This window comes from Notamacropus eugenii, chromosome 3 (assembly GCF_028372415.1).
Source record: "Notamacropus eugenii isolate mMacEug1 chromosome 3, mMacEug1.pri_v2, whole genome shotgun sequence".
Lineage (NCBI taxonomy): Eukaryota > Metazoa > Chordata > Mammalia > Diprotodontia > Macropodidae > Notamacropus > Notamacropus eugenii.
In genome coordinates, this window is record NC_092874.1 from 191126584 (window position 1) to 191198672 (window position 72089).

The window sequence follows — 72089 nt, forward strand, 5'->3', positions numbered from 1 at the left end:
TTTGGTAATTTAAAATTTTAGTATCAAAACAGGTTCTAAAGACATCTCTGAGGCCATTTTTATGTATTAGGCACAACCTAAATTAAAGAATTAGCAACCTATGATGCATAGATTTAAGTCAAGGGCCAGAGAAAAGGGGTCAGGAGTGGCTTCTTCTTAAATAGAAAAATATACTAAGAAAAGAAAAGAAATGTAGAGGCAATAAACTTTGATACTAACAATCATGAGGAACTGGACAATAAGGGGCCAGTTCTTACAGTATGCTCAGATTGCACTCTGATTGCACTTTATATAGAACATGTGCCAACATTTTGTCTGATTCCAATCCAGTGAATGGAAATTTGGGGAAACTGTTTCCATTCATGTGTAATTGAGGGGCTGGTAATATATAACAATGGAATCTTCTGATGTTGACTTGGGATTGCTGAACTGTTACTCAGTTCATATAAAAAAGGGATAATGGCAGTCTTCTAATTTTTTTTTTTTATCCCTTCCTGAGCTCAAGACAGTCAGAGCCTCTATGAGCTGTTGTGTGGGAGCAGCAGCAAATTGTATTCCTCCATCTGGCTGCCATGTATCTGTGAACACGTGATGTTTCTGTTCGTTTTGTAAACACAGAAGAAACAGTGCTTTTCTGAACTTGACAATAGAGTTTTCATATGCAGAACTGATCAACTTATGACCTTGTGAACTTTGAAAGGTCAAAAGAACCATAAGAAGTCCTAATAGGTCAATAGCAGGGTCCACTAGAGGTAGTAGCAACAGCTGACAACAAAGGAAACACCTGCAAGTCAAAGTAGAAAGAGAGTTACCTGAAGATGGGTGGTGGTGGCTATAGGGATCATCAGTCTTCTCAACAGAAGAAAAATGCATATTAGATTCTAGAAAGGCAACCATATTCAGAGCCCAATGGAAAACTACATCTAAAGGAAGTTCATGATGACTCCACGAGAAGAGGAAAGGACCTTGAAGACCAGGAGTTGGCAAGTACTCCAGGGCCACGCATGTTCTCTGTTGCCTTTGTACTTTTTTTAGGCAACTTTCCCCCAGGAACTTTATGTATGCAAGAGGAGAGTGTGTCCCCTGCTTTGAGGAGGGAATGTCTGTAACAACTGTTTTTACTATAATTTTTAGTAAATATTCTTTCCTAAATGGTAATAGAGTTCTACTGGTTGATTGATAAGGGGTGTGCTAGATGGGGCCTTAAGGAATATAATAGTAGAAATCCCAACCACTCGATCCTAAATGGAGTAGGAGACAGCTTCTCTCTGTTGATCTAACCTGTCATTATGAGTGAGAGTTGGAGGAGTGAGTCCAGCAGGGTGACTACACTGTGATGGATCTGTTTTCAGGTAGTTCAGGTAGGCTATCATAAGAAAGAGTGATTCATCTTTTTCTCTTTGTCTTAGAAAGAGAGAGAAATGAATGGAAGCTGCAGAGAAGGAGATTTAGGCTTGGCAAAGCAAGAGTTGGTGATGGGTGGAGAACCTGAGGCCTTGAAGTCACATGTACTCATCCCTGTTGCCAGCTGTGAAGTTTGGATTCAGTCAAAGGGCCACACTTGAGGATTTAGAGAGCCACATGTGACCTCGAGGCCACAGATTCCCCTCCCACCCATTCCTATCCCTACTAGATTTTCTCTGAGGTCAAGTGAAGCAGCCTTTATTGTCATATATGTGTGCGTATGTGTATGTTATGTATGTATGTATCAATATATGCCAGACACTGTTCTAAGTGCTGGGGATTTAAAGAAAGGTTAAAAAACAATCCCTGCTCTGAAGTTTACTGAGAGAGTTTAGTTTAATGGGGAAGACAACATGGAAACAATTATACATGAACAAGATAGGTACAAGATAACTTGGAGATAATTTACAGAGGAAAGGCACTGGCATTAAGGGAGACTGGGAAAGACTTCTTGCAGAAGATGAGATTTCAGTTGAGACTTGAGGGATGCCAGGGTATCCAGAAAGGTGAGATGGGGAGGGAGAAAGATCCAGGGACATTCAGTGAAAATGCACAGAATTGAGAGATGGTGTATCTAGTGAACAGTGAGGAGATCAGGGACACAACTAGAATCTGTGATTCTGTGAAATATCAAGAAACAGAAGTTGCAGAAAAGGAGCTACAGGTTTAGTCACATATTAGTCTAGATTTTCCTTGAAGTCCCTTGTAATTTTTGGAATTTGTGATTCTGTGATAGAGGAGCAAGAAATGAACACTGCAGAGTGGCAGATTTCAGCTTAATGACTAGAGGCAGAATGGACAATGGAAAGAATACTGACTCTGGAGTTCAAAGGCCTGGGTTTAAAACCTCCTCTGATGCTTACTATCTCTGTGACTTTGAAAGAATCACTTCATGTCCTGGGCCTCAGTTTCCTCACCTGCAAAATGAGAGTGTTGGACTAGATAGTCTCTTTCTTGTTTAGAGCTAGATCTATGATACAATGAAAAACTGTTAAAAAGTGGTAGTGGCTATAGGGATCATCAGTCCTCTCAATAAAGAAAAAAAATTGTATATGTACTTATATACTTGTATATATACTAACATGTAATTGTCTTAGGAGATAGTGTGTTCCTCCACACCAGAAGCCTTCCAGTGGAAACTGAATGACCTTGTCCAGGGATACATAATGATGATTTCTGTGCAGGGTCAAGTTGTACCAGATGATCTCAAGTTTTCTTCCTGCTTTGAGATGCTCCAATATATTATGTGTTTCAATAGAATGTAATTAGCATCTGTTCAATTAGCAAACAATAAATATGCTTAAATCCTTAATAACAATTTAATCATGGTTTCTAGGGCACCATGTTAGTGAGCCTAGCAAACATGTTCTTCACACATGATATGAATGAATGATCATAGATTGTTAGAGTTAGAACTGAAAAAGATCTTGAAATCATCTAACCTCCAGAGGTTAAATGACTCACCAAAATTCACATAGGTTGTCATTGGGTCACTTTTCAGTTGTGTTTGACTGACCCTTTGGAGTTTTCTTGATGAAGATACTGGAATGGTTTGCCATTTCCTTCTCCATTTCATTTTACAGATGAAGGAGCTGAGGCAAAGAGGGTTAAGGGACATGCTCAGGGTCACACAGCTGGTAAACGTCTGAGGTCAGATTCAGACTCAGGAAGATAAGTCTTCTTGATTCCAAGCCCAGTGCTCTATCCACCTAGAAGCTCTTCACCCAGGTGGCACAGCTAGAATTAGATCCCAGACCACTGGACTCCAATCTAGCATTCTTTCCACTCTACCCTTATTAATGTCTAAGTTGAACAATCACAAATTCTAAATTAGTACACTGAGGTAATGTGATTTAGACTATATTTCTTAATTCATCTCAGTTAAATTCAATTTAACAAATATTTATTAACTCCCTGACATGTGCAAAGCACTGCTGTGGGTCTGAAGAATTCAAAGATAAAAACCATACTGTATATGTCCCTCGCATTCTTTACATCCTACTTGGGGAATGGGGTTGCAGGGCACGTGTAGCAATAATTCTGTACAGGATAGGTAGGGTGGGGAGTGACAGAGGTGAGATCCAGGCAAATATGTCCATGTATATTTGAAGAAAGAACAAAGAACACTTTCATGGGGGCTAGGGTTGACCCAGCCCTAGATCTGAGGAAAGAAAGGATCCTAAAAGCAAGAGATGTGGAGAGAAGACATTCTGGGTACGAGGGACACAGATACCCAGAGGTGAGAGATGATTCTTCAAGTTCCAGGAACACAGTCCTAGCTAGCTGGAGTTTACAGGAATTAAATGACAGTAAAAGGAAATTAGGCCATAAAGGTCTAAAGGTACTCAGATTGGGGGGTGGGGGTGGGGGTGGCGGGAAGAATTTCTCATTGACTTTAGGGGAATGAAAACAGAGAAATGAAAGCAGAGGAAAGAAATAATCAGATCTTGCATTAGGAAGAGAAGGTTATTTTGTCATCTGGGTAGAAGAGAAATTGTTCCTTCAAAGGTAGAAATAATATGACATAATTAATGCCATTTAAAAATCATGCTAACTTTGTATTTCACAGAAAATCGCATGGTGATCACTTCCCAGTCCTTGGTAATTCTGAAGCCTTTGATGGAGTGCTCCTTTTGTCTACACGGAGACTAATTAAAAAATTCAGACTTCTATACATGTGCGGTTATCACTAACATTTTCATAGTCAATATTTATTTACAATAGAGATGTCTCAGAGATCTCTTTCCAAGTTAGATATTATTATTTTCCATTTTGCAGATAAATAACCCAGGTGGGAGCCAAGATTATAGAAGGAACTATTTACAAAAGTAGAGTACTGGTTTCAAGGTTTCAGATCATGGCCTCTATAAACCTACATTCTTAGATTCTTCTGCATATTTAAGCATAAACATATACATGCATGTATTCACAATAATTGTTGGTCAAATGCACAGTTCATGCATATCATTTACCCAGGAGCAACTATTTTTATCAAATGCACAATTTACTTAAGAGACTTTTGTGCAGTGTGTTTATCAAAAGATATGCCCTGATATGTAGCTCTTTGCAAAGAAACAGGATTTGAGGCAGCTCGGAGTTTCCTCTTCAAGTAGGTCTAAAACTTTTTTTTTCCTTCTATTCAACTTCCTTCCTTTTTATAACTGCCAGAACTGAGAAGCAAGGGCTGAGAGACAGAGGCACCCCAGAGGGAGACACGATCCACTGCGAGTAAGTTCGAATACTGTGAGGAGATGGGAGACCACAGGGGGTAGAGGGAAGGGTGGGGAATCTCTGTACTTTATTTTTCCTGTGGGAAGGTGAGTATACCTTCCTTTAGAGTTTCTCCTGTGACAAGAAGTGTTGGGGCAGGGGCAGCAGCAGGGATGGTCTTGGCTGTACCAGAAAGGGAAGCCAACGTTGAACTACAGCAAGTAAGTCAGAGATAACCCTGAGGATAAAAAGGAGAGACCAGACACCTGCCACCCACAGCCCAGATTCCTTAGTGATGGGCAAAGGTGGAGGTTCTGTGTGTGTGCCCAGAGAAGGGTGCCCTATTAAGATAAAAGCAGGCTCCAGGCCAAATTTAGGAGTGGTTGGAAAACTATAAGTCAAACCTGATATGGAACATCTCAGTGGATGGTGGGTTGGGGTGGAGAAATGTGGTTTCCTGTTTTTAAGCAGACTTTAAGGGTAGTAAAAAATGGCTCAGTGTTTTCTACCAAATTGAAATTGCTCTCATAAATGTACTTTTTGGTGATTTAAGGAAAAAATCTATAAACTGCAATCTCCATAGAACACAATAGAGTTTAACCATAAAAGAGGATGTGCTGGTAGGACATATTGTTATTTTTTAATCAAGCGTGCTCCTCCTAGTATTTCTAAGACAGAAGAGAAAATGTAATAAAATCCTACAGTGAGCTAGGTAGAAAGATAAACACTGTGCTTGCCATATTTTTATTCCTTTACAGATGAAGTGATTGCAAAAAGATCAAATATGCAAATAAGCAAGAAAATAGCCCCACATACACCCCCATAGACACAAATTGTACTAAATCTCAGGTTTCTGAAAAATTAAAAGTGAGACTAGCTCTTTCTTTGCATGGTAGCATGAGGGATCATTTTGACCTTTTAGAGGGCCATGTTGGTCACATCACAGGGTGACCGATGTCCTAATGTTAGCAGTGAGATTTGGGCAAGTCAATCATCTCTCCGACTCTCAATTTTCTCATCTGTAAAAAGGGGATAATAATGACCCCTACTCTTCCAGGCTATTGCAAAGATCACAGCAATTTCTACCATATTTTTCATTTTTTAAGTGCTTATAGAGTCCCCTCCTTCAATCTCCCATCTTTCAAATATACTCTCTGTTTGTATTTTAATCTTGTCCATAATTAATCTCTAGATTTGGTTAAGGTTGGGTGTTAGACTATTGACTTCTTTTGATAAACTTAATTTTTCCTAAGTTCCCCCCCACACCCCAGGTAACAGTAGGGTGAGGGGCTTATTTCACACTCTACTCCCCACCGTTTAAACTGTTTACAATGAAAGCTTCTAGATTGTAAGTTATTCTCTGTTGTAGCCTAACACTACAGGGATATTCAAAGAAAAAAAGAAGGTTAAGTAGGCACGTGTTAGGAAGAAAAAAGCCGGGGAAATAATGAATTTGTATGCATTTTGTTCACTGTTTTTTCTTAATTTTGCCATAGAATTCCTGCCATGAATACACGTATGATGTAGAAGCAGATTACATTAGTATTGTGTATTAGTTGTAAAACGTGAACTATTTTATGAGTATAGAATTTGATGAGACTAATCTCCACCCTTGATGTGGGATGATGGATGAGTTTTATTCATACTAGTAAGGTCAGAAGTAAACTGCCAGGAATCCCACAGGCTACTCTTATGTTAATACTATGCTGTAGTAGGCAGGGATTTATTGCTAGGCAAGAGGACCGTGGTAGGAAGAATTCATTTACCATTCAAGTTGAGCCTAGGAAAGTGACTCTGTAGGAGAAATATCTTGAGGGATTCTTCCAAAAACTAGGTGACTTGACCAATGTAGCCAGCATGGAGAAAGCGTCTGAGGAAAGGAAAGGCAGGGACAGTAATTACCTAGGAAGGTGTTTTCTGAAGTGGTCACTAGGAAAGTGTTTTTCAATCACATGACTTAGGCAGCTGTTTTGTTGGTGCCAAGTCTTGATAACTGTCACCATGAACTATATTTCTCAGTGCTGGCTGTGCTGCTTCTTCAGAAAACTCTACCATTTCTGAGTTCCACATCCAGAGATGGCAGAGCTAAAAAAATTTGCTTCTTCTAAACACACATAATCATTCAAAGTGTATTGTATTCTTTTCATATTTTTACATTTAATGTATATTATCAGATCTATCTTTCTAAAGAATATCAATAACTATTATGTTATTATCATTACTATTTATCTGGTATTTATCTAGGCAGTTCTTCAATACATGGTTTTTCTTTCCTGTGATTCTTCTAAGGAATCCGCTGATAAGAAGCTTCAGTCAGGAAAAGTCACTTAGAGGCAGTGAGAACAGAACTCTGCTTACAGTAGCCATGCCACTGAGGTTACACTATAAAACCAAAAGATTTTTAGTCTGTGATAAAACATTTCTCCCCTCAGACCTGAATTTCATGGTTCTAGCTTAGCCCTAACCCTTGGGCATTTGTCCTCTTCAAAGGATGGGGAGGAGAGAGCAGTTGGGGAGACTCTACCCTGGGGAGACGGGACTACAGCCAGATGAGAGAATCATGCAGTTGAAATGCTCAGGAGGTATTATAAGGTGATTTAAGAATATAATAGAAAGCCAACATCTCAGGTATCTTAGGAGCAGAACTCAGTAGGCTCTAGACTTGCAGATTCTCAACCATTTTTGTCTCATGGACCGCTTTGTCAGTCTAGTAAAGCCTGCGGACTCTTCCTCAGAATATTTTTAAATTTATAAAATAAAATATATAGGATTGCAAAGGAAGCCAATTATATACAGCAGTCAGAATATTTTAAAAACAAGTTCATGGATCTACAGTTTAAGAACCCCTGCCTAGAACCTCACCAGTCTTTCAGGTATAAGCCATTAGAACAGTTGCTCAAAAGGGGTGCCCTGACACACTTCCCTAGCTGTTCCAGGAAGCTCCTTTCCCCCCTCTGGGACTTCTACATTCCTTAGCTCTTGTCCCCAGATGGAGTTCACTATCTTCTCTCCTCTGTTTGCTCTTTGGAAGGCTGGAGAAGCATGTGTAGGACCAAAGCCTTCTCTACCTCCTTTCCTGTGAGTCCTGAGAAGGTAAAGACTGGGAGGGGTAAGGGGAGGCTAAGGAAAGGCAAAGGAACGTGAAAACCTTGGCAAAGGCCTCATTGCCTGAGGAAGCCTGAGGATAACCACCTTAAATATTCCATGTGCCTTGATATTTCACTGCAAAGAATACCGTGTCATGAGCAAAATGATAATTATTTTTATTATAATTCTATTGAAGAACTCTGCCTTAGAGGCGTGCCCTGTACCCATGCCCCCGGGGCTGAGCACTAATGGTTCCTGTCTTCAGGGTTGGGAAAAATAGGACCGGCAGGATTGAGAGTAAAACGAGCACCTTTGCTTAGACACACAGCCTGGAGTTTACCTCCTAGAATTCTGCATTTTCTACCTGCACTTAAGAGGTAATGAGGTCTCCCCTCCATCATTCCGCCTTCTCCCTAACAGGCCCTCTCTCTAAAACATTCTATATCATTCAATACAATCCAGTAAGCTCAGTGTCTAGGACTCATCTTGGCCTCCACAAGCTACAATATTGTTCATCAGGATTTCCTCCCTTAGCTCTGACTGACATTTCTCAGCATCCACAGCTGACTTCTGGCTTCGATTAAGAAAGAGAACAGCAAATGAAATCTAAAATTAAACTGTTTGTGAAGAAGTTTTTTAAAAAAGAAATGTAATAGTTCTATCCCTACTTTAATGTTTATTCAGATTATAAACAATCCTCATAATTCCCAGAACCCCTTGTCCCTTTCATACTCCTCAAAGAAATGAGTTCTATTTTTGCGAAGGAAATGCTGACACATCCAGAGAGTACATTGAAAATCTTGTGGGAATTAAAACTTAATGCCCATTCAGCCAGCTCCCAAGGTTCATTGAGCCTGTGCCTACACCCCCACCTCCACCCCCACCAGCACCATAACAAAAGAATAACAAGAAAGTGGCAAAGTGAGGTGACAGACTAAAATAGCGGTCATTTTATGCTGAATTAACCATTATGGTATCAGCCTTAACCAAAACAGCCTGGGTGACTAATTCCTTGTCTCAGTCTATTTGGTTTCAAGTGTTTTAAAGTTGTTTAAATGGGTCACCAAATCCAAAAGGAAATGCAGAATTTCATCTAAATCCCCTAGTCACACCACTTGGTTCAGCCTTCTGATTGGGAGGAACCAGCACTTGTATTTTTCTCCTCTGACTTCCTGATGATGCCACAGTGAAAAATATGGAAATGTTCCATATTGTCTGACCAAGATTATTTTGCAATAAAGCCATTATTAACTTATTTACAACTGAACCTACTGGAAGAGAAGAACTGTTCTCCATCATTGTTTTGCTTAAAAATATATATATTTTTTCAAGAAACCAAATAATGGCCTTAGACAGGATATGCTTATTTATATTTTGGTCTGTGCTGGGCCGGACTTGTGGCACAGGTAAACTTAAGTTTATTTGGTCTCTGTGTCTAACCTGAGGGGTATAAGTTAATATCTCAGCACTCTCAATGTTTAGCAGTGTTTTCTTGGGTAAACTGGGTAATTTTTTTTAATTGGCTAAAAGTTGTGTTTATGTATACCAAGGGCATAGGGAAATGGAGACAGTTATCTGGATAATTTCTAAATTGATTCCTTCACGGAAGGCAAAGAGAACTGGTGCCTAAATTTTCCAGATTGAGGGCACGAATTCAACTCTGTCCTCTCTCTAGAAAAATGCCATGCATGGAAGAGTAGGGGAGTTCAATAGGGTGAAAAGAAGAAAATAAGTTTATGCTTCTGATACCTCATTACTCTCTTCCTCTTTTATTTATTTTCACAATCATTTGCATTTGAAATTGGTTACAGAGTGCTAGAGGAAGAGGAGGCAGGAAACAGAGCACTTAGGGGTTGCTGTAATTCTAAGTATAAAGGAACTTGTTCCAAACTACTGAACTCACTTCAGCTTGGCTGCAGAAATTGTGAAGAGAGAAAGCTTTATGAGACTGTGTATGTTCAGTGAAAGCAAGGGGCATCTTGAGAAGCAGTGGGGTGGAGTGGGGAAAGAACCAAAGGTGAAGTCGAGACATGGGTTCTAATCTCAGATTTGAATTTATTAATTATATGACATTTGGCAGATCGCTTTGCTACATATAAAATGGTAATTATCATGACCATTTATTTTATATATATGTTTTATATTTATACACATTGTACATATTGTATAACCCTCAGGTTAGACACAGAGACCAAATAAACTTAAGTTTACCTGTGCCACAAGTTCGGCCCAGCACAGACCAAAATATAAATAAGCATATCCCGTCTAAGGCCATTATTTGATTTCTTGAAAAAATATATATATTTTTAAGCAAACCAATGATAAAAGAACAGTTCTTCTTGTCTAGTAGGTTGAGTTGTAGATAAGTTAATAATGGCTTTATTGCAAAATAATCTTAGTCAGACAATATGGAGCATTTCCATATTTTTCACTGTGGCATCTTCAGGAAGTCAGAGGAGAAAAATACAATGTATACATTGTGTGTATATATATATATATATATATATATATATATACATATATATATATATATATATATATATATATTGTAAATGTGCATTTATATTATTACCAAAAGACTTTTATCTTCATCACATGATTGTGTGAAGATTATATGGGGATAGGCAGGATATATATGTGGGCACACATACATACGTACATCAAAATATCTTGTAAAGAGGAACAGAAATGTAAAGGAATACTGCAATTTGTCTTTAAATCCTCAATAGAGCAAGGCATAATGCCTTGCACATGGGAGTACACTTAAAGAGTATATACCCAATAAATTAATTATATAAATATGTGTATAAAATATATTTATTTCCATATATAAAAATACAAAAATGCCATATATATAAAATTATTTATGAGTATACTTAAACAGTATATGCACATGGACATACATGTGTGTGTTAACATGTATGCATGTACATATATGAGTCAGTGTGGCTTAGTAGATAGAGAGTTGACCTTAAAACTAGAAACAGGTAAGTCCAAATCTCACTTGTGACACATGGTGACATACTGTGTGATCACATGCAAGTCATTTAACCTCTCAATGCTCTAGGCAACTCTCTGAGACTAGACAAATGTTCGGATCTTCATACACCTTCCTCACTAGCAGAGCTTGGCACAAAAGAAATCATAGGCCTATTCATATATCCATATATATGTGTATATATATCCATATATGCACATATATGCATATATATGTACATGTATATATATGTATGTATATGCTCTCCCTCACTCAAAACCAGCCCTCCCTCATTCAAAACAAAGTCAAGTGCAAATCATGTCATCACTTCTCTGATGATACGGTCTTCTTCGGCAACAAAGGACAAGCACAATAACAATATATATCCACATACATTTTTGCTCATTTGCACATATATATGATATACATGTATACACATTTGTTTTGTACATTTACATATGTAATATGAAACATTTAATATAATTCTGGCTGGGATTTTGAGAAAAAGTTGAGATTATTCAAAATGAACCCCTATAGTGACATATGTGATATTTTAATAAGCGTCTATACATATTAAATGATGAACATATGGGCATTTGTATGTATAATTTCACAAATAAATAACTGAATTTCTAAGTATTTAGAATTACAAATATTATATGGTAGAGTTCTGAGGAAAATAATTGATAATTTTAGAGCTGAAAAGGACCTTGGATGATCTCTATTTATTGCTGTTGCTGCTTCTTAATATGAATTGGTACCTCTTTAAGTCTTAAGAGTGATTCCAGGCTAACTGGAGTAACACATGACCTATGAAACTATTGGTTATTTCTATTCTTTTTAGTCTGTTTTCTGTAATTCTTTCTCTTAAAAATTATCAATTCTTTTTTCACACAGCAGACATTTCCTAACAAACATATAAAATAAATCTGCTTGCAAAGAACATTCCATGAAAAGCAGTTAATTTGCAAATTAACAGAAAGGAGAAATATGCCCCTTGATTTTGACAGCGTAATGTTCCAAGATTGGCAGCTGAATTTTGACCGGTTTCATTTTATCTCTCTGTTGAAATTTACATCCTTACAGCATTTAAGCATATTGTCCTTTCTTCAATTTCTCTTATTCTTCTTTATCTCATTTTTCTTTAAATTCTTCATAGTTATCATGCTTTACATCAATACCCTCATTGTATATTTAAGAAACAGACCCAAAGAAGTCAAGGATTGGTATGAAGTCACATAGCTGGGAAATGACAAAGTCAGTACCTGAACTAACTTGTCACTTCAATGAAAAGAATAATCTGAAATGAAATAGATTGAAAATGAGATTCATCCCAATGAAAGAGCTGCTCACATTCTGTATGAGCATTTCCTCTCCTGTGTCAGTTTCTGTGGTCATGCTCGCCTCCCTGCCAAGAATCTTTCATATCGTTAACATCTAAAAATGTTGAAGTGTTGAATATGTTCCTTGGCCCCAGTCTAAGCTGAGTCATGAGTCTAATCAGGGCTTCTAAAGCAGAGTCTTCATTCCTGCCCAACTGTGCCTCATTTTGCTGAAAAAATTCAACCTTGGATCCAGCTGTCAGGGCTTGGGAGAATTTGCTAGGAGGAGATAGAATTTGAAGGACTTGTCCTCCCTTTAACTTTGTAACTTAACTGTTAAACCATATAAGAACACTGACTTGCACAATTTGCACATAACTAAGTGCTTTACAAATATCTGCCAATTTGATTGGAAAATGAAACTTTTACTGGCTTATTCTGTGCTTTCTCTAACCTCTTTATGACTATATTGATTTTTTCCCTTGTCTCGCTCAGCTCTGTACAGGCAGCAGAGAGTTTCAGAGAATCACAGAATCTTAAATTAGATGGGGATCTTGAATAGCATTTAGTCTGTGGATGAGGAAAGTGAGGACCACAGAGGTCAAGTATATTTCCTATGGTGAAACCATCTACTAAATCATCAATGCAGAACTTTGACTCCTGAAAAGCTATGTGGTATAGTGAATAGAGAACTAGCTTTAGAGCCAGGAAGCCTCAAGTTTCAAAGACCATCTCTGACACATAGTGCCTGTGTGACTCTGGTTCATTTCCTTTGACCATTTTTGTATTACATGTCCTTATTAATTCCATCTACATCTTATATATCAGACTTTAGAAGTATTTGATACAAAGATACTTTCCCCAATAAACAGTTTCCATTCTTGTCCAGGATATGTTGATTTTATTCATGCGAAACCTATTTCATTCCATTGGCATGTAATTAAAATGACCTATTTTATCTTTCTTGATCACCTCAGTTCTCTATTTGACTCTCTCCCTTGCCTCCTCACCCGGTACAAATAGCACTTCTAAATCTCAAACAAAAATATTTTGTAGCAAATTTCTTGAATAATGGTTTGGTATGCCCAGACATATAGTTATCTGAAAGAAATTTATGAAATCGAAAGGCATTCCCCAACAGATAGGTAGTCAAAAGATATGCACAAATAGTTCTCAAAGGAAGAATTTCAAACTGTATTTAATAATCATATGAAAGAACGCTTAAAATCACTAATCAGAGAAATTAAAATCAAAATAACTTGAAGGTTTAACTTCACACTGGCATACTGACAAAGATGACAAAAGATGGGATAGTTGATGTTAAGGGATTGTGGGGTGACTGGCATACTAATACAATATTGATGAAGTTGTGAATTACTTTTTTCACAGTCTGGAAAAAGATTTGGAATTATGCAAATAAAAGGGCTAAAAAGTGAACTTTTTGATCCCAAAATTCCATTGCTGGGCTTGTACCCTAGCTATATAAAACAAAGAATCTCTATATTCACTAAAATATTCATTACAATATTTTTTTGTAGTAGCAAAGAATTGAAAACAAAGTACATTCTTTAACTTTGTAGTCATTTTTTAACCATAAGTGTAATGAAATTTTTTATGGTACTGTAAGAAAGAATATGATGAATATAGAAAAGCACAGAAAAATTTACACGAACAGTTGCAAAGTGAAGTAAGCAGAGCCAAGAAAGCAATAAACATGATAAATCCAATAATATGAATGGAACAAAGCATAAAGGCTATTGAAAATGAATGTTGTAAAGTTGCCCAGAACATGACTGACTGACTGCTCATCCTCTTATTCTCTTTTAATTCCTTATAATCCAGCTTCTGACTTTATCATTTCACTGAAACTTCTCTCTCCAAAGTTACCAGTGGCCTCTTAGCTGCCACTTCCAAAGGCCTTTTATCAGTCCTTTCTCCTTGACCTCTTTTCAGCCTTTGACACTGTCAGTCACGCTCTCCTTGATAGTCTTTAGCTTTTCAGGATATCACTCTCTCCTGTTTTTCTTCCTTCCTATCTGATCTTTTCAGATCCTTCTCCAGATCACATCCTCCATATTACATCTCTATAAAGATGATTCTCAGATCTACCCATCCTGTCCCAACCTCTCTGTTGACGTCCAATCTCACATCTCCAACTGATTTTTAGACATCTCATGCTGGATGTCCAGGAGACTTCTTAAACTTATCCAAATCAGATCTCATTCTCTTTTTCCCTAAACCCTCTACCCCTCCTAACTTCTCTGTTACTGTAGAGTGCAACGCCATCTTCCCAGACCTTCAGGCTCACAATCTAGGAGTCATCTTTGACTCCTCCCTTTCTCTCATTCCCTATATTCAATCAGTCGCCAGGGCCTACTGATTGTACCTTAGCATATCTCAAATATACTCCCTTCTGTCCTCTAGCATCTAGTGTAGGCTTCCTCACGACTGGACTATTGTAATACTCTGCTGGTTTACTTGCTTCAAGTTATCTCTTCATTTCAATCCATCCTCCAGTCATCAAAATGATTTTCCTATGCTCACCCCCACCCCACTAAATATAATTCAGTGACTTCCTATTGCCTCCAGGATCAAATACAAAATACTCCAAATACAAAACACTCTTTATAACCTAGCTTCCTCCTCCTCTTTTTTCTTCTTGCATCTTACTTCGCCCCTTTCAAATCCAGAGACACTTTCTTCTTTGCTGTTCCATGAACAAGATACTCCATCTCTCTGCTCCAGGCATTTTCACTGGCAGTTCTACATCACCTAGAATGCTCTGCTTCTTCATCTCAGTCTACTGACATCTCTGGCTTCTTTTAAATCCCAACTAAAATCCTGTCTTTTGCTGGAAGCCCTTCCCAACCCTTCTTAAGTCTAGTGCCTTCCCTTTGTTAATTATTTCCTATTTATCCTGCATTTAGCCTGCTTTGTATATATTTACATGTTTTTTCCCCCTGTTGATTTTAAGTTCCTTGAGATCAGGGACTGTCTTTTGCCTCTTTTTGTATCCCTACTGCTTAACATTAGTATCTAGCACATGGTAGTCACTTAATAAATGTTTATTAACATTATTATTAACATTTATTAACTGACAAAGAAAAGGCATGAGAAAACACCTACTACATTTTTGTAGAGGTGTGTGTGTGTGTGTGTGTGTGTGTGTGTGTGTGTAGAACATTGCATATAATGTCTGAATTTTTTGATGTACTGATAGATTTTGCTGATTTCTTTTTCTTTTCATTTTTAATTTTTCTTAAAAAAGCCTTGTTATATGAGATGGCTTTATGGGAGGAAGAAAAGGAGGTATATAGGGATAAAATTTAGGCAATGGAAAGATAAAAGATATCAGTAAAAACTATTTTAAAACAAAGAATTCTCCACCTAGCAAAAGCCATGAAGTTTACATAATCTTATTCTCTTCTATTTTTTAAGTGACCTTTTATTTTATGATTGTTTAGTCATTTTGAGCTTTATTGTGGTATATTTACACCAAAGTATTGGTCAAAACGTACACGCTGTCAAACTATGTTTTAATTTTTTCAGTAGTTTTTGTTAAATAGAAAGATTCTTTGGTATCTCTTTATGACTTGCTAAATTTCATTTTCTGTGATCTGATTGTTTAAGACCTCTGTTTCTATTAAATTCCAAATGCAAAACTCTTGAACTCTAAATGGTTCTCAAGCAAGGGTTGCCACAGGAATAAGCCACATGCTTCCTTCCTGTACAGGAAACCGACCTGTGTACTGCAATGAGAACTGTTTTCTGAGTTATGAAACATTGACATTTTATTGTCTTTATAATCAAACTGAAAAAGAATTGTTGAGCCAAGATATGGAGGAGGAGGAGGATGCTCTTAAAAATTATTCTGTAAAAAGGTCCTTCCTTCAAGTCTGAGGTTTGGCTTAATTTCCAAGCTATTTCCCTAACTTTGTTTCTGGTTTCTTGGAAACCAAAAGTCATGTAGTGACTCTCAACGATTCAGCTCAACAAATCTCCTATCTATCTCCTTTTATAAATCATCACTGCTTCCACCTAGTCCAAGTTCCTATTTCCCTTGCCATGATCTGACAAATAGAGCCATAGAGTCATAAATAGAGGTATGAAGTCTTTAGAGGCCATGGAGTCCAAATCCTTCATTTTATAGATGAGGAAATGGAGACTGACAGGTTAAGGGACTTGCCCAGCATCACATAGGTAGTAAGTGTCTGAGGTCAGATTCGAACTTGGGCCTTCTTTACTCTAAGTCTACCACTTTTGCCACTGCACCACCGAACTACTGTCCTTAGGTTTGCTTACATAGCTCAGGCTATATAGATATTTAAGTGAGCAATATTTTGCCCCATAGACTATTGTTATTCACTCATTTTTCAGTCATGTCTGACTCTTGGTAACCCCATTCAGGGTTTTCTTGGCAAAGATCCAGGAGTGGTTTGCCATAACCTTCTTCTACACTTTTACATGTGTAGATGAGGAAACTGAGGCAAACAGGGTTAAGTGACTTACCCAAGGGTCACACAGCTAGGAAGTGTCTGAGGCCAGATTTGAACTCAGGAAGATAGACCTAGCACTTTATTCACTGCACCACCTAGCTGCCCACACCCTATAGATTAGTCAATCCTAAACTATCACATCCTTTTCTTCCCCCTAAAAGAACCCCTCCCCCCTCCATGAGTCTCTGCCTGTTGCCTTTAGAATAAAGTTCAAATTATTCCGTTTGGCACTGAACGCTCTTCACAATTTGATTCCAGGTAATCTCTTCAGATTGATTTCACATTACTCCCCATCATACACTCTATATTTGAACCAAATAAGCCTGCTTTCTGTTCTCTGTGGACAGCATCCAGGCTGTTACCCCATGTTTGGAATGTTCTATTTCCTCGCCTCCTCACCTTGGTACTATTAGCTCTCTCTAAGGCTTAATTAACGTCCTTCCTGACCACACCACTTATTGTTCCCTGCTCCCCTCCCCTATGAAGCCATTTTGTATTTATTTCGTATATATTTTCCATTTATTTGTATACACGTTGTTCCTCCCCTCCCCCCCACATAGAATGTAAGCGAGTTGAGGGCAGTGCCAAATAATTTGCATAGGACTTAGTACATATTAAATTCCTGTTGAATTGAACTGAATTCTCTGGTTGAATCAGAGCAGGAACTGTGCTCATAACAGAGCACAGATCCTTCACATCTACTGACCATTTCCTTTGGCTTTTTTCCTGCTCTCTGTGAAGTAGATCACCATGACAGAAAAGGACCCCGAAACACACGTGGAGGAGGATGAAGATGAACTGGATGGCAAGCTTAATTATAAGCCCCCACCTCAGAAGTCTCTAAAGGAGCTGCAGGAGATGGACAAAGATGATGAAAGTCTTGCCAAGTACAAGAAGACTCTGCTAGGGGATGGGCCAGTGGTGGCAGGTACATGGTGGGGAATCATTGGGGGATATGTTGCTATCACTACAAGAAACTGATAAATAGAAGTCCTGAGGGACATACCCATGGAAAAGTGCCCTACACTGAATAATGTGGTATAGGGTTAATAATGCGATCAGTCTTTTTTTAGGTACAAATAACTAGGTGGCATGTAGAGTAGAAAGTATCCTGGAGTTACACTTGGAAATAAAATTTTCTCTCTTTTTCTCCAACCTCTCATCTTCCCTTCTTCTTTCCCTCTTCATTTTTCTCACTCTTTTTCTTTTCTTTCTCTCACTCCGCCAAATCCAGGGAGACCCTCTCCTCATAACCATCACACTCAGCATTCTTGATTGATGAAGTGTTCCTCATAGACTTTTCCACCTACTTCCCATTCCATTCAAACTGTCCTGCCAGCTAGCTGCTCCCTGAACATAACATTCCATCTCTGGCTTCCATGCTTTTGCCCATAGGGTCTTCTATGCCTGGAGTGAACTCCCTCATCTCCCCCTACTAGAATCCTGAACGCCCTTCAAAGTTCAGTATGACTGCCATACAGGGCAGCCATTGGCACCTTCTCCTTGAAATTACTATGCATTACTTTTCTATACTTTGTCATTATTTACTTTTATATATGTATGTTATACCCCATCCACTTGAAGGCAGGGATGATTTCATTTTTATCATTGCTGCTGCCTTCAATATCCAGCATAGTATATAGTAAGTATTTAATGTTTGTTGAATTGAACTGTTTTCACAGAAAAATATTCTGAGGAGGTGAGGAAATAGAGTATTCCAGGCATGGGGTAATAACAGCCTATGCAAAGATGGGAGACTGGATGCTATCCACAGAGAACAGAAAGCAGGTTTATTTGGTTCAAATGGAGAGTGTATGATAGGGAGTTATGGGATATCAGTCTAAAGAAATTGATTGGAATCAAACTGTGAAGGGTGTTCTATGCCAAACAGAATAATTTGAACTTTATTTTAAAGGCAACAAAAATATTCTGTCTTTCTGTGTCTCTTTTGTCTTTCTCCAAGTGTGTCTCTGTCTCCTTCTCTCTCTGTTCCTCTGTCTCTCTACCTCTGTCTCACACACATACACACAGGCACACATCTCCCATCTCTATGCCTTTATCAACTACTTAATATTCTTTTCTGGATTCTACAGATCCAACTGCTCCCAATGTCGTAGTCACTCGACTCACCCTAGTCTGTGACACTGCCCCAGGACCAATCACTATGGATCTTACTGGTAAGTAAATACATTTACTTTCTTCCAATGGACTTGCTGAGAGTCTAGGGAGGTGATTGAGGAAGGTTTTTACACAAGAAGCAAATTATCAGTCTATTTTCTATAGCAAAGAAGCCAGAGAAGTAGCTTTGTGACATACGGAGGTTGTTAGGAATAAGTGAACAACTTATCATCCACAGAATGCATGTTGTCACACCAAACTCAAGAAAGACATCTATGATGGTTTGCTTCTGTCTCTTTAAATAAACTGCTAGGAGCAGCAAAACCGTTTATACATTCATTTTATCATTCCCAGAAAAACGAGAATAGAATTTTTTTCCTGTGAGCAAGGCTGCTGATGGAAAAATGTAGACAATGCAGCACTTACTGGAGCATTCCCTCTGGGAATGTTGTCTTTATTAAGAATAAAAACTTAAGAAAACTTAAGGAAAGCAATGCACTTGAATGAGGTCATATAGCACAGACCTAATCCATCCCATAGGTACCCTGATGGGAGCATCTGATGTGAGAAAACCTGCTGTGATATCTGATATGATGTGAGAAAATGATATCTGATGTGAGAAAACCTGCTGCCTCCCTAGTAACCCACCACTTTTTTAATAATACCCCGAAATCCACTATGCTAGATTCATTCCTTTAACTTTAGACTTCAGGGCTTGGAAAGATGTGAATTCCTTTGTTCTATTGCCTCTAGGATAAGATACAAAATCCTAAACCTAATCCACTGTTATTTCACTTTATTCCTTCTCCCACTCCCCTGCTCTCTCCTCCAGTCAAATTGTCCTAGTAGCTGTTCCTTATAGGGGCCATTCTGATCTCCTACCACCATATCTTTGCACAAGTGGTCCTCCCATGTCTGGAATGTAGTTTCCCTTCACCCCTGTCATATAAAATCCTTAGATGGATTCTTGAAAGTACTCATCGGGCGCCTTTTCCTCTAGAAGGCTGTTCCTGTTTCCCTCGGTTATTACTACTTTCTCCCTCTTGAAATTAATCTTAACATATATTTCATTTACTTATCTGGCTACATGTTGTGTTCCTTCTCCCAGAGACTGCAAGGTCTCTGGGGGAAGGCACTATTTTGTTCTTGGCTTTGTATCTCTACAAACTTAGCACATTTTACTGTGTATTGTTGTTGTTTCAGACTCTTCATGATGTCACTTGTGGTTTCTTGGCAAAGATACTGGAGTGGTTTGCCATTTCCTTCTCCAACTCATTTTACAGATGAGAAAACTGAGGCAAACAGAGTTAAGTGACTTGTGCAGGGTCACATAGCTAGTTAGTGTCTGAGGCTAGATTTGAAAGCTGGTCTTCCTGCCTTTAGGTCTACCTCTATCCACTTAACACCTAGTTGGCCCTGTACCTAGTAGATACTTAATCATTTTTTATTTAAATGAATTGAACTGAACTGAATGGATTAGAGCTAAAAGAACTTTAGAGGTCAAGTCCAAACTTGGAATGAAATTAAGAGTAGTTTCCACTTAAGATTATCAGTCTAAGACTATGAATGAGTTCCAAGGTCTTTTTCTGTGGCTTAAGGTTTCAGTTTCTTTTTTTTTTCTAAAAAGGTGAGGTTGAGAGTATGAGGACATTATACATGCCTAAGGCAGGTATAGGAAAGTTATACAGAGTCAAGAAGAGCAGGGACACAGAAAACAAACTTGGCATACTTCACAGGTTTGCCTGTTGCCAATAGTGAGGCCATATCTTAGCCTCAACTCAGTAGTCTGACTCTTAGAAGACAAACGAACAGACAATTCTAGAATAAACTTGGTGGAGGTGTAGGGGCAGAGCTGGAAAGATTCACACTTTACCATATAAGGACTTTTTGCCAGAGGGAGGAAATAAGAAATTGAGCAGATAGACTTCCTGTTCAACTGAAACCACCGGAGCAAGGCACAAGGCACAATACTGCAAATTCAACTACCCCAAAATGCTGTGTATGTCTCCCAGAAAGAAATTCTCTCTCTTACCTTACTTGGACTGTAACTAACCTCTTCCTGTGTGAAATATTCTAACTGTTATCAGGTGCAGCTTTCACTTCACAAAATAAGGTCAGTCAGGAAGAGCATGAAGCTAAGGAGAAAACATACCTAGAAAGGCATAATACAGCCTACATGGTAGTCTTTATTCACTCAGTCAAATGGACTCATTATGTTTAAAGATATGCGAGGCCAGACACAACAGAGAACAATGAAGAGTTTTCCATTTTTCTGTTTAACTACCAAAAAAAAAAAAAAAAGGAAATAGTATTTTTCTTTTCCTAGCAGGTTTCAACTTGATATTTGAAATTCATAAATCTTCTAGGAAGTCTGTCTTCTTTCCAATTTCTTTTCCTCACACCTGCAAAATCACTGACCATACCAATCCCCTGCTCAAGCTTCAATGGCTCTTTATTGCTTTTAGGATAAACTATAAGCTCCTGAATTTTGAATGACTCCAACCAATCTCTTTGTACTAATTCGCATCACTTCCTTTCACACACTCTACATGCCACTCACGCTGGCCTACTTACCATTACCTATAAATGGTACTCAATCTTCCACCTCCTTGATTTTGCACAGGCAGGCTCAATGCTTGAAACGTTCATTCTCCTCACTTTCTTCTCTTGGAATACCTGACTCACTTTAAGTCTAAGCTGAGGTGCCTATTTGAACCCTTTTCCTGGTTCAAAACACCTTGTTCCTCACAAAAAAACAGTTATCAGTTTTTTCTTTTTTTCTTATTCCAAAACTTTTTGTATCTATTTAGCACATGTGTATCTACTGTATATGTGTGTATATATGTAATACATATATGTGGGTGTATATTGTATATGCATAAATGTTACAGATGCATAATAATATGTGAATCCTGATTACTTACTAGAGAAATAATGTGGTGAGAAGAGTGCCACGAGTGGAGTCAGGAGAGAACTGGCATTGACTTATGCTTCTGATCCTTACTAGCTGTGTGACCATGGGGTCATCACTTACTGCCTCTGAGCCCTGGTTTCCTCATCTCTAAAATGTAGGTAGTAATGGCACCTGTGTCAAGAGGAAACTATTGTGAGATAAAGTCAACGAGTCAAATAAGATGTCAACAAGCATTTATTAAGCACCATTAGTTTATTCTATAAATGGTGCTTAATAAATGCTTGGGAACACAAGGAAAGGCAAAAAACCAGTCCCTGCCTTCAAGGAGCTCATGTTCTAGCTGGGGAGACAAGTGACAATCATCTGTACACAAATAAGATATAACCATAGAGAGATGGAGCTAATATTAAGCAGGCCTGGAGAAGGCTTATTGTAGAAGATGGGATTTTAGCTGAGACTTGAAGGAAAGCAGGGAAACCAAGAGGTGGAGATAAGGAGGGAGAGAATTTTAGGAATGGAGTACTGTCAGTGAAAAAGCATTGAGTTAGGTGATGGAGTGTCTTGGTCAAGAAATGGAAAGATAATACATATATATAAGATATATTGTAAACTTGAAAGCTATATCAGTGATAACTGTATTATTATATATGGATGACATGTTTGTTCTTTTGGGGCCTCTTTTCTTATCTGTAAAAAGAGGTGATGAAAATAGATGATTTCTGAGGTCTTTCCCTTTCTAAATTATGTAACACTATGATCATAAATTGTCTTTTTGAATCTATCTCCATAGGCGATCTTGAAGCTCTCAAGAAAAAAGTCTTTGTGCTAAAGGAAGGAGCTGAATATAGAGTCAAAATTAATTTCAAAGTAAGTAATTTGAGTTGGGGTGTTGGTATTTATGATGTATAAATTATTTAAGGGTCTCTATGTCTTGCTCTGCCCTGCTTCTGTCTGGAGGGTCCTCTCCCACCTCATCTCAGACACTTTTACCTGTAGAACTCAAACCCAACAAGAGTTGTAGAGAGTCAGGTACACTACCAGGAATGTGCAGGAGCCAACTCCAGCTGGCTTATAAGAGTCAACTGTTATATTTTCCTGTGAGCAGTTACACCTCAGAAATTGGCAGATGCTATAAATCAGGACTTGAGTTAATGCTTTCTTGATTGTCTAGATTTAAGAAAATGATGGATGAACTTAAAAGTGTGTTGTGCACCTTTTTCCCTAAAGATTTTGTTATTAAACATTTACTAGCACACCACTAGTCAGTGCACTATTGGCAGAGTTCTGAATTGGTTTGACCACTCTAAAAAACAATTGACAATTAAGATCAAGGGAAAAAAATTACAAAAATGACCCCATCCTTTGATCCATGGGTGCCATTGCCAGGGATATAAATCAAAAGGATAAAAGGTAGACAGAAATCCCATATGCATCAAAATATCTATAACATTTTTTGTAGTAACAAAGAATTGGAAGCAAAATGGGTATTGCCGACTGGACAATGGTTAAACAAATTGTGTTACATGAATGTAATTGGATAGTACTGTGTTTTAAGAAACAATGACTATAAAGAATGCAGAGAAGAATGGACTTACATGAAATGATGCCAGATAATGTAAGCTTAACTAGGAAAACAATATACACAGTGACTACAGTGGTGTAAATGGAAACAACCATGACAAACCCACAACTTAATGCTATATAATTATGCTGATTAAGCTTACTCCTAAAGAAGAGAGGAGAAGATGAATCTTCATCTTTTCTTTACTAATCTCGGGGACAGTGAAAGTAGATCATCGTATATGCTCTGTTGCTATGTTGGTTAATTTTTCCACACTGCTATTTTCCCCCTCAATTTTTTATTCTTTGTTACAAGGAGGAGCCCTCGGGGATTTAGAGCGTTTCATGTTTGTAAACAAAGATGACGAAAAAACAAAGGGCATAAAAATGTTACATTATAATAATTACAATAAAAGGAATTTTACCCATTCTTCAAAGAATAGTTCAAATGTTCTCTTCCTCTAAAAAGGCTTTTTTTCTCCACCAGAGATGATCATTGACTTGTCTGAGTCCCTATGGACAAATGATTTGTACTATTAATCTGGTACTTCTCACATACTACCTACCTTTAATTTATGTATGTAGAACGTATGTAGATTTGTGTACATGTATATAGAACTTCTCTAATTGTACTTACTTCTGGATGTATTGCATACTCCCAGACTATGACTTTCCTGAAGGCAGGAACTATTTCATTTTTTTGTTTGATTTTCATCCTTAACACAGCACATTGGCTAGGCACATGCTAGGAGTTTAATAATATTGGTTGAATTGAAGCTAATTAAAAGTCTCATACAAAATATTTCCAAGAGGGAGTACTAATAGTTGAGAGTATCAGCAAAAGTGGTATGCAAGATCTGGTACCTGAGATATGCTTTCAAGATAGAGATACTCTGAGAAAGAAGTGATGAGATTGGATATTCAAGATTTGGTGGACCACCATTCCACATCCAGTGGAAGATGGATGGTCACAAATGGGGAATAGCTGGCAAACCATTTCAGCTGGATCAGAAATAAGGTAGGTAGGATCCAGAATACGGAGGGTTTTAAATTCTAGGATGAGGATTTTATATTTTATACCAGAAGCATCAGGTTGCTACTGAAAATTTTTGAGTACAAGGGTAACATGGATTTTTGAATCATAGATTTGAAGCTAGAAGGAACCTAGCCTTATACCCTTATTTTACAAAATGAGAAACAAGGCTCTGGAGACAACGTGATTTTTCCAGTGTCATATAGGTAGTAAGTGGAAAAAAGTAGGATTTGAACCAAGGCCTTCTGATTCCAAATCCAGCATACTTTTCATTATACTCTTTTCATTATACTACCCTGCCTCCAAGATCTGTATTTGAGGAATGTCATTTTAACAACTATGGAGAGGGTCAGTTGAAGAGAAGAGGAAAACTGAGGACAGTGAGATCAATTAGGAGTGTTAAAATAATTCAGAAAAGAGGTCTGAACTAGAGATACTAGTTCTAGAAATAGAGATTGTGTAAGTGGAGAGAAGGGGGCAAATTCAAGAGATGTAGAATTAATAAGCTTTGGGAACTACTGGCAAGGGAGGGGTGGGGGCAAGAGGGATGGAAAAGTCAAGGATGATTCCAAGATTATGAATCAAAATTATGCATTATACTCAAAGTATGGTTATTTTATCATTATTTGGGGAATTTGAATAGTAATCAGCTAGTGCAGATAATACATGCTTCTATCAACAACTATTCCCTCTAGTAAAAATAACTGAGAGATTGGATTAAAGCAGTGTGATCCAATGGAAAGTGCTAGATAATGGGATTAATTTAGGGCCTGAAATGAGGTAGTGGAGTACAATGCAAAATGTTGGATCTGAAGTCAGATGACCTAGGGTTAAATCTTAACTCACTCTGTTACTAAGTAGTTGGGTGATCTTGAGAAAGTCACCATTTCTGTTCCTCAGTTTCTTCATCTGTAAAATGAGGGGATTGGACTACATGGCCTCTGAGGTCCTTCCCCTCTCTCAGTCTAAGATCTTGTTATCATATGCCATTGAACATTTGTCAGTTGAGGTTTCAGACATCTGATCAAGGCAATCTAAATTATCAAACTCTCAAAAGCACATCAAATGAAATAACTTGATTGAGGAGATTATGACAAAGGAGATTTAAACACCTAAATTGTGATAATCTCTTAGGTGTGGCTTCCAGGAATGGGTAGTGTATTCTGTATGGGAGTGTGGTCTAGAGAGGAAGGAAGAAACAAGCAGAGAGAGCTTTGTCCCCACCTCTGGAAGTTCATCAGATCATCTAGACTGAATCCTCTCAAGAAGCCCACTTAGGGCCACAGAGGTAGAACCAAGACATACGTAAAATTTTGAAATTAGTGAATTTTGTCTTTGTTTCTGTTTTGGGGCACTACAATTCTTTTTTTTCTACAATCCTTCTTTGAAGCTATCATGTTCTGATGGTATCATATATTACAGAAATCACCTTTCTTTATCCAAATTAAAATGGATCTATCTTGTTAGCTAGCTGATCTGATAAACACCAGAGTGGGTGATGAATGGAAGAAAATGCGTCATTCCTACCAGGAGTATTTACATTTTTTTAAAGAGACAATGGCCTTAACCTACAAAATAAATCTCAAATGAGAAATTTCAGGGCACTAGCCTAGTAAGTGAACCCACTACTCATAAAGCTAACAATCTGACCCAGTACTCATAGCAGGTGCTCAATAAGTAATTTTGAATGAATTTTTAAAAGAAGATACTTTAGGGAAATGGAAGCAAGGGAAGAAAGCTAAAATTTTCCAAAAGCACTTAGATCCACTTTAGTAAGGTCTGGCCCTGGGTACAGATCAAAAACAACAGTGATTTAAATGACTCAGATCTTGCTATGGATACTTTTGTACAAATAGAACTTTATTCACTGCAATAACCTCCTTTTGAGTATAATCCTAGTAGCTTTATGTTATTTTGCTTTGCAGTACTGTTTTCTGAAATTATTTTACTAATAGATGCTTAATAAAATTTGAATTTAATCAATCAACAAGCATTTATTAAGTGTTGGTTGTATCAGGCACTGTGCTATTTGGAAAACAAAGAAAGGCAAAACCATGGTCCCTCATTTTAAAGAACTCCTATTCTAGTGGGGAAGACAACATGGAAATAAGTAGGTACATGTAAGATTTTACACAGAGAAGATGGAAGGTGAAGTCCTTAGCAGCTGAAAGAACTGGGAAACCTCTGGCAGAAGTAAGATTGAAGTTTTGAAAGAAGCCAGGAGAACTAGGAAACAGAGATGAAGAGGGAGAATATCCCAGGTGCAGGAAGCAGTCAAAAGTCCAGAGATGGGAGATGGAGTGTGGGGTTTGAGGAACACCAAAGCCAGGGTCACTGCATCATAGAAGTGGGAAACGTGTCAAAAGACTGGAAATTTAGAAAGGGGCCAGGTAATGCAAAAGTTTTCATAATTTACTGGCAGGTTTTCATTGAAAAACTGAATGGAAGTGCCAAATTTAGGTGGGGAAATGAGAAAGAGGGGAAAGTACAACCTAAATCCATAAGAATACCACCAGTGCTTTATTTACAGGGAAGGCAAATATTCTTCATGCTAACATCCGCTCCAGACTCAGTACTCACACTAAGTGCACAATAACTTTCTCATCCTCTCTCTCCTTTTAGGGTTATGATCTTTGTAATTACATGCCTACCTAGTATAAAGGAGACTTTCTAGATGGCCAGAGCTAAACCATTGAGTAAAGCAGAGATTCTTAACCTTTTTGTGTTATAGACCCCTTTGGCAGTCCAGTGAAGCCTGTAAACATCTTTAGAGAACAATGTGTTTAAATGCACAGAACAAATACATAGAACTACAAAGAAAATCAATTATATTGAAATATAGTTATCAAAATAGGTGACACAGTGACCTGAAGTCAGGAAGACCTGAATTCAAATCTGGCCTCAGATACTTACTAGCTGTGTGACCCTAGGCAAGTCACTTAACCCTGATTGCCCCCCCTCTCCCCAAAGAAGCTCACCCTCCCATATAAGAATCTGGACAACAGATGGAGAGATAAATGTGGAGTCAGGTGGATCTGGGTTCAGATCCTTCCTCTGATACATACTGACTGTGTGATCCTGGGCAGCTCATTGAACCTGTCAGCATCCCCCAAACATTTGTCTAAGACGATAAGAATAGGATTATAGATTTATTTGTTGGAGGGATTTGAGAAGCCATAGAGTTCAACTCCCTCATGTTACAGATGAGGAAACTTAGGCCAACCTCATGGTTAAATGGCTTACCCACAGTCATACAACTAATATGTGGCTTAGGTAGGATTTGAACTCAGTCTTTCCAGCACTCTCTTTACCTAGCTGCTTAAAAGCAAAGTGGCAGAACAAATGCTGATATGAATGGAGAGAGAGTTCTTCCCCAGGAGCTCCCTATACTCTTGAAATTACAGGTCTAGCCCAAAGGAAAAAAATAAAGCAAAACACCTTAAAACCAGAAACACAGTGAACATCATCCATTTGACATAGGACAGGCTAGTCACAGAGACTAGCTCCTGAGGAGAACCAGAACTAGAACACACACACTTAAAACTTAGAAAGAAAACATTCCATGTTTCTTCAGGGTCCGATAACTTTCTTCTGTCACATTAATTTCCAAATAAATTCTTGCTCCCTTCCCTACCCAGCATGTCATCCTGTGTAATAAAGATTTTAAGAGAAAGAGGGAGAAAAAAGCAGTTCAATAAAACTAAACAATGTGTCTGTCACCTGTTTGTGACAGTATATGAAATATTCCATATACCCATAATCTCCTGCCCCTTCAATAAAAAAAGAAGAAAGTGTCCTAGACAAAAACATGTAAGTTCAGAAATATGGCTGGTTTGGGCAAAATATTATAAGTTGCTTTGGACGTGATGAATTTGAGATGACTATTGGACATCCAGTCTGAAATGTCCAAAGAGTAGTTGGTGATGTGAAATTAGAGCTCGAGAGAGAGGCTAGGCCTGGACATCATCTTATCTGCATAGAGATGATAATTAAATGTATAGGAGTTCACCATGAGAGGTCACTAAGCGAGAGAGTATAGACATTTTGTTTCTAGTTCTTCATGTCAGCTTTAGCGTAGAGGGTCCATCCCACAAAGAGACCCCAGTTCTGGGCTCAAGTGTCCCCAGAGAAGCTTAAATTCCACCAATGGAGGTTTCTCCTGCACTCTTTGACTCATTGTTCCCATCCTAGAAGCCCAAAAAATGTCTCCACCATAGAGTTGTACCCCATTTTGGGGACTTTCCTAGGTAAAGGTAATAGAGTGGTTTGCCATTTCCTTCCCCAACTTCTTTTACAGATGAGGGATAGGGTTAAGTGCCTTGCCCAGGGTCACACAGCTAGGAAGTGTCTGAGGCCAGATTTGAGCTCATGAGGATGAGTCTTCCTGACTCCAGGCCTAGCACTCTATCTCCACTGCACTAACTGACCATGTCTAGAGTATCCCCTGAAAGGGATTATTGGGGTCCTTTCTAGCAAAGGGAGCCCTTCCTCACTCAAAACAAAGTCAAGCGCAAGTCATGTCATCATTTCTCTGATGGCATGGTCTTCTTTGAAAATGAAGGACAAAAACAAAAACAATTGAATGTGCATAGTAGATATCAGGTATAGTATAACTAAAAATTCCTCTACCAAAATAGAGATGCTTAAAGCATAAAAACTCTTTAAGTGATCATTAGATTTTTAAAATGTGAAACATTAACTTACAGTTACACTGCACTTCCTAAATACAATTTTGTAGGACAGCTCACTTTCATCTCAGATCTGTGTTGTTGTGGAACCTCTCACATACCTAACCCTTCTGCCAGACCAGCTTCTGAGTTATACTTTCTTAGTCTTTTCATTGCAGCCTCTTCCTGTACTAGGCCATTTTCCCCTCCAAGAAAAGAAGTACCTCCCATTGACCTCTCAAACTCATAATGTAACTACTGAAGGTAGAAATGTACACTTCTTTTAAATACATACATACATATATGTGTATATATATGTGGCTTTTAATATCTTTCTTTTCCAATCTCTTCCAATTAAGCAATAAAAAAGAAAAAGAAAAACCTCATTACAAACATGTATAACTCAGCAAAGGGCAATTAGGCGTTGCAGTGGATAGAGTGCTGGGCCTGAAGTCAGGAAAACTCATCTTTCTGAGTTCAAATCTGGCCTCACAGGCTAATTAGCTGTGTGACCCTGTGTCTCAGTCTCTCCATCTGTAAAAGGAACTAGAGAAGAAAATGGCAGACCACTCCAGTGTCTTTGCTAAGAAAACCTCAAATGGGGTCATAAAGAGTCAGAAAGGACTGAAAGGACTGAACAATTATTCAGCAAAACAAATTCCCACATTGATTATGTCCAAAAATGTATGTCTCATTTTGTATTTTAAATTCATTACCTTTCTGGCAGGAGATGGGTGACATTTTTCACATTCAGGCTTCTACAACTGTGGTTATCATTATATTGATCAGAATTCTAAACTTTTTTCAAACTTGTTATGGTATATGATTGTCATCATATACCATAATTTGTTGAACTATTCCCCTGTAGGTGAATACTCACTTGGTTTTCAATTTGGGGTTGCTATGGAAAAAAACTGCTGTACAATTTTTTTATACACATAGGTCCTTTTCCTCTTTATTTGATCTGTCTGATCTCTAGGACTTTGTAAGGGGGCAGACTATCCAGAGAGATGGTCCCATCTCCAAAATAATTCTGTGATACAGAAGAAAGAAGCATGGAAGTAAATAGGTCTTATTGAGAGGAGCTTACTCATAAGGCCTGTCCTGGACAGCAGCTGGACAATGGCAGATCTCCTTACCACCTTTAGACCAGGCCAGAAATTATATAGAAACAGAGCAAAGAAGGCATAGTGCCAGGGATGGGCTAGGGTCACATGCACATTTTCCCATGGGATAGAACTGTTTTTTTCTGTTTCTGTTAACCATGCTATTTGAGGTCATGCTCCCACACTCTTGCTCCTGTGGTACAATCCAGTAGTGGTATAGATAAGTCAAAGGGTATGCACAGTTTAGGAAGTTTTTGGACATAGTTATAAGTGGTTTTCCAGAATGGCTGAAGGGTTTCATGGCTCTGCCATCAGTGTATTAGTATGTCTGTTTTCCCTCAATCTCTCCAACACTGATCATTTTCCCTTTTTGTCATCTTTGTTAGCATGATGGGTAGAAGGTAGAACTTTAACTTCTATTTCTTTTGTTATTAATGATTCAGACTCTTTTTTTTAATGGTTATTGATAGTTGGAAAACTGCCTGTTTATAATTTTTGGATTATTTATCCTTTGGAAAATGACTTTTGATTTTATGTTTGAATCAGTTCCTCATACATGTTAGATATAAGACCTTTATAAGGAAAACTTGCTGTACTTTTTTTTCAACTGTCTCTTGGAAATATCCATCTCTCAGGATCACTGGTCAGTGATCTAGGCTTAAGGGAAGAAACACAAAACAGATGAATCATCTAGGGACTTGTGTCTCGTAATTGCCTATTCTTACTGCCATGTGCATACAGTGACCTTTTTGGGGGAAGGGAGAGGTAGAGGGAAAAGGAGGTGAGAATGAAGAAAGTGACCACCACCACCCCTCAAAGTCCAAAGTAAAGAAGCTATGTCCCAAAGAGACTGGCTTAAAAAAGACCGGAAGTCAACCCCATATGAGCCATTGCTCATACGTGTCCTTTAGCAAAGGACCAGAATATATGTCTCTTCCCACAGAACCAAAGCACATGAGTCCAGTTCCATGAGAGATGTTTAGTTGAGTATAGGTGAATATTTTGGTGTAATATAGTGTCTAACAAGCTCAAAGGGATGGAGGCAGCAGATACTTTTTGTATTCTCTGACCAACAGACTCTATCTCCCCACTATTTCAATTCACTTTAGTCTAAAGCTCAATCCCTCTCCTCCTAAGACATTGAAGAGAAAAGCTTCAGCTGCACAAAATTGAGGGGGGAAGAGAATGAAATCTGCAAGATCACCCTCTGTTTGACTTACTTGGCATTATTTCCTTCTTGTAGGTGAACAAAGATATTGTGTCAGGACTGAAATATGTGCAGCATACCTACAGGACTGGGGCTAAAGGTAAGAGATCTCCCCCACCCCTTTTTCCAAATTCCCATCAATATGTATACATTTTCTAGTGAAAAGAACACTGGGCTAGTCTCTTCTTAGTTGTTACTATTTAGGTCAATCATTAAATTTCTCTGGGCCTCAGCTGCTTCACCTATGTATGATCTAAAATTATCATGAAGCTAGCTAGAACACTTAAGAATACCAAGAGATTCTCCGGTGAATTTGGAAAACAAAGGAAATCAATGATTATTCAAGTCCCAAAGGACATGTGTTATATCTGAAGTAGGCTCCAAGAAGTAAAATTACTTGTTTAAGGGAATACAGTCTGTTATTGGTAGCCAAGTAGTCCCTAGATATTCATTCTATTACAAGTTCAGAGTTCTTTTCACTCTATCAAGCCACCCAACCCTGGTCACCAATAATCAAGGATTTGGTACATTCTCTGTCATCTTTATTGTCATTCTGAACGATGATCTCCCTAATGAATTTTTCTTTCTTTTAGTGGACAAAGCCACTTTCATGGTTGGCAGCTATGGGCCACGGCTAGATGAGTATGAGTTCTTGACACCTCCAGAGGAAGCCCCCAAGGGCATGCTAGCCCGGGGCACTTACCACAACAAGTCCTTCTTCACTGATGATGACAAGCATAACCACCTCACCTGGGAGTGGAATCTGTCCATTAAAAAAGAATGGACAGAATGAGCTCTTTGCTCTCCATTCACCTCCCATCCCCCTTGCCTGTCATATTGCCAGTGAATGATGTATTCTAAAACTCCACAGTTATGCTCCTTTTCCGGTGTGCCCCTCCCACCCCCAGGATCTCCAAAGCTCTCCAACTATTCTCATTTTCACATGGTACCCTGTGAGATTTAGTGCATTGGCACAATTGGCGTCTGGTACAATTTTGAGGTTAGCTTGTGGCCTTGTTTCCAGCTAGGCTGAAAACAAATACACTCAGTTTCACCACAGAAGCAGAAAATGTTTTAAACCAAATTCCGTTTCTATTCTCTATTCATTGTGTATCAGATCTTGGAGAAACCCTAATTTGATCAACATAAACATTTCATTCAGGTACCATTTACCTGTAGAGCAGCTAGTGAGAGAGACAGAGACAGAGACAGAGGAAGAAGAAGAAAGAGATAGAGAAAAGAGAGAAAAGGAGAAAGAGAAAGAGGGAGAAAAGAAGAGAGAGGAGAGAGAAAGAGAGAGGAGAGAGAAAGAGAGAGAGAGAGAGAGAGAGTAATCTCCCACTAGCAGTCCACTTTCCAAGTGTTTCAATAACTGTTCCAACTGGAATATCCTATACTGGTTGCTGCTGTCCTGATAAAGGGCCTTAATCTGCCTTAATCCATCTTTATGAATAAAGCTACCTTGGAGTTTTCTATTTGTGAGCAAGATTGTAAACAATTCAATAGTTTTTGAATAAAACTACTGCTGTCCATTATGGCTGAGCCTCTCATTTTTTCAATCTTTCCCTTTCAACACAATCAGAAGCCTTAGGAAATTTTCAGTCATCTGTTTTCTACATGTGCTAGGTACATGGGCTTACCTAGTGGTGCCAAGATCTTACAGCCCTTGAACCAGCATATTTCACTGGTCAAAGTACAGTGGAGAGTGAGATCCCATGATTTATAGGGCACAGATGGGAAGCTTTCCCTAGGAAAAGGGAAAAAGGAAAAGCTTCTCTTATGCTTTCTTTGGATATCAGGTGAAGGCAATATAGCTGACTGGCCTGTGAAAAGTAGGGTTACTCTTTACCCCCATTAATCAGACATTTTATTTCAGAAGCTAAGGATTCCCTAAATAGGGATTCTTAACCTGGGGTCTATGAACTTGATTTTTTAAAATAAATATTTTGCTATACTCAGTTTTCTTTTTAATCAATTTTATGTATTTTACTTTGTACATTTAAAACATTATTCTGAGAAGAGGCCCTGGACTCACAAGATTGCCCAAAGAGTCCATAACATAAAAAGTTTAAGAATCCCTGCCCTAGAGCCAGTGGCTGAATTCCCATGGCTCTGAGGTCACTTCAGCCAATTAGCAACAGAGCACATTCGGCTCAGCTTCTCAGGAAGTACACCAAGCTCAACATTTGAAACAGGAGAATAACAAGGCAGTCACTGGAAATTATCCAATCTGGCTGGCTCATTTGCTTCCTCCTCATGGAGGGTCTACCTCTAAAATTTATTGCAGAAGTTTGGCAATCCCTGGGTAAAAGAAAAAAATTACTACTACTACTACCACATTTAGTAGAGGTGTAAAGGCAAAGATAAATGGTGAAATTATCTATCCTTTTCAAAACTGGAAAACCCCACATGGAAAAAAAAAAGAACTGCACCCATAACAGAATATAATGTCTGGGAGATTATAATGAGTAAACAACTATTAAGTAGGGTCATTTCCACACATCACCAAGATCTTGGAGGATAGCAATTTGGGGGATTTGGTACTGAAATGGACAGATACATCCATCTCAGTTGCTTTTCCTCTCAGTTGAGTCATTGACCATTCCTATTTTTATCTTTCTGCCTCAATAGTGCCAGTGTTGTCCAGGAACCTGTGTTGCTTATAGATATCAGAGTAGCCAAGACTTTTTGTGGCTACTGCTAGTGACCGTTGGAAGGTTCTTTCAAGTTTTTCTAGAGAATTTCTTGAGTATTCAAAGACCTAAAATTTTACCTGCTATTCCCCTAAGAATGTTCTGACATAATCCTTAGAATATAATAGCCAATGATGCAGAATTAGAAGCAGAGGCCAAGAATATAGAGACCAAGACTGAATGAACAGTGGAACGTCATTTAAAAACAATCCTAGGCACCATGCTCTTTCTTCCATGTGTTTTTTTTTCCCCTAAGTGCTGAATTTTCTGGCTACATCTTACTTTCTAGATAATTGCTGAGATGGGGGTCTAGTTATCAAACAGTATAGTGAACCAAGGAGCTTACTGGAACCCTGCCTCCTTTATTTCAACTTGTGAATCTGATGGAACTACTGGAACCCTGGGCTTTAATCTTTAGTACCAATGGAAACTGTTCAACTGAATAGTTCCTCTCATTAAATGTGCACAGCCCCTAGCAACTCCTGGCAATACATTTGCCTTTCCCTCAAAATTTTCTTCTCTTTTGCCCATGCTTTTCTTTGCTTTCTCTTCTCCTGCTTTTGCATATTTCATTTGATGGGAGTTTAGGTATCCCCACTTTCTAACTGGTAACCATTTGATAGCCCACAGGTAACCCTCATCTCCAGCCTTCTAATTCCTTCTCTTTCCTGTCTGTAGCCAACTACTCCAACTCTCCATCACCCAGCTGTCAACTCTGTGTACACAGCAGAAAATAGGCACAATAGGATGTGAGTGGAGGAGGAGGAATAGGAACACATTTTTAAGTAGTGAGCCATTTAAGCTGCAGACAAAAACACAGACGAGTAGGAAAGGCAGGAAAACAGAACTTATACATGTCTGCAAGAATTTTAAAAGCCACCAGATATCATCACTTTCTCCCTAAGGAGAATACCACACAGTTGTAAAAGAAATAAGGGACATCCTAGAATAAAAATGAAGCTCCCAACTCCCACTGAGACTGGCAAGATCTCAGAATGCCATGCCTTCATGAGCAACATCCGGTCCCAGGAGAAAACACATGGGGTTTTCTGGGGCAATCAGTACTCAAAGTGTGGCATGGCCTAGAACCAGCGATGATATGTTATGGTCTTTGAAAAGAAGATCAGTTATGGTAAGGGCAAGGCATGAGGCCAGACAGCAAGATTTGAACAGCAGGATAATTTCTACAATAGAGTACTACTTCTGAATGATCATTCTTCTCTTGTGAATTGATAAGACATGGCAAAAAAAAAAAAAAAGAGGGGTGAGAAGGGAAGGGAACACATGATGAGGCAACATATATTCAAATATTTATCACAGTGCCTGGTACATAGTAGGCACTTAATAAATGTTTAGTGAGTGATTAATTGAAATAACATAAAAATAGGATAAAAAAGGATTTCAAACATGATACTTTGGCATTTTTAATACCATGAGGGACAAATTAATAAAGAAAAGGTAAGTAAGTAAAACTATACTTCAGAAATTTTAAATCTTAACACACAGGACAAGTAATATGTAGGTCAAGATAAAGAAAGTTTTTAGAAAAGGTCATAGTAAGATAAAATTACTAAAAAAAAAGATCTTGGAAGGGAAAAGAAATTTTTAACTAATTGCTTAAATAAGTGAGGGGGGAAAGGAAGAGCAAGTGAGAAAGAAATATAGATAATTAAATGAGTAAAATAAAGAAAAGTTATAATTTAAGATTAGAGAACTGAAAAGATAGGCAGATGGGAGCAGGTGAATGGGAGAGAACTTGTGGGACTAGACTAACATCAAAATAGTTTAAGCAAACTCATCAAAGGGAACAAAGAATTAACTTAAAAGGAAATAGAATAAAAATAATTCTAAAGACATAAATGAAAAAAACTGTAAATGAAAGCAACTGTACATGTGAATGGAGATAGGTAGGGTATCACTATGGTTGGAGTTCTGGACTTGAACTCGGTGCATCTGGGGTCAGGATACAAGCTCTGACAAATGGAAGTGTGTAAAATGAGGCAAAACACTAAACCTCACTGAACTTCTGTTTCTTCATCTTTATAGTTGGGATATTTCCCTTTATAGAAGGAATACTTTATATTCTCTACCAAAGAGGGCTGCTATCAAAGATGTAATAGTGTCAGTTGTTATTTGGAAGGGAGAGAAACTTTTTTCTTTCTTTCTTTTCCTATATCCCAAGAACACTCTGAGCCCTGAATGCAAAGGACACTTCTGACACTGATAGCCTAAAGTAGCATATTGCATAGGGAAAAATCATACCAGGTGTGCTACAAAATGCATCCCCAGTGATATCCTATATCTGTGACCGTTTTATTCCCCATTAGCATTTCTTTTCAATCAGGGCATGCAATGGTTTATTTGCAGCATGTCAACACTGGTGTGTGGTGCAAGGAGAGAAATCAATTCCTACTACGCTCAAATTCCCATAGCAGAAACTGTTAGAGGGAACAGTTCAATAATATTTGGTTAGTCTCAAATTTTATTTTTCCATATTTCCCAGGAAGGAAGCATGGTGTAATAGGAAAAACACTGGGCTGAGTCAGGAAGTCTCTATTTAAATCTTGTCTTAGACACTATGTGACCTTGGGCAAGTCTCTGGACCTCAATTGCCACATCTGTAAAATGAAGAGGTTGGATCCCATGATCTCAGGTTCCCTCTAGCTCTTAAACAGGAAAATGGTGAGATTCAAATGACATAACTGATGGAAAGCATTTTGGAAACCTTACAGTGTTATTTGGTTTTCTTCTTTATATCACCATCATCATCATCATTATTATTATCACTCTTTAGTCATCGTGCTTTCAGGGTGGTTATGACTTCATTCCCTGAGACTTCTATTGCACTCCTGCTGAGTTCAAGCAATGTTTATAAAGCAACACAAGAGTACACTGGTAAATATTGAACAAACTATAGGGCATAGGCTTTTAAATTTCACCTTCATTATTAACACTTTATTAAGGCTAATTAATCAACAAAATAATAAATCAAGCCCTGTTTTATGACATTATCTGATTTCTGAGATGTAAATGCTCAGACTGAAATTTTAGTATCCGTTTATAACTGACTCCAGGACTGCTTTGGTTCTAATAGCCTCTGAGTCTATCAAATCATCCCCTTACTCTAAGTTATTCTTTGTTTTAAAATTTCTGGTTTTTTTAATGTTTATTTGTTTATTTTTAGTTTTCAACATTCATTTCCACAAAATTTTGATTTCCAAATTTTCTCCCCATCTCTCCCCTCCCCCATCCCAAAACACCATGAATTCTGATTACCCCTTCCACCAATTTGCCCTCCCTTCTATCATACCCCTTCCTTCCCTTATTCCCATCTCCTCTCTTTTCTTATAGGGCAAGATAGATTTCTATACCTCACTACCTGTATTTCTTATTTCCCAATTGCATGCAAAAACAATTCTTAACATTTGTTCCTAAAATTTTGAGTTCCAACCTCTCCCTTCCTCCCTCCCCACCTATCCCCACTGAGAAGGCAAGCAAATCAATATAGGCTATATATGTGTCATTTTGCAAAAGACTTTCATAATAGTCATGTTGTGTAAGACTAACTATATTTCCCTCCATCCTATCCTGTCCCCCATTTATTCTATTCTCTCTTTTGACCTTGTCCCTCCCCAAAAGTGTTTACTTCTAATTACTCCCTCCTCCCATTTTCCTTCTCTTCTATCATCCCCACCACCACTTATCCCCTTCTTCCCTACTTTCCTGTAGTGTAAGATAGATTTTCATACCAAATTGAGTGTGCATGTTATTCCCTCCTTAAGCCAAATGTGATGAGAGTAAGCTTTACTTTTTCCTTCTCACCTCCCTCCTTTTCCCCTCCATTGAAAAATCTTCTCCTTGCCTCTTTCATGATAGTTTGCCCTATTCCATTTCTCCCTTTATCCTCCTAATATGTTCCTCTCTCACCCCTTAATTTTTTTTTAGATATCATCCCTTCCTATTCAACTTACCCTGTGCCCTCTGTCTATATATGTATATGTGTGTGTGTGTGTGTGTGTGTGTGTGTATAATCCCTCCAACCACCCAAATACTGAGAAAAGTTTCAAGAGTTACAAATATTGTCTTTCCATGTAGGAATGTAAACAGTCCAACTTTAGTAAATCCCTTAGGATTTCTCTTTCCTGTTTACCTTTTCATGCTTCTCTTGACTCTGGTGTTTGAAAGTAAAATTTTCTATTCAGCTCTGTTCTTTTCATCAAGAATGCTTGAAAATCCTGTATTTCACTGAATGATCATTTTTTCCCCTGAAGTATTATACTCAGTTTTGCTGGGTAGGTGATTCTTGGTTTTAATCCTAATTCCTTTGACTTCTGGAATATTATATTTCAAACCCTTTGATTCCTTAATGTGAAAGCTGCTAGATCTTGTGTTATCCTGATTGTGTTTCCACAATATTTGAATTGTTTCTTTCTAGCTACTTGCAAAATTTTCTCCTTGACCTGGGAACTCTGGAATTTGGCTACCAATATTCCTAGGAGTTTTTCTTTTCGAATCTCTTTCAAGAGGTTATTGGTGGATTCTTTCAATATTTATTTTACCCTCTGGTTCTAGAATATCAGGGCAATTTTCCTTGATAATTTCATGAAAGATGATGTCTAGGCTCTTTTTTTTGATAATGGCTTTCAAGTAGTCCCATAATTTTTAAATTGTCTCTCCTGGATCTATTTTCCAAGTCAGTTGTTTTCCCAATGAGATATTTCACATTGTCTTCTATTTTTTCATATTCTCTTGGTTTTGTTTTGTAATTTCTTGGTTTCTCATAAAGTCATTAGCTTCCATCTGCTCCATTCTAATTTTTATTTTCTTCAATGAGCTTTTAAACCTCCTTTTTGATTTGACCAATTCTGCTTTTTAAAGCATTCTTCTCCTCATTGGCTTTTTGGACCTCTTTTGCCATTTGAGTTAGTCTATTTTTAAGGGTGTTATTTTCTTCAGCATTTTTTTGGGTCTCCTTTAGCAAGCTGCTGACTCACTTTTCATGATTTTCTTGCATGATTCTCATTTCTCTTCCCAATTTTTCCTCCACCTCTCTTACTTGATTTTCAAAATCTTTTTTGAGCTCTTCCATGGCCTGAGACCATTGCATATTTATTTTGGAGGTACTGAATGCAGAAGCCTTGACCTTTATGTCTTTCTCTAATGGTATGTATTATTCTTCCTCATCTGAAAGGATGGAAGAAAATACCTATTCACCAAGAAAGTAACCTTCTATAGTCTTATTTTTTCCCTTTTGTGGGCATTTTCCCAGCAAGTTACTTGACTTTTGAGTTCCTTGTCAAGAGGAGGTTATACTCTAGGGAACTGTAAGTTTTCAGTTCCTCCAAGGTGGCACAATCAAGAAAGAGGAGTTTACTCCTCTCCTGGCCTGCACATTGGTCTGGGAGCAACCAAAAACTTTTCTGCCCAGTATCTGTGAGTAGAATTCCCTCTCCACAACCACTTCCAGCTCTACCATGCCAGCACTCCTCCTCACCCCAGGGCCACCACTCAGGGCTGAGATCCAGATCAGCAGCTCAATTCTCTCAGGATCTTTAGGTGGAGGGCTCCAAAACTTGATGCTGCTGCTGCAATGGCGGCTGCTGCTGGTGAGGCCAGACTACATTCCCTTCTCACCCAAGTGAAAGAGTTTTCTCACTGACCTTTGAAGTTGTCTTTGGCGTTTGTGGGTTAAGCAATCTGGGAACTGCAGTTGCTGCCAGGGATTCCTCTCCCTGAGGCCTGTTCTAGTCCTGTCCCTGCCACTCCATGTGGGCAAGGCTGAGCTGCACTCTACTCTGAGCCTGGTGTGATAGACCTTTCCTGTTGGCCTTCCCAAGCTGTCTTGGGCTGGAAATCTCTTTCACTCTGTCATTTTGTGGCTTCTGCTGCTCTAGAATTTTTTAGAGTCATTTTTACAGGTATTTTATGGCTTACAGGGGAGAGTTTTTACAGGTCTATCCTTTTACTCTGCCATCTTGGCTCTGCCCCTCTAAATTTCTGTTTCTTAAAAAAAAAATTCAATCTCTGTCTCAGATTGATTTCTTTCATCCTTGGGTAGAGGAGTCAGTTATGACAAAGTAGAAGCCCAAATTCCTTGAGAATAAGGGGAGTAGTGCTCAGATTTGCAGTACATATATTAAAATTGCAATGACAGCAAGAAATGTTAGCAAGACAGGGGGGAATAAATAGGGCATCCCCAAGGTCCCCTCCCTCTGGCATGCCTAGCATGCTACTGCTTGAACTCTACCAGTTTCCTCCAAATTTGTGGTAGAAATTATAGTCTTAAAGTAAAGCTAGAGATAGCAGTAAGAGTTGACTGCCAAGGTTAGCAATCAAAGCAACAACTATTGTGACTGCCACCTATTGATCCCAAACAATACAATTCAATTCAACAGATAATTATTAAGTATTTATCACATGCATAGTACTCTACTAGACACTGGGAATACAAAAATAAACACATGAACACTGTTCTCAATGACATAAATGAGGGGGGAAAGATATATACAAATAACTGATGCAAAGGAGATTGAAATAAGTACAAAGGAAAAGTTTAAGCAAAGTGAGAATATTGAGGATGGAGAAATCATTTCTCCTAGGACATTGGGATATCAGAAAATGTTTCATGAAGAGAATGGCACAGGAGCTACACCTTGAAGGAAGAGATAAATTTCAAAACTCTAAATTTGTTCAGTTGGTCTAGGTTCAAGTGGCATTCTCATACCACATTCTCCTAAATTTTCACCTTATTTTAATTTTAATCCTTATGCCTTTGCATATCTACTCCAACTCTTAAGTCATTCCTTTAAGCCCTGCAAATCACCTCTCTATTTTGATCAAACTCCTACTATTTTTGCATGATAGAAGCACTGTCCAATGGGAACCCAGTCCTTAGTCTACCTTGTGTGCACTCTGCCTGATATCAACTTGCATGAAGACTAGATGAGTCTTCTTCTGGCAGATATGATGGAGAAGACTTTCCCTAGTTCAAAAGCATTTCAGGTATCCTTTGACTGTGCCCTGCTACTTTAATTTGGAGTGATAGAAAGTCTCTTAATTGGTTCCAAAGCCAGAATGAATGTAACTACAAAAGGTACAGATACATCAAAACTCCTTTTCTTTGGGTACTAAATGAGACTAAAACTGCTATAAGCCTCTGAGTAAGGAGAGAGTTAGCAGGTATAGCCTCTTGTTGCATTTTTGGAGACCTATAATTTTACTATTCTCCTAAACATAATCTCCTATCCCTCTGACATATTGTGATCTTAACACTAAATTTATTCTTTAACCTTATGTCTCAAGAGATCTTCAGGACCTAAACACATCCCAATTGTTTGAGACTACCTCCTCCATTTTGGTTTCACTTGCCTTCATACCCAGACTACTACTTTAACTTTTCAATAGTCATTACCCTAAGATCTCTCACATTCTTCCTCTCACTCAATCTTATTTAATTCACCATTTGTAAAGCCCTGTAACCACCATTATTTCACCATACTTGCAGTAAGACAGCTTAGTGTCACTAAGTCAAGAAAACAGACTGATTTTTACTGAAACTACCAATCAGTAGTACATAATTTCACTTGTGCCCTTTTTTTTGGACAATCCTAATCTACCATTATCTAATTCCTATCTCATTCCCCACATCAGCTGCTACAAATCTTTTCTTCTCATACTGAACTATACTTCCCTCCTTTTTCCCCATTTCTAACAGGTGACTCAGATTCCTAACTTTACTGAAGAGATCACAGAATCTGGAGAGTTGTAAAGGGTCTCAGGAACTATCCAATTCAACTGAACATGGTGAAGAATTCCCTCTATAAGGCAAACAAATAGTCATACAGTCTTCACTTGAAGTCTTCTGGTGGGGTATACCCAGTACTTCCTGAGGCAGCCATTCCACTTTTGGAAATTCTAAGGTGCCTGACCTGGACTCCTTGAGTTTCCTTCTTCTACTCCTCAAGTCTCAGCATCACCATCCAATTTTACCCTCTTTCTTACTATCATTGAATAAGAGGTGTCACTCACTACACCTCATTAATGCTAACTGATCTATCTACATCTTGCTTCCATAATTCATGCATGCTGCACAAAACAGAATCTTATTTTTACAGCTTTCCAACACATCTCTCTCCCAGTAGTATATCTCTGGGCAAGAGGGGACACTAGTATCCACTTACCACTTGTAATGTAGTTAGATCTTTCCCACCCATAAATAAGCCTCAGGTACATTTTGTTAATTTTCTAATGAGTCATTGGTTCTCAAGGGTTGTGATGCCCTCTTGCTCTGAAAAGTGTATAAATACTCTGAGGTGAGGTTTTACTTTGGGGCTTACTCATTGGAAGTGTTTGTTTGGCCAGAGGAGACTCTGGGTAGCTGCTAAGGAGTCCCCCAGCTTTGAATACCCAGATGTTTGTGCTTTCCTCTCTCTGTATGTATGGTTATACAGTTGGATCTGTTTTTTGATCTGTGATGTATGTATTGCTTAAGGTCAGACAGTTGGAAGCCCTGTCTGTTGGTCTTTGTTTCTCTGTATTTTCTCCGAACTTCAGGGTGCTGACTTTTTCACCTGAACTAAGTGAGTGATATGCTTGATTAAAGTGATTGTTGACCCATCAAAAGTTGCCTTTCCTTTTAGAAAAGCAGATCAAAGAACCTGTACGGCAAGCCCTCCTGTGTATGTCAGGGTCCTTGCTATTACATCACTGTACATTTTTTTTCCATGTAGGCCTTAATGAACAGCCGCAGTTCTATCTCCATATTTGTCCTGTCCATGCTGATTTCACTCTCTTATTCTCTCCTATGAAGTCAATTAATCATTCACACACTGAAAGCTCCCTTGGAGCTCCCTCCCCAACTACAATCTCCAGGCTTATTGTCATTTCATTCATTCATTCATTCATTCATTCATTCAAGTGTCATTTCCCACCCTAACTCATTTCCTAACTCTACTAGTTGTTTGTTCTTTTATCTTGTTCTTTTCTGTTATCCCTTAGTCTCTACTCCCAGTCAAGTCACTGTGCCTCTGTTCAACCAACACTAGCCCTGAATCTAAATCGCAATTCTCTTAAACAGACTATGCAATTGTCAACACTGGCTTCTGGTTTATAGTTATTTCTTCATTTTCTCTTGCCCTCAGAGTTTCTCTAGTTCCTGACATTATGACTTAACTACTTCAAAATATTTTCTTCAACTAAGGTCTTCATTTCCTCATTACCAATTATCTTTTCAACCCCTTGCAATTTGAGTTCTACATCTACCACTCTATTGAAACTACTCTAGGGTCACCAAAAACCATGCTATCACCAAATCCCTTTGTACATTGAATTCCTACCTAAACTTTAACTCCCAGTGCTACCTGATCCCTTGTTTGGTAAGAACCTTCCCAATCAGAACTTATAGTACCTTTGTAAACAAAGAATTTGAATATGCACATAATAGCATACATTGTAGTTATCTATATTTTATGACTTTTCTTTCTACTAGACCATAGGCTCTATGTGGTCCTGCACTGTATCTTATCTGAGTTTTGCACCTCTTTAGTACATGGCACCAGGATCCACACACAGCAAATGCTTACTATTTATTGAATGAATAAATGAATAAAAGAGTAAATGAAGAAATGAATGAATTGGAGAGAGTGTGTGCTGGCCATTGAGGATGGGTTCTACTAATTCAGGCAACAGGATAAGTTCGAGAAGTGGTAATATTTCCAGTTTAGCTACTGAAGACTTTTGGGAAGTGGAATAATTTGGCCAAGCTACATTAAGACTGTAATTTGACTCGCTAAAGAATTTCCTTTAGAGGAAGGTAATTGCTAAAATCAGCCTGCATTTTTAGACTTCAATGAAATTTCAAAGGACAATGAATTGAACCCTTGCTTTCTTATCTATTTGAGCTACTGCTCTTCAGTTTTCATTTGTGCTCCTGTATCTTGGCTCAGTTCCTAAATGTTTTCTCTTCTGTACAATCATTTTTTTATTGTCCTACTTTAGGATATAGAAAAAGTAGCAATGTCTGCATTTTATGCTGTGGTTCCAAAGTTTGAAGTTGTGTCATTTGGGGTCAGCACCACTGTGGAGGCATGGAAACTGTCACAGGAAGCAGTATCACCCTCTTTCATCACACATTGGCAGGCCAGTGAAGCCTTTATCCCAGTGTTTTAGTTGCTGAATCAGAGGATCTAAGGGTTCAAGATAACCACAAGTGGTCACCAATCCACACACCTATCTCCAATGACTGTATGCCAAGCATGTTGAAGGTATTTAGTAATATCATATTGTCTCTATATTAGTGATAGGCATATTATATCCTGCCTTGTAGACTTTATAAAATTTGATGGCAATGATTCTATTAACATCTACAAAAACATGTTGTCCAGAACACTGTTTTGTAATTAGTAGGGATTTATTAATATTAGTTGAATTTGTTAGATAAACAATAATTGAACCTAAGCCATCCCTACATATTAGCATCATCAAGTAGACCCAATAGGTTAATTCAAAGGTAATCAGAGTCCATAGCAATAGAAATATATCTTTATGGATCTTACCAATTCCTGTATAGAAATTCTTCCTAATATCTAATGTAAAGCATTCTAAGACAATTTTCTACAGTTTGCCCTTAGCAAAAATCCTGAATAAAATTCTTTACCTGGTAATGAGAGATAAGTATGCAAAATTTTGCTTCCCAAAGGAGTAGCATCTAAACTACCCTTTGAAGTGAGTTTAAGATTCTAACAGGAGAACTAAAGGAGGGATTTCAATCCTGACATGGAGAATAAAAACCAAATGGATGGAGGTAAGAAGTGAAATTTTAAGTTTGGGTTACAGGTGAAGTTGAACACATGAAGCCTTATGTGTAATAAGGCCGAAACTAGGTTTTAGAGGACCTTATATGGCAGGCTAAGAAGTTAACATGTTATGCTAGAGGTAAAAGGGACCAACTGAAGATTTTTGAGCAGGGGAATGACATGGTTAGACCTATGGATAGAACACTGGGCCTGGAGTCACAAAGACCTGAGTTCTAATCTGACCTCAGACACTTAATAGCCATGTGATCCTGGACAAGATATTCAAATTATTGATGTCTCTGTTTCCTCAATGGTAACATGGGGGTAGTAACTCATCTACTTTACAGGTTATTGTGAGTATCAAATGAGATTGCATTTGTAAAGCTCTTAGCACAGTGCCTGGCACATAATAGGTACTATATAAATGTGTGCTCACTTCCTTACACTTTGTGAAAATGATTTTGACAATATTTGTCACTGTTAACCATCCCCTCACCCTGAATGTTCTCTTTTTCCTGGATTTGTATAACGTTGCTCTCTTCTGGTCCCTCTCCCATTTATCTGACTAGTCTGTCTCAACCTCTTTTGCTAAAATTGTCCTTCATGGCCATGTATGGTCACACCTAAGGGGTCTACCCTGGGCTCTCTTCTTTCCCTGTATCTTGTTTCAGTGATTTGATCAAATCTCATGGGTTCTCTATCAAACAATATTACTACTAGGTCTATATGCCAAAGATATCAAAGAAAGGTGTAAAGGACCTTTTGTTGTAGCAATGAATTAGAAACACTGTAAGTTGGAGGAGAGGAGATGAGGAGGAAAAAAGAAGATTCAGAAATGTCTCTGAGGCAATAAACTTGGGGTAACTGACAATGAAATAGGGACGTAAGGAGGAGGAGCAGGACTAAAGTGAAAGGTGATGGGTTCTGTTTGGGGCATGTTGCATTTGAGATACTGATGGGATATCCAAGTGGTCATATCACACCTACCAGGTGGTTGGTGATGTGGAGCTTAAATTTATGAGAGAGATTTGGGTTGAATAGACAGACAGACCAATGGATAGATAGATGTGGAGATATATGTACATGTACACATATATTCACATATAGTCATCAGCTACGAATTATGTGGTAGGAGGCATCTTTTAAGAAATGATGATTGAACACATAAGAGATAATGATATTGTTACTCATGTAGAAATAGAAGAGGATCCAGGACAAAACTTAAGGGAACAAGAAATTGATGATGAACCAGAAAGAGGCATAAGGTATACTGAGAAAGAAGCAGAAGAGTTAGAAAAAAACAAGGTCATGGAAGCCAAAGCAGAAGAAATATAAGATAAATTGTAGAAAAGGAGAACTGCTATAGTACTGTTTCCCATGCATCTAGGAGACCTAACTCTGTCAGAGAAAGTTCTAGAACTCACAGATTTAACCCACTCCTTTTACAGATGAGGAAATAGTCCCCAAAAGATAAAGTGATTTGCCCCAGAACTCTCAAATAGTAAGCATCAGAACCAAGACTTGGAATCATATAGTCAGTTCCTGCATCCAAGTCTAGTGCTTTCTCCAAAATACTATTCTGATTTGTCTAACATGATTTATTTTTCATAAAGCCACATTTACTACTTTCCAGAACTCTGTGTTCTCCTCTGGAATATATTTTTTTTACATAGCTGCTTTGAGTGTGCCTCTGAGATCTCCTTAGACAGATTTGCTCATATGCAATACTAAATATAAACATATTTCCTGTCCAAACTCCTTGCCAGGTTTGGGAGTGCCTCTGTTTATGTCTTTCCTGTTCCCAGGCAAATATTTTTTCCTCAGTTTACATTTTAAGATTTTAATAGGAATCTTCATCAAGAACTTGGAATAGTCATCTTTTATTATTATCATTATTAATTGTTCTTGCTGCTGCCATTTTTGCTTGTGACCTGAGGACCAAGCTAGTCTCTCCTGCTTTTCATTCTGGACTGGCTTTTCTGCGCAGTAGCAGACGGATCTGTGGAAAGTTGCCTTGTACACAAAAAGGGGATAATTAAATAGGATTTTTCTCCAAACTGTTGGTTTCAGGGTCAGATTTTCTTTCCAGAGCCCCATGCAAATTCTCTTTCCAAGGGACTGATTTCTTGTTCCAATGTTGTTTTCAGGAAATCTACACATGAATTTTCCAGAGTTTATTAGTTTAAGAAATAATGAAATGAATAGACAGACTCTTTTTAAAGACCCACATAACCTAGAGAGAGGGAGGCAAGTCATCAGATCATAGATTTGGTTCTTGAAGTCAACTACTCTCCACTTCATTTTACAGATGAGGATACAGAGGTCAAGGTTGTGGTGAATTTTGAAAGGTCACACAGATAAATAGGGACAGACCTGGGATTTGAAACCAGACCCTCTGACTCCAAATCCCACCTTCTTTTCTCTGCATGCTGCTTCCTGAGGACACATTTTTATACATTCCCATATTTCTATCACCATAGGCTAATACTGACTTCAGATTCAAAAACACCTGAAAAGAGCTGTATTTCCTGTTCCCACCACTTCTGGGAAACTTCAAGAAATAACTGGAAAGAAAGTAAAGTGGGAGGGTACATTTGGCAAAAATATAACTTAGGTGGGAAAATTTCCAAGTATTTTGCAAGTAAAAATTGCTGGAGCAACAAGGGATAAGGATGTTGCTTCAGCAATGGGCACCCATAAATGCCTATTTAATGAGTGAATTGATCCTTAAGATTATAGTAAGAATAACAATGCAGCTATTCCTGTTGGCAAGAGGCAGTTATGTCTAAAGGCAGATTTCACCAGCTGTTTTTGTAGGACTTGGTCTGGTGTTTTTTGTAACGTGAATAGGGAGTTCTGTGAGAAAATCTCAATGTTAATGGTATTTTTCCTTCTAAAATACCAAATGCTAAATTGTAATAAAGTATTCACTATTTTAGCATGTTTTCAGTATAAATATGGATTTCATTTGCATTCCTACAATGTTATGTAGTGGCAATAACTCTGGCTTAGGAGGGAGAAGGCTTGCTTTCAAATCTCCAGGCAAACTTGATGAAGTCTCATTTTCCTCATCTGTAAAATGAGGAGGTCCAACTAGATGATCTCTAAGGCACCTTCTAACTTCTCTTTATCCCTGAGGTATCATTAAATTCCAGGCTCTGTAGACTAGTAGCTATGGGTTCCATATCCCAAAGCCAAAAATGTTCCATGGCCAAGTTACCTTAGAAAAACAAAGTCAGTTTCCTGGAAAGAGTACTGCTTGTCTCTGCCTTCTTCTGAAATTCCTTCCACTCTCTTCTGCACATTTTAAAAATGCTTCATTACACTCTTTTCTTTCTTTTTTTAATATAACTATCACTGACCCCATCAACCTACCGCCACACCAAAAAAAGCACAATCCTCCTTAGTGATAAATTAGCATGGCCAAACAAAACACATGCACATTGGAAACATATGAAAATGTGTTTTTTGTCCTGTACCTTGATTTCATCTCTCTGTTGGAAAGGGACCAACATGCCTCATCATTAATCTTCTGGAATTATGATTGATCATTACATGGATCATAATTCTTAAATTTTGCAAAGTTGTAGTCATCATATAATGTCTACTGGTTCTGCTCTCTTCACTCAGCATTTGCCTTTACAAATCTCCCCAAGTTTCTCTGAAACTGTCCCTTTCATAATTACTTGTAATAATATTCCATTACATTCATACGCCGTAATTTGGTCAGCTATTCCCTAACAGATAAGGACCCTTAGCTTCTACCTCTTTGCTATAACAAAAAGTGCCATTATGAATAGTTTTGCATGTTACGTATAAGTCTTTTCCCTTGTTCTTTTCTGTCTTTGGGGTATATATATTTTGGAGATGTCTCTAGGTTCTTGTTAAATGCTATGCAGATCTATACATGTTTTTATATAGTACATATGGGATATTCATGATGTTATCAAAGCCAATGTTACACTAAGATTTTGAGATAACCTACAAATTAAACAAAACTGCACATGAAACATGTCCAGTTTCTTATACAATTTTCTTCCTTTTTCTTCTCTGAATTTTAAATTTTTATACCTATTGATGATTTTCAGTTTTTTTTTTTTCTTAACATTAGGTCTACCTCATGTTGCCCAGGTTGGTAATGCAGCAGCTTACTCATGGCCCAATCCTGATGAACACAGGAACTTTGTACCTGTTCTGTTCCCAAGCTGGACAAATTTGCCCCTCATTGTGCAATCTGGTAGCCCTAGCTCCTGGGCCTCACTATATTTGTGCCAGACTTAGGGCAGACACATAATTGGCATAGCCCACTACAACTCAGAACTCCTGAGTTCAAGCAATTTACCAGCCTCAGCCTCCCCACTGGCTGAGATTACAGTCATGATCACCATACTCAGCCACAATATTTCACAGGAAAAAATTATAGAAGTATTAAATGAAGATGTTATTCATTTGACAGTTTTTAAGTGTCTACTTAATACCATATCAATCAAACCATTAAGCCAAATTTGTCATAGTAGCCAAGAATGACAGTCACTGTATTAGAGTTTAGGATGCAAATATTTTTAAATACCAGAATCCCTGTTGTCTAAGAACTGATAACTTGCCATCATCATCACTACTACCCCTTAAAAATATTATTGCTAGCCCTTCTCAAATAATTTTGATCAAGTTCAGTTAAAAATGGCCCTGATAGGTTTCTATTATAATATTTTTTTATTTGTAATATTGCATATGTTATTTCAAAATTGGATAAAATGACTGATTTTTATAGTTGTACAGAAATATGGGAAACAAGCTTAATCATTATTTTAAGGTTCACAAAATCACCTTGAGTGCAACTCCAGTACCAGACAGGATACTGAAGGTGGTAAGTACATTATCCTGTTCCTAACGTGATTTTAATTTCTTCTGCAAGGCCTCTAAATTTTGAAAGTTGTTTTTCCCACATAGATTGGAGATTATGAGTATTCAGTATAAGGACAACTAGTAAAAATGTGGTTTTGAAATTTTTAAGGATTAATGTTTTGTTTGGGCAATTGCAGGCAACAATTTTGTTTATGATAATATTCTACTTTCAGTACAGTTGAATGGTATTAATATTATCATTATTGCTTTCACTTGATTTTTCTCATTTTTATTGTTTGATGTAGTTCAGACAGAGATGGACCTGGGGCAAGTTACTATCCTATTATCATTCTTTTATGTATAACACTATGTAACCTATTGTGAGATAATAATAACTCTCCATGACCTCATTTGGGATTTTCTAGGTACAGATAATGGAGGGCTTTGCCATTTCCTTCTCCAGCTCATTTATAGATGAAGAAGTGAGGCAAACAAGGTTAAATAATCAGTCACACAGCTAGTGTCTGAGATCTGATTTGAATTTGCATCTTCCTGACTCTAGGGTCAGCACTCCATCCACTGTGCCATCTAACTGCCTCAAGAGGTTTTTGTTGTTCAGTTGTTTCCGTTGAGTCTAATTCTTTATAACTGCATTTGGGGTTTTCTTGACAAAGATACTGTAGCAGTTTGCCATTTCCTTCTGTATTGTCCAGGCAATATTTACAGCACCAAGGGCAACTATGAATATACTGGCATAGTTTGGAATCACAAAGTATAACAACCAACCCTCCATATAGAAGGCAGAAGAAAAACATTTATTCAGACAACAGAAAGTCAAATCCCAACACCAGAAAGCCAAATTCATCATAGTAGACAAGAAGTCAATACACATTAGCATTGAAGGGGACAAAACCATTCCCAAGCCTCCCCCAGGTCCTGCTGGGGCCTTCCCACAAACAAACAAACACTAAGCAGCCTAGCTGTCTGCTTGTCTGTGTCCTCTCTTTCCCTCTGCTCTAACTGCTCTCAATAACTTCCTCTCAATTCTGTTTCATTCTTCCTATTCCACCCATTCAGCAAGCTCCTCCCATCACATATGACTTAGGCTTCCATGTGATTAAAGCAGGTCACATGGATCTATTAATGAATGGGAAAGATCTTCCCATTTAAATTACATTACACCTTCTCCAGCTCATTTTTAACAGAGGAGAAAACTGAAGCAGAGTTAAGTGACTTGCCCAGGGTCACACAACTAAGCAAGTATCTGAAATCAGATGTGAACTCAGGTTTTCCTGACTCCAGGTCTGGCACTTTATCCTCTGTGCCAACTAGCTGCCCACTAAAACATTTATATTGTAACTTCAGGCTTGTAAAGCACTTTACAACTATATCATTTTAGCCTCACAACAACTCTGGGATGTTATTATTATCCTCTTTTTATAAACGAAGAAACTGAGGCAGATGGTTAAACAACTTGTTCAGAGTGTGCATCTATTGTCTGAGGTTGGGTTTGACCTCAGAACTCCTGTATTCCAGGTGTAGCACTCTCTCCACTGAATCACCTACCTGTGAAATTAACTATTGTTGATGTCATTTTCATATTAATATTTTTATTCATCTCATCTTTTTCAGTGATGGAAGTGATCCTAGGACAAATTGCTACACACTTATTATTTTTGTTATTTAATGTTTTAAAAACTATTGTTGGGTAAATGAAATAACTACTTTTGGGAACCGAATAAAAGTTTTATGATGGTGTTAGCTTGTCCTCTTTAAACTCATTGAAAGCACCTTCTGAACAACTCCAGTAGTGGGTAGAATGAGTGATGATACATAGCCTCATCAGTCTCTTGCATGGTTTTGGTTTCTTTCATTTGTCCTTCATATTTTGAAAACTTTTCTTTCTTTAGTCCAATGATTATCAGTCTTTAGTTGGTATGGAGACAAATGTTAAAACGCCGTCCTTAAATTTTAATGGATCAATGTTACGTCCAAGCGACTATGGACAACAGGCAATGGTGTCCACAACAGGTAAATGTTTAATATCAACTTGGGGAAGGGGCATACCTTTTGGGGTTATATGCCTTGTAGTGGCATCTTTGAGTAGATACTATTGGACTGCAGGTCTAAATTATCCAAAATTCTTAGATCAACAATTAAAACTACAATGCTTTAATCTACTTCCTATCTCTAACCACCCGTCTAAAAATTACTATTTTTCTTTTTTTTCTTCTTTATTGACCTAACAAGTATGAGGTTAAAAATATTTGGTTTTTATTAAACAAATCTTATTAAAAACACTAGAAAACAGGAATAAGTGGAGTTTTTCTTAAAATAAGTAGAAAGTAGAACAAAAATGAGATTTTATTCATTCATTTTCTACATGGACATAGAAGCTTCATTAAGTATTAAAGCTAAATAATAAAATGAATCTTAAAGCTTCATTTTTAAAGGATATAATAAATTTAACATGTTATTATCAAAATTATACTGCTAGGCCTGAACATCCTTCAGGCCTCTTTTGCACATTGTTATAAAAAGTGCTTAAATGACCTTCCTTTTTCTGCTTTTTTTGGGGGGGGAACTCCATCACAAGCTCCCTTCTCCCTCAAAAATAAAAAAAAAAAATATAGTCATTGTAACAAATAGACATTACTAAGTAAAGCAAATCCACACATTTTCCATGGCCTCAAATGTATATGTAATTCAGCCCCTTGAGCCCAACACCCTTTTGTCATCAGTCCTTCAGAATAATACTCGGTCATGTTTTAATGCACAGGGCTACATACTTTTGATCCCAAATGGAGCATCAGGCTATCTGTGTTGAAGAGGAACCACCTCACATTAATCAGTCCTCTGTGTTTGAGAGAGTTATGTTCTTTTTCTCTCTCCCTCTTACTTTTTAAAGTAATTTCATGTTTTATGCCTTAGGCTTTCCTCCTGCAGGAAGAATGTACACTTGGCCTCCCTCCTGGTAGAAGGAGCTGATTGGACAAAAGGTCAGCTACAGGTCTTATAATCTTCCAGTTTTTAGCTTTGGGGAGCAGACTTTGCATGCAGTGAAGTAGTCAGAGAGAAAAGGATAAATGGAACATTGCCCAGCCTACTAACAGGCCGTTTTCAGGGAACCGCCCATAGTCAGAGTCATAATATCTGTGTACAGAAGAGCAGTGTGTAGCTTAAGAGGACCTCAACTGCTTACCTCCCTCCCTGTTACTCATTCTCGGAATACTGTCAGTGTTACGTTAAACACTCTCCTCCTGTATACACATTACCTTTCAGTCAATGGTCTATGTGTTAAGCGTGGGTGGGAGGGTGGAACACAGGAAGAGGAAGCCAAAGAGGGGGAAGTGGGAAGGGAAGGGCATCTTCTTTCAAAGAGAAATACCCCTGTAACATTTTTAGGAAAAAGAAAACTAACCAAAGAGTTACGAAAGGATTTTTCATAATTCCTACCTCTATCCTTTGTCCCCTCATTATTCTGACTCCCTGTTGTCCCCAAACTGTGTTCTTCACATATTATGCTTTTCTCCAGCTCCGCTCAAACAGTTGACAACTGGATCTTTCCTGCTGTTTACCTGAAGTTGAGCTGTTTGGCACCTTGGTGGCTCAGTAGCTAGATCACTGGGCTTAGAATTAGGAAGGCCTGAGCTCAAATCTAGCCTCATACACACTAGCTGTGTGACCCTGAGCAAGGAACTTAACTTGTTTGCCTTAAATCACTGGAGAAGGAAATGGCAGATCACTCCAGTATCTTTGCCAAGAAAACCCTATGCATAATATGGTCCAAAGGGTCACAAAAGTCAGATACCATGGAACACCTGAACAACAAACAATAGCCATTTAGCAGTGTGGTAAAGTGGAGAGATCATTGGCTTCAAGTCACAGATTCAAACTAAAATCCTTCTGTCACTGACTGAGTTGCCTTGGTCATGTCCTTTATCCTTTCTAGGCCTCAGTTTCCTCAAAAATAAAATTAAAGAGCTGAACCAGATGATTTCTAAAGTTTCTGCTAGCTCTTAATCTACAATCCTGTGAAAATGGCTTAGAGGTGGTTGTTTTCAAGTACAGTCATAACCATAATTCTATACCAATTTAATAAGACCTGTAAGAATAAGGGGGAGAAAGACAAAAGAACAAGAAAAGTAGATAGGACCACTATCGATGTCATTTTCTATCACATTAAGGCTCTTGGAACCATTTTTTAAAATTCCAGATTCATCGGATTACCTATGGTCTGTCTATTTCTCTGTTTCTTTCTGCCTCTGTTTATTTTGGTGATATGATTCAATTTTCCAGACTATGATAAGCTTATTCAATGGTACAATTCCAACCATGTACTCATCACAGGCAAGACCTCCAAGGAAAATAGGAAGAGAGAACTGAAAGTACCAAAAGGCAACAACATTCCAAAGGAAGATGAGTTGATGTTATGTCTAGGTTTATCAAACATTCCTTTAAGATATTAAGGCAGACCTCAAGATTACCATATCAAAAATGTAATCTGTACTGCATGTTAATCATTGTCTCATTATAAGCTGAGATTTTCCTAGAGAACTAGATACAATATGCCTAGGGCAGGGAAACATGAACACAGATACTCTTCCCAAAGTCATTAAGTGCCTTCTTGCCAGTTAGACATCAGGCAAGAGATGCAGAGATACATCAATTTAAATAATCTTGTAAAGAATCACTGGATGAGGCAGGTCCTCTCTTTCTGAGGTCTTAAAGGTTTACCTAAATCTAACTTACCTCTGTAAATTATATGAACTATATGAAGGCACTAATGTGGAACCAGTTTTAATATCCACCAACAAATTGTCAATAGCTTTTACTACTCCTTAACTGCTCCAATTAATGCCTTCAAACACTGCTGCAAGAAAAGTATAATTGATAACAGGTTACTTTATCCAGTCCTCCCAGTCTCATCAGAATTTCTCTAATTTTAGAGCTAGGTTTAGAGAATTGGAGAGGTGTAATGCTAATGAGAGTTAAAGATCTTCCCCACTCATTAATGAGCCTGCTCATTAAGGAAAACTTGATTAGGGAGATTTTTTTGTTGTTGGAATGGCCCATACTTTTTGTTAATTTCATTTTTTTTTAGATGAAGAAATCGAAGCTATTCATAGTCACATGAAAAAATGCTCCAAATTAGCACTGATTAGAGAAATACAAATTAAAACAACTCTGAGGGACTACTTCACATCTTAGATTGATTAATATGACAGGAATGGAACATGACAAATATTAGAGGAGATATGGGAAATTTGGGACACCAGTTCACTATTGGTGGAGCTGTGAACTGATCCAACTACTAGAGAACAATCTGGAACTATGCCCAAAGGACTATGAAACTATGCATACCCTTTTCTTTCCCTTCCCACCCACCCCAAACTTGAGATGGCACCATTAGACACAAATCTGTATGTGTGTATGTGTGCACATGTGCATGTGTGTGTGTGTATATATACATGCATATATACATACATATATACATATATATGTAAGTTCTTTTTCTGTATTCAAACATCTTCCTTCACAGGATCTTTTTTTAAAATTAATTTATTTGTTTTCAGTTTTCTACAGTCATTTCTATAGGTCTTAGATTTTCTCCCTTTTCCTATCCCTTCTCTCCCCAGAGAGCTTGCAATCTTATATGGTTTCTATACATACGTTCTTATTAAACACATTTTCACATTAGTCATGTAAATGAATGGGGGAAACTTTGAGAAAAAACAAACCAAAACATAACACAAGAGAAAATATTCTGCTTCATTCTGCATTCCAATTCCATAGTTCTTTCAATAAAGTCATGTCTAGGTAATTGGAAAAACATCAGTTGTTCATGGATAGGCACAGCTAATGTAATAAAAATGGCAATTCTACCTAAATTAATTTACTTATTCAGTGCCATACCAATCAAATTACCAGAGAATTCTTTTCTAGAGCTAGAAAAAATAGTATCAAAATTCATCTGAAAGAACAAGAGGTCCAGAATATCAAGGGAATTAATGAAAAGAAATGCTAGAGAAGGTGATCTAGCCCTACCAGATCTCAAATTGTATTATAAAGCACCAATCATCAAAACCACTTGGTACTGGCTAAGAAATAGAGGGGTAAACCAGTGAAATAGGTTAGGTACTCAAGACACAGTAGTCAATGAATATAGTAGTCTATTGTTTGATAAATCCAAGTACCCCAGCTTCTGGGATAAGAACTCACTGTCTGACAAAAATTGCTGGGAAAACTGAATAACGGTGTGGTGGAAACTGGGCACAGACCAATGCCTGACACTGTACTCAAGAATAAAGTCCAAATGGATACATGATCTAGGTATAAAGGCTAATACTATAAACAAATTAGTGGAGCAAGGAATAGTGTATTTGTCAGATTTATGGAGAATGGAGAAATTTATGACCAAACAAGAGATAGAGAACATTATGAAGTGCAAAATGGATAATTTTGATTACATGAAATTGAAAAGTTTTTGCACAAACAAACCCAATGCAATCAAAATTGGGAAGGAAGCAAGAAACTGGGAAAGAATTTTTGCAACTAGGGTCTGTGATAAAGACCTCATTTCTAAAATATATAGAGAACTGAGTCAAATGTACAAGAATACAAGTCCTTCTTCAAAGGATATGAACAGATAGTTTTCAGAGGAAGAAATATAAGCTATCTATACTCATATGAAAAAATGCTCTAAATCACTATTGATTAGAGAGATGCAGATCAAAACAACTCTGAGGTACCACATCACACCTATCAGATTGGCTAACATGACAAAACAGGAAGATGATAAATGTTGGAGAGGACGTGGAAGAGTTGGAACACTAATTCATTGTTGGTGGAGCTGTGAGCTGATTCAATCATTCTGGAGAGCAATTTGGAACTATGACCAAAGGGCTACAAAAATGTGCATACCTTTTGATCCAGCAATATTGCTTCTAGGACTGTATCCCAAAGAGATCATTAAAAATGGCAAAGGGTTTCACTTGTACAAAAATATTTATAGCAGTTCTCTTTGAGGTGTCCGAGAACTGAAAATCAAGGGGATACCCATCAATTGGGGAATAACTGAACAAGCTATGGTATATGAAGGTAATGGAATACTATTGTGCCATAAGAAATGATGAGCAGGTGAATTTAAGAAAAACTTGGACTTACAAGAACTGATGTGATTACATGAACTTATATGATGCTGAATGAAAAGAGCAGAACCAGGAGAACATTGTACACAGTAACAAGCACAGTGTGCAAGAAATTTTTCTGGTAGACTAAGCCCTTAGTCCCTTAGCAATGCAGGGACCTGCAACATTCCCAAAGGAGTCTTGAGGTAAAATACCTTTTGTTAATTTCTAATGAAGCACTGGTTCTCAAAGGTTGTGATGCCTTCTAGCTCTGAAAAGTGTATATATACTCTGAGGTGAGGTTTTACTTTGGATTAGTGTTTGGAAGAAGGTTTGTATTCCTGATGAGACTCTAGGAAGCCTCTAAGGAGCCCCCCAGCTTTGAAAACCCAGATGTTGGTGCTTCTCTCTCTGGTAATTATGTATGTATTGCTTATGGTCAGACAGTTGGAAGCTCTCTCTGTTGATCTTTATTTCTCTGTTTGTATTTTCTCTGAAGTTCAGGGTGCTGACTTTTTCCCCTGAACTAAGTGAATGATACATGTGCTTGATTAAAGTGATTGTTGACCCCTCAAAAGTTGCTTTCCTTTTAGAAACGCAGATCTGAGAACCTGTATAGTAGACCCTCCTGTGTATGTTGGGGTCCTTGCTGTTACAAGAGGCTATCTTGGCTGATACCATATAGACAGAACCCAGTAAAACACTACTGGGCAAAAAAAAAAGACAAAAGCAGAGAAACGCTGAAATATGAAAAAGAGTTTGGAGGAGTGAGAGAAAAAGTGACAAATATCCACTTCAAAAAGAAATAACTTGTTTTGATAGAGTCCAACTTCAACTGTGCAATTTAACATTTTTATCAGTGCCAAAGAGATTATGGCATCCTTCTCATATTTTCAGATGACACAAAGTTGAAAGAGATGGTTATAATACTGGGAGACAAAGTCACCATTCTAAAAATTCTGAGCAGGCTGGAAGATGGAGCCAAATTCAATTAAATTTAAACAGCATGTATGAAGTCCGTACTGTGTGCCATGCACTGTTTTGGATTCTGGGTATCATGGAATCATAGGTTTGTAAATTTAGATCTGAAAATGTCTTTAGAAGCTAATATTCAATCTCTATAATTTTGCAGATAAGAAAACTGAGGCACTGAGAGGTTAAAGTAGTGAGACAAAATGAGAAGCTTTTAAGTCTTCAAGGGGCTTAAATTTGGTCTACGCATTTGTATCTAAGCAGATACAAAATATATTTTAAAAAGTAAACTCAGAAGGTTATTTGATTGTCAAGATGAGTATATAGTTGCTTACCATGAACTTTCCCAGATCCTTACCCTAACCAGCCCCCAAAATAAATAAAACTTAAGGAAAACACAAAAAGACAACAGAAGGTCACAACCTAAAGAATTAACAATGGGCAAATCTAAGTCTTACATTTCCCACATATCTTACAACCCACTGGAGACTATAGACTTGTGGTGTTTCAAACTCAAATAGAAATGAATCCCTGTGGACAGCATATTGACTTCAAAAATGACAAATTAACATTATATATGTTGTTATTTATTTTGTTAAGTATTCTCTAGTTATATTTTAAGCTGGTTTGGGCTGTATTTGGGAGTTTAGCTGCTTGCTCTGTTCCAGACCTAATAAGACCATATATCCAATTAATAGGTGAATATTTTGATCGCCGAAAGGAGCAGAAAAAGGACATTTGTGTAAAGAAAAGAGAAAAATTAATTTGAGAAGAAACACATGCTGAGGAAGAGGCCCAGACTGTTCTGAAGATTTGGAAAAGAATTGTCCTTCAGCTTAACTACTGAGAGGATCATTTTGAATTCAGAGAACGGAGGTCACAATGGATGCAGGGCTCTATGGTTTGTCAACTCATTTGCATATGCTTGCTTTCAGAATTTTGAAAGATATAGCTGATGACTATCTGGAGACTATGGGAAGCTTTTATTAGGACTGCTGGGGATCTGGAAAAAAATATAATATACTTGAATTTTACATTATAAAATAGGCAGACATCATGGCTTCTGAGGAAGCCTTAATTTGAGCCAATAGAAATCTGGTGAAGCAGAGTAGGAAAGGAAGAGAAGAGAAAAACAAAAGAGGAAATTTAATCCAACAGGGATTAAAAGCAGAAAGTGTAATAGGAGACAAGAACTGCTGCTTGTAGAAAACAGAATACAGGCGCATATAGGAGTTGATCAAAGTTGAACGGCAAGATCCACAGCCATTTTGCTGGGAGCTGTTCTAATCAGAAGAAAGATACTGCTTTGTTGGGGATTAAATGGCTGGAAGAAGATAGGATTTCCCTGTAGCAGCATCTACAATCCAAGAGAAGAAATATCTCTGGGGTTTGTTTGTGTTGCCCTTTGCTGACCTCTCTGGTTTTAGAAGGAGAAACACAGTGGGAAAGGCAAGCTTTGCTTACGCCTACTTTCCAGGGCTTGGCTTTAATGAGTTGATGAGTAAAACAGAATGCCTTGCTATTGGAAGGGATGACTGGTGAAAAGGTACCATGACCCTATTTCTATCTATAGCTTGAGGAAGGAAAGCTCATCAGAAATCCAGAGCAGGCCTAAAGAGTTTGAGGAATGATCTGACTGAAAGAGTACTGCTTGTCATAACACTTTCTCAGAACTCTTCCAAAGTTGGCTGTATGCTAAGAGAATTTGTCATTATTTCAGCAGTCTGAAAATATTAGAGAAGGACCCATATGTACATAAATATTTACAATAACACTTTTTATTGTATTAAAGGATGTGAAACAAAGGGATGTATGTCAGCTCCTGAATGGCTGATCAAATTATTATATACCAATGTAAATTAATATTTTATTGTGGCATAAGAAATGTCAAAAGAAATGGATTCAGAAAAATGAGAATATTTGTATGACTGATTCATACTGAAGCAAGAAGAACCAGGAGAAGAATTTATACAGTGACTAAAACATTGTCACGGAAAACAACTGGGCGAGATTTAAGAGTAGTAATTAATTTGCCGAGATGGAGTCCAAACTATTCTACTTCAGGTGAGAATAAGCTTCCATCAAACAATGAAGCACAGACCTTAGAACCTAAAATGTGATAAGTCTTTACATTGGAGTAATGTTGCCAGGACCAGGTCCCAGGGATCATTTACAAATTACCAGGCTAGTTTGAACAAGAATCATTCAAAAGACTGAAGGGTGAATCTTTCAGAACATCCCTGAGAAAAAAACTGTAGGAGTTAGGGTGGCCTTGGCCAAATCTTTTCCCTAACCTCCCTTTGACAATAAGAAGACTTTATGATCTTCAAAGGGTTGGAGGCATTTGGATTTATCTTCCACTTCCAAGCATTATCCCTTCCAATTAACCCAACATGGCAATAAATAGTGACAGTGAGTGTATTAGGAACAAAGGACAGACTATACTCACAGCTCTGTAAAAAGCCCAGCAAGGAACCTGAAGCCTTTCTAAGGTAACTACTTGAGCACCCCATAAATTGAAAGAAAGGGATTTCTAGCAGCTAGGAGCTGTGAGTTACACAGATTTGTGTTAGAGAAGTTGGTGTCTTATGCTGGCCCATCTAAAGAACGTCCTGACCTATTTCATGCTGACTCTCACATTTAGTTTTCTTATTCTGGCTTCCTCTCTTGCCTAGCCCTCTGGACTTCTTCATTCCAGAGAATACCTTTATTACTCAAGTGTCTAAATTTCCCATATCTCTTTAGCCTTATCCACCTCCAAAGCAACAGGGACCAAAGAAAATATGTAAAATATAGAGTAAAAGTTACAATAATTGGACTAGATTATTATGTGTTCCTTTCTTTGGTTCTAAGGTCCCTTGTTCTTTCTTACTCTTTTGCTATGGATATGAATATAGGAATCCAGCCTAGTGTACAAGAGTGTTTAGAATTTTAGCTATACAGATAGAGTATTAGGGAACTTACTGAGAATGATTTTCTATAGATTAAGGGCTGAGTAGGACCATATGTCAAAACTAAAAGCAGCCCAGAAATAGTTGAAAGGCATATACAAATGTGACAGATGAAGGGACTTCCAACTGTAGTGAAAGCATGTTTCAGTGTAGCTAGCTACTACATAATAATTACTAATAACTAATTATTAGGTCTATGCCCTTGAAGGTCACTCTTTAAGAGATCTTTGAAAAAAGTGAAACTCTGTTCTGTTAGGTAGGATGCATCAAATGGATTATTAATTAATAACTGAGAGTGTGGTCTTGGGGGTCCCAACAATATGTACTTATGGTCAGTTAATTCAGTCTGCTAATCTTAGGGTTAAGTAACAAAAATGGAAATAACTTTCTATCATAACTTTTTATAGACAATATCCTGAACCAGTGATAGAGATGGTAAAACTAGAACTATAATCCCATCATCAAAGCAGAGGTCACATTAATTTCTCATCAATCAGTCCAAAGCCACCTACACCAATTAATATAACCAACAAAATTCTCAGAACAGTACATTGATGTCTTTGTCAAGTGAGAATTCCTTATTTGATTGATTTGCAAAACCAATTTATTAATGAACAATAAAATTTGGATAATTCCTGGACACCTTTATTGAATCAATAAATCAATTAAATGGGGGCAGCTAGGTGGCGCAATGGATAGAGCACCAGTGCAGGAGTCAGGAGGACAAAATCTCACCTCAGATACTTGACCCTCACTAGCTGTGTGACCTTGGGCAAGTCACTTAACCCCAATTGCCTCATCATGGATCATCTCCAATCATCCTGATGAACATCTGGTCACAGGATTCAGATGGCTCTGGAAGAGAAGTGAGGCTGTTGACCTGAACAGCCCTCCCTCACTCAAAACAAAGTCAAGTGCAAGTCATGTCATCATTTCTCTGATGGCATGGTCTTCTTCGGCAACGAAGGAGGAACACACAGATCAATTAAAGGTGAAATTGTTTTGGGATTAGTTGAATCACCTCTGGTCTGATGGAATCCGGATTTATTTTTTTTAATTACAGAAACTGCTTAGAGAGTCAGTCAAGCTTTGGGAATGCTTTGAGAAGGCAAACACCTTGTGCTTATACTCTTTTGAGACATCAAAGTCGAGAGAGTGAACCCAGAGGATGCAATACACTTCTCTCCTTCTCCCACTCCCCAACGTGTCATTTCTGAGACTGGACCAGTAACAATTCATCCCATCAGGAGTTGGGGGGTGTGGGGTGGTATAAACTAGATACACTGGGAAGGACAATTTTAGGACTCTACAAGGGTATCAGATCCCCAAAACCCAGCACAAATTTAGGATTAGGGATTCAGAAAACACCCTCTTTGATGTTAATATTGAAATTCTACTATTATTATTATATTACATCTACAGGAGTCCTTTCTTGCCAAATAGATGTTCCTTACCTACTCTATAGAGACTGATTTCTCTGTGAGCAGAAAAATTAGAACTCTGTCTTTTTCCATAAGCTCATATCTGTTCTCTGAGTTTAGGGGTATAGAACTATAAAATGGTTCTGAGCAAATCCAGAATAAATTCTGGAATTAAGCTTCTCCATCAGAAAAAAAAAGGAATAGGAATAAAGTCCACGCTTATTTAGAGTCCTCTCTTCTCCATGCAAATAAAACAGCCTACTTAACAAATAAAAGGAAATACTAAAGGACTCTAGTCCTTCAGTAGGCCAGACCCTGTGTAAACAAAGTAATTTGGTGCTGTCTAACCTACTGGTTTTCTTAATAGAGGATCCACACTTTATGCTTTGGTGCCCTAGTGTCTAGTAGCAGGACTGTTAGCATTTTGTTGTTCACTTTGAGGGTAGGGTTGGAGGTAATTAAGAGACACTCATTACCTACATGAAAGCTTTGCACAGTGAAATAGGAATCAGTATTGGCAATGGTTTTTGATGTTTTAGAGCTGTGGAAGAACCTGGGATTGACTGACTCATGGATTATTGCAGGTGAGGGGTGCAACCCACCTAATGTTGGAGAGGGAATGTGACTTGGCCGGGTGTCCCTGGCCTAGGTTGCTGCTACCATCAACACACAGACGCTACATTGTTCCTAGTAGGCAACTTGGCTAAGAAGGAAAGGGCCTAAGTGCTGAAGAGCTGAAATACCACAGATGTATACTTGAAGATTGGTCCAAGAGAAGATGAGAGAATGAAAAGCTTAGTTGTTCTCTTAGTTGAGGAAAACTCCATCACCTCTGAGCTGGAAGTCAGCAACTGGTAATGGCACCAAGAAAGTGGCAGTGTGTGGAAAGAACCACAGAATCATGAGACTAGATGGAATCTTGAGAGGTCACCCAGTCCCTCCACAGAGCTACATTTAAGCCACCCCCAGACAAGAAACTCTCTACCAATTTAGGGAGTAAAAAATCTCATAAAAACAGGGGCAAAGTAAATTCTTCCTAAAAGCCAAGTTCGATCCTATGTCAATGTAAGTTCATTGTGTCCTCCATAGAAATACTAAACTGTTGTTCAATACACCAATAAAATACCTTTTGATCTTTTTGAGTTCAGTTCTTAAATCCTCTTACTTGACCTTTTCTTGAAAGTAATCACCTTCCTTTACCAACTCTTCATAGCATCGGTTTCATTAATTTTTGAATCTCATCCAATACTTCATATCTTTCTTAAATTATAGCACCTCAGTTGTATTTTAAAGATCAAATTCCTTCAAGCATTCATTGATCAAACCATAGTACGATGCAATGAGAAGATCACTGGGTCTAGAGACAGAGGAGTTGTGTTCTTATTTCAGCTCTGTGACTTACTATGTGACCTTGGGGCAAGTCACTTAACTTCTCTAAGATTCAAGTTCCTCATCTGCAAAATGAGAGAGGTGGACTAAATGATCATTGTGGTCTTTTCCAGCTCTGAATCTACGATCTAAGTGCCTCCTGTGTATAATGAACTGTGGTAAGAGCTGATAGGAATTTAAAAAAATAAGACAAGGTCCCTGTTCTCAAGCAGCTTCTCATTTAGTGCAAGAGGAAACAAGTATAAAAATAATTACAATACAAAATAAAATATGATACATGAATAAATAATATAAAAAACATACTGAACAAAGTGCTGTGAGAGAGAGACACACAGAAAGATGCAGAGAGTGGAGCTGGCATTTGTTTCAAGTTCTTTTTTTTCATTTTTGATATGAACAATTTGGTTTTCCGCTCTTTTTAAAAATCAGGTTAGCTATTTAACTTTTTACTTGCTTAAAAATCTTCTAGTTCTATTTATCAATTATAATTGATAAATTACACTGTCCTTCCTTTCCTTTAATTTTCTCTTATTTAATTTTCTCTTTATTGTCTATTTAATTACTATTAGTTATTAATTAATTATTTTATTTATCTCTTTTTTATTAACCTCTTATTTAATTTTTATAATTTCTGCTTTTTATTTAGTTGGAGAGTTTTCATTTGCTGTTTTCTGAGTTTTAAAAGCTATGCCCAATTTATTGATTTTTTTCTTTTTCTCTTTTGCTGATGAAAGTTTGTAGAGGTATAAATTTCCCCTTCAGGTCTACAGCTGCATTCTGCAATTATTGTCATTTTCTTTGATGGAATTTTCTGGCTTTTCTATAATTAGTTCTTTGAATCACCAGTTCTTTATAAATATGTCATTTAGTCTTCAATTACTTTTTAAGTCTCTGAAAAGACCTTTATTGAATATAATTTTATCACATTATGATCACTAAATTATGTGTTAAGTAATTCTGCTTTTTTAGATTTTTGGTGGTCTTTATGTCCCAATATATAGTCAATTATTGTAAAGATGCCATGTAATTCTTATAATTTCCTTTGTAGTTTCATTCAGTAGTCACTAGAGAGCTGTGATTTCTAAATATTCAAAAGTTCTATTCAGGTCCTTAACTTTTTCCTTATTTTTCTTTTGGTTAGATTTGTCTAGATCTGAAAGAAGCACATTAAGTTCCTCCATTATTATAGTTTTACTATTTCTCTCTCAAATTCTGTTAATTTTTCCTTTAAATATTTAGATACTATCTTGTTAGGTGCGTATATTGAGTATTTTCTGGAGAAAGAAGAGATAAACCAGTCCAGTATCTTGACCAAGAAAACTCAAATAGGGTTACAAAAGAGTCCAACACAACTGAAAAGCAACAAAAATATCAAGTATTAATATTGATTTGTCATCTATGATGCTTTTAAACATAATGTAATTACTCTGCTTATCTCTTTTTATCTTGTCTATATTTACTATAGCTTTATCTAAAATCCTGATTTTCTATGCTTTTTTAAAAAAATTCACTTGAATCATATTTAGATTTAATTCTAGACTCTCATTTTAATTCTGTGTGAATCTTTGTGTTTCACATGTGATTCTTCTAAGCTACATATTTTTGGATTCTGCTTTCTAATCCATTCTGCTATCTCCTTTCAATTTTATGAGTAAGTTCATACCATCCACTTTCATTTTTGTGATTGTTAATTGCATAGTTCCCTCTATCCTGTTCTCTTGTACTTTTTCCTCCCTTTCTACCACCTTCCTCTTTGCAAAGAGGAAAAAGGTGATAAGAGAGAAGGAGTTTGATGAGTTGGCTTTTGAATAAGGCTTTAAAGTTTTGGTACAACAAGCAGGAATGAGGGACGAGGAAAGAGGAAAAGGGGTGACAGCAAGTAATTTATTCAGATTGAAGTAAGTGAAAGACATAGGAGTAGTGTGTGATAAAATAAAGCTAAAAATGTATGTTTAAGAGTCTGAGCAACATCTGATTAATCTTTAACAAAGTAGGTATTTCTATATGTCGTATATTTCTTTATAATTCCCACTATCATATGATTATGTTTTTTAAGAAAAAAGTCTTCCATGAAGACCATTCTACCAATAATTCCATCCAATTCAATTCAACAATCCCACAATAAAGAGTACACCATGAACAAAGCACTGTGCTAGATGTTGGGCATGCAAAGACCACAATGAAATAGGCCCCTGCCTCAGAGTTAACATTCTACATGGACATATTTTGTATAAAAGTGTAACATGTGTACTGGCCTGTAAACGCCAGTACTTGAGGCATGCACAGACATTTTCTGCCTATTTCCAATCTAATCACATGGAAACCTTGGGGAGCCAGTTTCTAGCTTTGATGACTCTGGGATTGTCATTGTTTGATAACAAAGTCTTTTAATTGAATCTCCCAGTCCTCTGCCATGTTAGCACATGATACCTTTATTTCTTTTGAGTTCATTCTTTTCTGAGAGTGGACAAAAGCACACTATGAAGTGGTGTGCTAACAGTGACCCTGTGAGTTTGGGCAGTCCAGAGGTGCAACCAAAGGTGACCAAACCTGGTAGCAGAGTCTACCAGCACCAGTAGACATAGTCATAGGAATTTGGCAGTGACAGAGTGGTCCATCACTTTGAAATGAATATAATTAGGCACTAACATTGGGAGTATTGAAAAATCCAGAGAGATCACCGAGTAACAGCTGAGTTGGCCTGACCACAGAGCAACCTAGATCAGCAGAGATTCTATACCATGCGAGGAGACAATCCAGTAAAGGAAGCAATCGCCAACACCACGTCCTACAGCAAATTGTGTAAGCACTTCACAAAGGGAGGAAAGAACTGTTGGGGCCAGGAGTGTCCTTTAAAAAACATATGTCTTACTATCTTTGTTCATTTCAATTTCAGTTCACTCTCCCAAGGTGCCCTACGGGAGCCAGGAGAGAGTGAAAGCCTGGTGTGGGGAGAAAATTTTGAACCAACTATTCTTGGTATTTATTCTCAGTGAATACTTTTTCTAGGATCTAATGGAATCTGGTTAAATAACTGATAACTTGGAAAAACAAAGGTATAGAGGTTTGTGAGTGACTATACTACAAACCCATTTGGGGCTATCCGTTTGACTCTGAAAGTAACAGGTATTAGTCATATACTGGGGTAAATGTGAGTGCCTAGCTGGGGAAGTGGACCCAGATGGATTGTTATGTACCAAGGCTTGATCCAGAATAGTGATAGGGCACATTTGCAAGGATCTATTGAGGAGATTCTCCACTTAGGACCCTTGTTCTTAGATATCTTGGTTTACAGGGATCCATTAGAGGAAAAATTAGCATTTTTTTCCCTTTTCCTTTATTCTCTATTTATTGGACAGTCTTTTCTAGTATATTCAATTTATGTCAGTCCACCTTCCTTGATGGAACATTTGCTTGCTTGAAGTTTATTTGTTCAACGTATTTGTTCAAGATCACCCAACTACTGAATCACACATTACAGTCACTGTGAGCAGAATGGATTTTGCATCCCAAAATTACTAGTGCCTAGTAGGACACGTAGACCACACTAGGAAAGCTTATAAATGTTAATGCTTGTCTTTCTTTTCCTTCTTTTTATTTATTTTTTTGTGTTTAAGAAGACTAGAACTGCTTGCTTTATTGGGAGATACTTATGGACTACAGATACATAGGATAAGGATTATCAGCTGATCTAGAGTTATCAAATAATCAAATCCGAGTTTTTAATTCCTTTTTGGATCCCTAGCTGGGTTTGGAACTCACCTAACCTGGTTTTCTTTCTTTCCTTTTTAATTGAGTTTAGTGTCCTACCGAGGAATAAATTCAGACCTAAATTGAAATTCTCTAGCAGTTTTACAGGAATCCCCAGAGAAATTCTAACTGTGCTAAATTGTTATAGGGGCCCAGAGAATTTTGGTTCACCCAAGTAAGTGATGGGACAACAGCTGGGGATGCTTCTTCCAGACATCCATTTTGGATGTTTTAGCACAACTCCTGTATAAATATATCTTTTTCTTCAATGAAAACTAAGATAAAATCAAAATTGACAAAACTAAGACTAATAGTAAATTTGGTCCTATTATGGCAGTGAAGGCAACACAGCAATTACTGAATATGTATGTACAAATAAGGTTAAATTTGAGTTGGTGTATGTCACAATTCTTACCTAGGCGTAATCTGTCACCATAGGCATCAATCAACACAGGCTCACAAATGAATTGCTTATTTAGTTGTTTGCTGTATTTAAATGAGAAGAGTATAAAATTTAACATAAACAGTCATAGCATAGAGTTTTAAAATGACATGATATTATTTATATTTCTCATTCAATTGAATAAGTATAATATAAATATTGTTATTTTAAAAAAACATGCAGTTATTTAGAAATTTAAATAATTCAGTTTCAACAATTAAATTTAAATTTAATTATCAAATTGTTATTCTTTTTCAAGTGATTAACAAATACCCTGTAAATTTTCTAGGAAATATCAGATTCTTTTATTAAAAAAAACCAAACTTTTTCATAAACCATGACAAGATATCAAAAAGATTGCATGTATCCCATAGATTTCCTACAGAATTATTAAGCAAAAAGCATCACCAGATAGGAAAAAATGTTGGTACTACAACAAGTAATTGTCATTTTATTGTGAAACCCTAAAAATTTCAAAATATGAATAGATAAGGAGCCCATTTGCCACAGATGATACATTTGGTCTCATTACATCTGAACAAGAATGCTGTAATACATTCATTCTGTCAAATGGTTCAACATCAAAAACTGATGCGATTTAATCAGTGGAAATAACATTAAAGAAGAGACATTACTTCTGCTTTTCCGCTGCGCCCTAAGGACCTTGGGACCTTTCCTTCTGAATTGCAGCTGAAACTTTCTATATTTGTTGTCTTTCCTATTAAAATGTAACCTCTTATAGGACAAGGACTGTCTTACTTTTCTATTTATACCCCCAATATCGGAACAACCCATATTCATATAAACCACATAAACACAAACACACATCCTACATAAAGATTCATTGTAAAGTGTTATTTTTAGACCAGTTTGACAGAAGAGAAGAGTATATCGTAGTCAGTCATATGTGAGAAGGAGAGAAAGGAAGGGTGGCAAAAGTTTGTGAAGAATCTTGGAAGGACCTTGAATGTCAGGCTAAGAACACATGAAAAACATAGAGAAGACAGGAGACAGAGATGAGTCTATGCCAAATCTCCACATGACTAGCTCAAAATTGCCTTAAGGGCATTAGAAAGATGAGTAAAAATTCCTCAGCTCTTCCAACTGTTCTCTATTTATTCCTGGTCTGTTTACTGTTGCTAATTCCTGCTCCCACAAGCCTTTTAGGGAGCTCTCTGCACTCTGGTGCCATTTCTAGAGTGCCCTAGGCTAGGTCTGACTCAGACCAGTTCCCTGAAAGTTTAGTTTTGATAATGGAACAAAATGAGACACCCTAAGGTCATTCAGCAGTTAGCAAGATGATATTACTTAGCCATAGAAGAAGAAGGATATGCAATAAGAATGGGTATGAAAGTCCTTGAGTTGGTTCCACACAGCGCAGTTCTTGTCAAGATTCGCCAGAGAAGCATCTAAGAATTCTGGGAGGTCCTTGTTTTGTGTCCTTGTAAGGAAGTGGCATCAATATTCTAAGCCTTCTTTCCCCTGGGCCAACCAAGTCTCAAGGAATATCTCAATATCTTTTGAGGAAAATGTAGGCTGACCTGGGGGAGGTGCCATATTGCTTCTACCACTTTCCATCCCTTGATAGTGAGGCCCTTCTAATCTTCTTAAGGACCTACTTAAATTTAATGAAACACCGTGTAAATTTTCTTAATCAGTCTACCTTCAGATAGACCTTCAGGATTCAAGAAACCTGATACAAAGAGGAAGAGAAAAACTAAAACAGAAGAAAACTGAAACAGAACCCACAAGGTAACAGTTTCCTGAAGGAGCAGCTAAATCTTGCAAAGAACCAGGAAAGATCTCCACTTCGGTCTCAATGATCAAGGGCATGCTATGGGTGATGGTAAATCTCTTGAAGTCCATATGGACTCTCTCAGTGGAAAAAGGGAGACCATAAGCAAGGAGCAGCACCAGGAACATCAGGGCTACTGTAAAGATGATGAAGCTTCCTAAATAATCAACAATGCTCATCAGAAATCAAGGAGGATTGATTGCCCTATATCACAACCCACACTGCCCTTATTTCCATGAGAGCCTCATGAGAGAGTGGTGAATAATATAAAATACTTGCCTGATGAGAACTCTCTAAGGGACTGACCCACTCTCCTTCTTCTGGGATGAGCTGATTAGACATGTTTGCCTCATCCTTGTTGTTATAAGGCAAGTCCCCTCCCAACAATGACACCCCGTTGGTCCTTCTGGCCCTCCCTGGGAAGTTGCACAATGATCATACTGGCAGCAATGTGGAGGCTCCAATCAATTTTGACATTACAATTATCAGTGAGCAATGGTGGGCCAACCTGTTGCGATGGCACGTCAGTGCCCACTCCATGGACTCCTATTGCTGGTAGGAGCTGACACACTGGGTCTCATGTCTCTGCATATCTCCATCTAACACCCCTGGGGCCTGTGTTTCTGGTCATATCCCATCCCCACTCCCACCTCCCACCCTCAGTGATCCTGGACTTACATCCATGTGCTACACTGGGGTCTACATCTCTGCCAGCTAGTACAGCTAGTTAAGATATTGCCCTTACTATATGACTACCCTTTGACTCCCCAAAAGATCCAAGAGGCATTTTACCTTCGGACTCTAACTCTTCAGCCATTCATACCTATGCACAGAAGCATTTCCATTCTACTCTCAGAGAAAATCTTATTTTGAGAATAATCTTTTTATCTATAGTTACTTTAGACAAGAAACATTTATTAAGGGCCTACTATGTTCCTGGTCTTATGTTAAGTATGGACTGGGGATACAAAGTGAGTGAAAAACATGGTCCCTGCCTTCAAGGAGTTTACACCTAATAAGGGAGATAACATGTATATGCATACATACATATATATATATGCATATAAATATACATACATATAAACACAAACATATAAATATATACAGCATAAATGGAAACTAACTTAATAGAGAAGAGGTAGAATAGAGGTGAAGGACAGTAGTACCAGAAAAAACCTCCTGCCTCCTTTAGGATATATTGATTATTAATAAAGCCTTGACATGATTCTTACTTCAAAGCTGTTTCCATTCCACATATTATGGAACAATTTTCTTCCACTGTGACTTGAAAAGGGACTGTCTTATAGAACAGTCTCTGACAAAAAGGGGTACTAACATAAAAAGTTGTCATTTATTTCTCAGAACAAATTGAAAGACTCTACTACATCCTTTGGGATTCCACTGACTCTTCACTGAACAACTACTCTGAATCCCCGTGTCCCCTATCTGTCTTTGCATGAAAGATGTTCTGGGCTGGCAAAAGGAAGTGTTTGCTGCAGTGGGGTACTGTCCTTTAGCATGAGGGCTGCTTCTTTTCTTTCTTTGTTTCATTCTTTGTTCTCGTAGAACACCTGTACAACTTCCAAAGAACTAGGGAGGTTGAAAGAGGGAAAGGTGGAGTGAGGAGAGAGGGATGGATGATAATTTAAATCCATATCACACAAAGAAGAGTATGTTTTTTGTGTAGCAGGTGCTCAGTATTTGTTGAATGAATAAAAGAATGGGTTTAAGCCCATATGACTCTAAAAAATCACGTTTGTTTCAAAATCACTTTGTCATTGAGGAAGGTTTATAAATAAAATTCTGACCTTCCCATAGCAAGAAATTGATTTTGTAGAAAGCTTTCCATGTAGAGGAATGCTCAGCATTAATACTCAAACCAGTTTCTGTCAACCCAGCATTACATTTTCCTTTGAGGTGACAAAAGAAAGATTGCTCTATAAAAGTAAAAGTCAATTCCAAATTGATAAATGGTCAAAGGATATGTCAGAAGAAAAAATCAAAACTATCAATAGTCACATTAAAAATGCTCTAAATCAATGGGTGGAACCAAGATGGTAGAATAGAAGCAGAGAACTGCCTGAGCTCTCCCTCAAACCCCTCAAAATACCCGTAAAAGCTAGTCTAAACAAATTCTAGAGCAGCAGAAGCCACAAAACGACACACCGAAGCAAATTTCCAGCCCAAGACAATCTGGAAGGTAGACAGGAAGGGTCTATCACACCAGCCTGGGAATGGAGTTCAGTCGAGTGTGGATGGGGCTGGCATAAATGGGGCTGGAGAAGTCCTTAGGGGACTGACTTACTGACAGCTGTGGAGGTTTCCAGACTTCTTAACCCACAAATGCCAAAGACAGCTTCAAAGATCAATGGGAAAGGTCTTTTACCTGGGTGAGACAGGAGCATGGTCCAGCCTCAGCCCCAGCCCCAGCCCAAGGGTGGTGACAGCCATTGCCACAGTGACTGCTACTTCTGGAGTTCTTGGCCTACAGACGGTGGGGGAATAAAGCAGCTGATCTAGGTCACAGTCCTGGGTGGCAGTCCTGAGGCAAGGAAGAGTGCTGACATGGCAGAGCTTGTGGCAGCAGTGGAAAAGGAATCCTTCTGATAGTTCCAAGGCAGAAAAGAGGGTTCACAGACCAGAGTACAAGCCATGAGAGGAGTAAACACTTCTACTGTGATCATACCACTTTGGAAGAACTGAAAATTTCCAGGTCCTTAGAAATATTTCTGAAAACAGCTGCACAA

The 72089-nt window shown here is 37.8% G+C and overlaps 1 protein-coding gene across 2 annotated transcripts; it reads left to right on the top strand.

Moving 5' to 3' along the window:
* The first annotated feature begins 4596 nt into the window (after positions 1 to 4596).
* Positions 4597 to 32696, top strand: ARHGDIB (Rho GDP dissociation inhibitor beta). 2 transcript variants are annotated; one of them, XM_072653649.1, is made up of 6 exons: positions 4597 to 4692; positions 17301 to 17484; positions 18650 to 18733; positions 22379 to 22455; positions 31198 to 31261; positions 31755 to 32696. In XM_072653649.1, the coding sequence occupies exons 2-6, from the start codon at positions 17307 to 17309 to the stop codon at positions 31952 to 31954; spliced, it is 603 nt and encodes a 200-aa protein (XP_072509750.1). In that variant the 5' UTR covers positions 4597 to 4692; positions 17301 to 17306; the 3' UTR covers positions 31955 to 32696. The 2 variants fall into 2 exon arrangements, with proteins under 2 accessions (XP_072509750.1, XP_072509749.1); XM_072653648.1 differs by having other exon boundaries at positions 4614 to 4692; positions 17298 to 17484.
* Positions 32697 to 72089: the final 39393 nt, after the last annotated feature.

Excerpts from the sequence above, each read along its gene's own strand:
- ARHGDIB (XM_072653649.1), top strand. The coding sequence starts at position 17,307 with ATGACAGAAAAGGACCCCGAAACACACGTGGAGGAGGATGAAGATGAA. Across the intron at positions 22,456-31,197 it reads GAGTCAAAATTAATTTCAAA|GTGAACAAAGATATTGTGTC; the intron begins GTAAGTAATTTG and ends TCCTTCTTGTAG. Across the intron at positions 31,262-31,754 it reads CTACAGGACTGGGGCTAAAG|TGGACAAAGCCACTTTCATG; the intron begins GTAAGAGATCTC and ends TCTTTCTTTTAG.